This window comes from Emys orbicularis, chromosome 10 (assembly GCF_028017835.1).
Source record: "Emys orbicularis isolate rEmyOrb1 chromosome 10, rEmyOrb1.hap1, whole genome shotgun sequence".
In the NCBI taxonomy this organism is placed as follows: domain Eukaryota; kingdom Metazoa; phylum Chordata; order Testudines; family Emydidae; genus Emys; species Emys orbicularis.
This window is the reverse complement of record NC_088692.1, coordinates 81,762,212-81,834,300: the sequence shown is the minus strand read 5'-3', so window position 1 is coordinate 81,834,300 and position 72,089 is coordinate 81,762,212. Positions and strand designations below refer to the sequence as shown.

Below are 72,089 nucleotides of genomic sequence, written 5' to 3'. Positions count from 1 at the left end.
AGCTTACCAATTGCAGTAAAGGAGCCTTAAAATTACACCTGTCCTGCAGAAAGCTTTTTATTATTTTTGTTATTTTTGTTCATGAAATCAGTGTTAATCAATAGAGTTTACATTCCTGCACAGGAGATCTGCTGCAGGACAGGTGGAATTTTAAAATTCCAGATCTGCATTTGCAACATCAGATGTGTTAGAAACCAGGTCAGTATGAATTTTCCACATCTGGTAACAGTGGCTAAACTAAGGTTCCTGAGCTTTTTCTGTGGCAACACACAGTGCTTTGTGTTGCCTTTGCAAAGTGACTGGCAGCCCCTTGGGTCACACATATCCAAAGTACACAGTCTCCTGCTCGGTTACCAAGAGGTCAACGGATGCTTTAAAATGTTGCATTTTTAACCTTTGAAACTGAAGTCTGGTGACTGGTCTTTGCAGTATTACTGACAACAGATGGCAAACAGCTCCACTGATGTAATTCTTATTTGTAATTCATTCCTGTGAAGTTCCACAAACAGCTTCACAAAATCTCCGAGAATGCCTCCATGTTTTTTTTGCTGTGTTACAACATCAAGCCAAATTAAATAAAAATTCCATTTTGTATCATTCAGATTCCCTTGGTGTCATGTGATGTTTTTGTAAAGGTTGCCTTGCAGCAGTTTCAGATAAGTGCACGTTTGGTAGCAATTTAAGGCCTGTGTCCTTTAAGTAATGCTTATTAGTACGTAACAGATGCTGTTTAGAAACATTATGCCTTTTAATAGGCTCTGCTTTTAGGCTGTATGTTCTCTTTTTCAAGGCAGGCAGTAGATCAGCAAGCTTGGAGGTATGCTGTCGTTTATGCAAAGCCTAAGTCAATTTTCTGCTCTGAAATCAAGCCATGTGTTTTTCCTTGTTTTTTCCATTCTGGTCATAGCTATCTTGCTGTGTTTTTCCCCCCACATCAGATCTTTGGCTGTTTGTCAAGGCACTACAATCAAAACCTTTTGCATTTTTAACCACCAGAAGTGGTCTTTTTAGATGAGACCATGGAAACCAAATTTAAAGAACCTCATATTTGATGTCAAGTGCACAGACAGTACAGAGCTAAACCATTCCCACCAGCCCCTTAAAAAAAAAAAAGCTATAGTGGTTTTGGCGCAGTTTCAAAGACGTAGAATAGCTGACACAAAAGCACAGAAAAACAATAGTGATATTTACACATTTCCTTCCACTACATGCAGCTGTTTATTGAAGCAAGAAATTCAGGACAGGCTCAGAGAGCTATGATAGGTAGCACAGGTATTTGCTTTTATATAATAAAATTGGCAGTATCAAAATGTCTGGATGACTGTAAGGCATGGACAAACATTGGGGAAGAATGTTTCTGTTCCTTCCTTCTCTTGCTCAAATTAAATGCATTTTAATTTTGAAAGGAATCTAGTTTAAAGATTGATTCTTGCAAGTACACCTCTACCCCGATATAACGCTGTCCTCGGGAGCCAAAAAATTCTTACTGTGTTATAGGTGAAACCACGTTATATCGAACTTGCTTTGATCCACCGGAGTGCGCAGCCCCGCCCCCCCGGAGCGCTGCTTTACCGCGTTATATCCGAATTCATGTTATATGGGGGTAGAGGTGTAATTTGGAGTGGAGGGTGTTCAACACCACCTAAGAGGTATTTGGTACCTTACAGGATTGAGGCATTAGTTCTTTGAACCAGGGATGTGTTAAGCCTGATTTTTCAGAGAGGCTGAGCATCCCCCGCTCAGCTGAAATTATTGGGGAGTTGAGATTGCTTGGTGCCACTGAATATCAGGCTTATTGCCTCTTTCGTATCAGTATTGCTCCATGGCACTGTATAATTACTGATAGTAATGAGGAACTGCATTGAATGTTATGCTAACTGTTAGCCCCAGTCTCAGCTAGCAAGCAGGGAAGGGTAGCTCTGAAATAATTTTAAATGCTCTGTGGCTTTAAAATATGGATTTTTTTTCTTTTTCTTTTCTTTTTTTCATATTTCTGGCTGGTAGTCTTTCTAGCATCTCCCCTATGGACAAAAGCATCTCCGAACTGGACTGCTTTCCAAACTCAGATATCAACTCCTGTCTCCCTGCTTTTTCCTCCTTTATCACTATGGGAGGATTTGTCTTCCCCTTGTCTCTTCAAGTGTAGGGGGACTTGTGGTTTTGTCCTTCAGCCTCCTCTCTTTCTTCCATCTATCTTCTCTGTGTGTGATGGTAAAGGACTGAGCTAACCCTGCCTAGATTTGGACCTGTGGTTTCTAAAGGCTCCTCTGTTATATCTTTTTATTCCTTTTCCTTTCAAATCATCCTTTCTCTCTGTACAGAAAATCCTTCAGCTATACATTCCATTATTTCCCAGCTCCCCCTCCGCATCCCTTTTTCAGTTTATACTCTGAGGGCCAAACACCAGTAACACCATTGTACATTTGGAGTGCCACCCTTTACTTCAGTGTAACTGAGATAAGCGTACAGCCCTGAGAATTTTCCACACATTCCTGGGCTCTGTGGGAGGCAGTAGATATTAAGGAGCCAATTCTCACTGCACTTTTATAGCGGTATATTGAGGGTGTCACCCTGTCTGGAGCGCTTCACGAATGTGAATGCCAACCTCAGGGCAGAGTGTCAAAAAGCAGGGCAGACACCCCTAATTGGTTGTATGTTCTACAATGAGATTTCACCAACTCAGTAACAAATTTGAACTTCTGAAGAGCTGTAACAGTCTTATGATGGAGTCACAGACAATCACCTTGGGCATTCTAGTCTATGTTGCCACCCAGGCAAGCGGGACTTAGTGATAGTTGGTTGTTATCCACCAAAGATCACAAAAGATTCAGGTTGTTTTCAGTCACTTATCCCAGGCCAATTTGTATCTCAGATCTCATACCAAAGACAATGCATGTAGCCAATCCTTTAGTAAAATAATTAAGGATTTATTAATGAGGAAAAAGAAACGAGAGAGTTATTTACCGGTTAAAGCCGGCAAACATATATACACAAATGAGTTACAGCTGATGGTTGCAAAAGGTGACAGAGTTGTAGCAATCTGTCAGCACTGAATGTGTTTTAGGGCTGGAGGTGGTGCTAGCCCATTGGGGGCCCGAAACCGGAACATTTTTGCCCCTCTCCCCCAACATAGCCTCTTCATGGGTGTGAAGGGGCGATTAACAAAGACTTTATGTTGTGATGACCCATTTAGTTTTGATAGCCTTCTTAATGAGCAGGAGATGATCCTTTCTGACAGGTTGACAGTTTCAAGGCAAACATTTTTTACAGTTATAAAGCAAAAACTTAAATATTACCTTATAGCATGTGATATAGATATTGTAAGTGAGATTAATGCATGTAGCAATTTATAGGCATTTCATAAAGTCTAAACACATTGTTATAAGTCCAATACCCGTCTTAACCATTCTAACACACAGGTGAAACAGACTGGTTTCCAGAAATGAATTTGTTAGCGCTCAGCTGAGGCCTAAAGCCTTGGCAAGAGCTGGCACCTGGTTTGCCAGCGTCACAGGGGGTAATGCCACAGAAGTCAATGGAGTTTCACTGCTGTAAGTCTGGTGTGAGGGAGAAAAAATGCTTGTTAGTTATAACCTTGGATGCTACTTCTTTTCAGACCTACATCTCCTTTGACCCACTCTGAGGGTACGTCTTCACTACCCGCTAGATCGGAGGGTAGTAATTGATCTATCGGGGATCGATTTATCGCGTCTCGTTTAGACGCGATAAATCGATCCCTGAACGCGCTCCCCGTTGACTCCGGAACTCCACCAGAGCGAGAGGTGGAAGCGGAGTCGACGGGGGAGCGCCGTGAGGACCCAAGGTAAATCGATCTAAGATACGTCGACTTCAGCTGCGCTATTCTCGTAGCTGAAGTTGCGTATCTTAGATTGATCCCCCCCCCCCCCAGTGTAGACCAGCCCACAGTGAGATATCTCTCTCCATCTTACATCTCTAAACTCTTTGAAAAGAGAGTGAAATGTTCAGTCACTCTTTGCTGCTACACTATAGCTGTACCTGGTAGCACTTCCATAGTTTAAGGGTGTGTCAACATTTTTATTTATAAATCTTGCTTTCCGAGTCATCATACCTCAGCCTTTTTCAATTACTTCAGACTGGAACTTTGTACAAAGCTTGTCAGTCCAGATGTTGTGTTTTATGTGATATGACAGGAGGTAGCATGCTTACGCAGATGGATTTCTATTTGTATGTGCTGTGAGTTGGGTGTGGTTTTCGTGTTTTTCTTTTTTAAATGTAGCACTGCTGCAAAGAACAGTTTGAAGAAAAATAGACGCAGCTGGAATCTTTATGGTAAAACCTACAGGGGGTTGGGACAGCGCAAGTTAACTTTAAGATTGAATAAGCTCCTGTCTTAGTGCTATCATTTTATACCCAGATTCCTAGAGTTTAATATTTAAATTTAAAATACTATGAAACTCAGTAGTAAATATGTTGTTGTAGATGCAGTTTTTCTTACAAAGGAGGAAAAAATAGTTTGAATTAAAATTGATTAAATATTAATTCTATTTCACAAGCTTCTGATCACTCTTCTAAATTCTAGGAAATAAATAAAATGCTTGACATACAGAGCCCAATTCTCTGAGTTGCTGAAATCAGTAAGAATTGAAGGTGCTTAGCACCTCGCGAGATCAGGTCCATCTATCCTTTGCCTATGTCCAGTCGCACCTCTGCTAGGCATAACCTTTTTAGGCAGTAGCAAAATCCTGTGAACATGAATGGGCTCCCTAATGCCATAGCCTCTTGTATTGGAGATGCATAACCCTTATCTGTAGTCCATTTGTTGAAGTGGTAGAATGGTGGCAGTTGCTTAAATAGAACTCATCTATTTAAACTGCCCAGCCACTTAATCAGAAATTGGATTATAATTATTTACTGCCGGAACACTTTCACTTTCACTTACTGATTTTCACAGAGCAATGCCTTTTAGACAGAAACTCATATTTTGTTTGCCCTCCTGGAGAACTCTTCATTGTCAAAATGCTAATGGAAAATAGTACAGGGATGGTATTACATAAAAACCCATTTAAACCAATAAACATTTTTTCTGTAAGTTCCCAGGTTATCCTGTGACAAATGGGTGAAAAGTAATGCAGTGTGAAAGAACACTGTTCCTGTTAATGATGTACAGCATGTGGTTAAGGGCTGCCATGCCATGTTGGACAGATATCACACCACAGTATTTATCCATCAGTTCTATTGCCACCACACATTGTTACCGTGTTACTGGAGGTTTCATTTACACTAGAACTTGGTTTTTTGACATGTACTTGCTCAATTAAATTCAGGATATGAGAGTCAGGTTCTGCATGTACTCCCGGTAACATGCCAAAGACCTCTTCCTTCCTTTGAAAGGTTAAACAAATATGGTAGTCTAATGATAACCACATGCTTAGAACTGTTCAAGCTCAATTAAAGCAATGAATAAGACTTGGTACTTGGTACTGAGTGCTGCTGTTTAAACACAGTGCTTCTGCTCCTGTGAGAAGTTAATGGCAAGGCACAGTATTCATATGTGCCTCATTTAGAAGAGCAAAAAAGTCACTCTCTCTAGAACCTAGAAATGGTCACATTATTGCAGCCATAGTATGGATATTAGAGAGAGAGAGAAGTGGGTGGCTACAATAACACTGCATATAGTATAGATATGACAGTCTATAGAGGGGGAGGGAAGCGGGCTCTTTATAGCATATATTATATTACTCCTATGCCTTCGTATGTAGCACTTTTCATCCAAAGATGTTTGAGCATTGGCCTGCTAAACCCAGGGTTGTGAGTTCAATCCTTGAGGGGGCCATTTAGGGATCTGGGGCAAAAAAAAATAGCTGGGGATTGGTCCTGCTTTGAGCAGGGGGTTGAACTAGATAATCTCCTGAGGTCCCTTCCAACCCTGATAGTCTATGATTCTATGAAGTGTTCTACAGACATTAAGAGATTAAGCCTGTAATGAGGTAGGTATTGTATGCATTTAAACAATAGGCATTTAAATGATCGGCTGAGGTCACACATCCAGCCAGTGTCAGGAATAGAACTCTGATGTTCTGATCCCCAGTGCCCTGTTCTAATCACAGGACCATTCCCTCCTAAATAGTAAGGTGATGTACATAATCTTTTCTGTGTCAGTTCACCTAAATTTATGTGCATATTTGACCATCATAGATATCTGGACAAATGATTCGTTCACAAGAAAAGAGAATGAAGCTGCAAAGTGGTTTGTGTTAAGAACGATAAGATAATTGTGATAAGAACAATAACTCTTATGCCCAAGACTTAGATATAAGGACTCCTGATACTGACAGGAAAACTTAAAATAAATCTCCAGTATACTGTGGATTTCTGCATATATCTCACCCTGTTTATTGCTGATCATACTAGCATAAAAATAAGACTTTCCCCCCCTTTTTTTGAAAGCAACACAGTAGAACCTCAGAGTTACGAACACCTCGGGAATAGAGATTGTAACTCTGAACAAAACGTTATGGTTCTTTCTAAAGTTTACAACTGAACATGGACTTCATACAGCTTTGAAACTTTACTATTCAGAAGAAAAATGCTGCTTTTAACCATCTTAATTTAAATGAAACAAGCACAGAAACAGTTTCCTTACCTTGTCAAATCTTTTTTTTAAACTTTCCGGTTTTTTTTAGTAGTTTACATTTAACACAGTACTGTACTGTATTTGCTTTTTTTATTTGTCTCTGCTGCTGACTGTGTACTTCCGGTTCCAAATGAGGTATGTGATTGACTGGTCAGTTCGCAACTTCTGGTGTTCGTAACTCTGAGGTTCTACTGTAATGCCATCCCCAAGTGTTCAAAAATGAGTTAGGTCCCCCACAAAATGATATTGGCTTAAAAATCGTAAGTTTTAAAAAATAATAAATGTTGGGTTCTTTTTATTTGCTTTTTGTTTCTGAGCCAGTAGGACTCACATGTTCAAGCTTTTCTCTTTCATGTGTATGTGTGAATGAAAATGAATGATGGGGGGGGGGGGGGTGTTTGTGCATATCGATAGTTCTTACTCTCAGTAATGTAAACATGACTAAGGGCACTTTTTAATTGTGCAGTTCTTAATAAATGCATGTAGTTTACTTCTCTACAACCTGTTTGCAGAATGAGTAACAGCAATCACAGGGGACATGATTAATTACTTAGTACAGTACGCTATGATTTTTAATTCTTTATCTACACTAAGGCTAGTGTTTTTTTGTTTTTCAATCATACTGCAGCAAATAGCTGCCTGCAATTCTACTGCATCAAACAGCTATAATGCTTGAAATGCTCCATTCAACAAATAAAGCTTTCTTAGGAGTATGATCAGTATTTACCTCTTTGATATGTCGGAAGCTGAAACAATTCTATTACCAACTTCTTAAGGAAACTACATTGATGTAGTTATATATGGATACAGTAATAGATTGCTTTAACTGAAGATAAGGCAGGTGTATTTTGTGTGATAATTAAAAGATATATTGGATTAATGCTCAAGCAGAAAATGTGATTTTGACAATGTGTACTAACTTTTAAATTAAACAAGCACCAGTTTTAAAATATTTGAGTTTTTGAAATAAAAAGATCCAGCTAATCGGCAGAGTTAATTAGTAACGGTCTCACTATGTAGTGACAAATTAACAAAATTAGTGTATAAAAACGAGATCCAGTAAACTAAATAAACTGGAGTAATTAAAAAGCTCTTGAAAAGAGTGGTGGCAGTTTAATACTGCTGCAACACTATTGTCATATGATGGGGTTATAAATAATATAAAATTACTATTTAAATTATTTGTGGTAGGAACCAGGATTAAGCTGCATCACTTTTCTCTAATTGTGCAAGTTAGACTGAATCCTTATTATAGTTGTCTTGATTGGGGGGATTTGGTTTATCTTCAGTATTATAACAACTTATAGTTTCATTTGTAGAATTTCACATACAAGAGGGTGCACCATGTGTTTTCTGTTGTGCTTTGAAGAATAAATTATTTTGGCTATGGAAAGCTATTTCCTGCTTACTTCAACCCATGCAGTGAAATTCTTGCTGGTTCAGTAGTGACAAGGTCTGTGTCTAATGTACAAAACATCACAATTTTAGTTCAAGGTGGAAAATAATCTCCCATCCTATAAGTGATTAGAGCTATGGCTTTAAAAATAGACCTTATGCATGTTGTTATTTCCCATCAAGAAACCTATGTTATGATCTGCCTTAGATCCCAGGTGAAGTGAGTTTGGCTGCAGTTTTTCCTCCAAGAGAGAGGTATTCGTTCACTTCACAAAACCACCACATAATTCAGCACAGTTAACTATTTCTGTTCTGGAAAAAGCTAGGGCTGGAATAGCAGGGGTGTGTATTGGGAAGAGGGGTACTGCAGGAAAGAACTGAGGTGCATTTGGGGTTCAAGACTGAAACAGGATAGTTTAGGTTATTTGACAGAGCTATATGGGATTCCAGGCAGGAGTAACAAGGAGTGCTGCATGTCAGGTTTTAGTGCCTGCTTGCTTTATATTCATCTCTAACTATTACTTTTCATTTTAAGGATCAAATCCTCAGCTGGTGTGAATCAGTGGTGCTCCATTGACGGGAACGGAGACACACTGATTTACACCAGCTGAGGAGCCGGCTCAGACTTTTTTATGAGAACAAAAAATGCAACAAAATGAAATTGCCACTTGTTTGTGTTTAGTTTAAAATGTGGCTTTGTCTATTTGTTTCCTAAGTAGGCCTGTATGCTTAAAACAGAAATCTGAATGCCAATATAGCTTTATATATTTGTAATCAAAAGATTATCTATCTATATTTTTTTATTTCCCCCCCCCCCACACACACACTTTTTTTTTTTTTAAAAGAAAAAAAGCGCAGTTGCTATGTAAAAGGTCAAGGCTGATACCTACCTGTAAGCTCTTGTTGATTCTGTTGCTGTAGAATCTATGTGATGTCATGACCTTGTTTACCAGCTTTGGCTATTTAAGATGGCAGCCCCTTTCAGCTCTGCAGCATTGCTAAGGCAGGAATGTCTGGAATCCCTCTAATGCAGTAGGCCTCCCGTTCTAAATTTACTCTCCTTATGGTTATATGGTACCTCCTCTGTGGCTGCAGTGAGAGGCCCCCTTTTTATGACTCTTTTTTTCCCCTCTGGCTGGTAACCCTTTGTGTGCGTTGCCTGTTTAAAAAACATTCAGCTTCGGCTAGTACAGTGTACTCTTTTGTTGTTGCTGCTGCATAGGATCAAACTCTGTAATGAAATCCTGTAATTTAAATTGGTTTTATAAAGCTGTCCTTGGAACTTAAAGCTCTCAGTCTCCTGAGCTGCCGAAAGGGGCCTCAAGCCCAAGGCATCCACAGGAAAACATTGCTTTAAAAGGAAAGCAACAAAGTTAAACTCTTCTAAAACTAGTGATTAGATTTTTAAAATCTTTATCGTTTCTTCTTACTTTAGCCAGCCGCAATTATTTGTTGTGAATAAAATGCATAATAATAATAATCATTAATAATACTTAGGACTTATGCATCTCTTTTACATTTGTGCATTTGAAAGTACTTTATAAAGCAGGGTAAGTGTGATTCCGCCTGCCCCCCCTTAAGCACATGGGAAGATTGAGGCTCACAGAGGTTAAAGTGAAAACGCAAACTAACCTGATGGCTTCTCCTCTACCTGCATTTGGCAACTAGATTTCCAAACTTTTAAAGATGGGATTTTCAGAAGTGCCTAAGTGATTTAGGAGCACAAGTCCTGTTGACTTTCAAAGGAACATGTTCTGATTCCCGTTGCTGCTTTTGAAAATTGCAACCTAAAGTGAAGAGGGAGTTGAACAGAGTAACTGAACAAATTATTTATTTGAGGGAAAAAAGTGACTCATCTAGAGGGCTGTACTGATAAGATGTTGACCAGCATTGGTACTTAATGCTTCAATTTTTGACTTGTGTCATTAACATCTTTATTTGATCACATAATTCTCCAAATGATCACTTTTAACTTACAATACAGACCTACTAGTTACTGGAAAAGCTCGTGTAACTTAAAGGTACTAAGTGTTTTCTCTGTGAGGAAGAAGACAAAATCATGTTTATTCATTAAGTAACAGGATATAGCATTGTGAGTGCTGCGCTCATCAGTTGCATATTTTGGAAGGCCCAATATCTTGCTTTTTGTGTCAGCATACATCCGGTAAAATTAAATCCCTATGTACAGATTTTTTTTTTTAAATAATTGAAAACAATCACACAGGACATTCCTGTATTTAAAAATAACTTACCAGAGCATTTAATAATAATCCTTCATTTTGTTTTTAACATACTACATGTCCTGTTTTCCTTATATGGATTGTTATTGCAAAGTATATGTGTGGGAGCCCACTACAGCAAGCTTTCTTTCTGCAAAGTGCTGGTTAGGATTTTATAATGTGAATTGACTTGACAATGTTGCAATGCTTCTTCCTTTCTTTCTCATTTTCTCAGATACAAACGTGACAAAAAACATTTACACATCAGCCTTTAGAGATTTACTGTTCAACATTCTGACTACATAGCACTGCTATCAAACTTCAGGATGTAAGCTGATCGCTTGCAAAGGCCAGGAGTGAGTTTTTAAACCCCCTTGTATAGCAATGAACATGGATGAATTAGGGGTTTTGGTTTCTTACATTCGTTTTAAGGTAATTGGTATTGACCACTGCCAGAGTCCAGATACTGGACTTGGTGGACTAATGGTTTGATCTGGGACATTGGATCCTATGTTCTTATTTTCATAGGGAAAGCATTATTTCTGTCTATCATACTTGTATAGTCCCTGTTAGGATAGTATTTGATTGCTTAACAATTGGTAATATATTTATCCTCTTGTTTGCAGAGATATAGTCCCCATTAGGGTAGTATTTGATTGCCTAACAATTGGTAATATATTTATTCTCATGTTTGCAGAGGAGGACCTGAAGCCACACAATGCACAGTCAACCTGTGGAGCTTCTTGCCAGAGGATGTTGTAAAGGCCAAGACTATAACAGGGTTAGAAAAAGAACAAGATAAATTCATGGAGGATAGGTCCATCAATGGTTATTAGCCAAGACGGGCAGTGATGGTGTCCCTAGTCTCTGTTTGCCAGAAGCTGGGAGTGGGTGGCAGGGGATGGATCACTTGGTGGTTGCCTGTTCTGTTCATTCCCTCTGGAATGAACTGTTGGAAGACAGGATACTGGGCTAGATGGATGTTTGGTCTGACCTAGTATAGTTGTTCATATACTTGTCTACACTGGGGTTCTTTTGTGGACTGTGTTTTTGCATGTACGCTTTTGTGGATTAATTTATCCAAAATAATTAAAGCCAGGTGGGTGGACACAATCTACTTCCTTCTGAATCAGTGCATCCACACAGTTGTGTTTTCTTTTCTTTTTTTTTTAATTAAGAACTCTGCTAAAGCTCCTTTTCTTTGTTGTGGCATTGAAACGTCTCTTGGGAGTGATCCCTCCCATCATTTGCTTTGCGATATGTTGTGTAGCCTGGCACTCCGGTGGCTGCTCTTCAGGCAGTACTGGACCAACATCTCTCTCCAGATCTCAAGGGAATCCATGCAGTGGCGTAGCCAGGTTCTGAGAGCAGGGGGAGCAAACATTAAAAAGGCGCCCCCCCTTGGCTCCTCCTCCGGCCGCTCCACGCCCCCCCCCCCTTGGCTGGCTCCTCCGGCCGCTCCACGCCCCTCCCTTTGGCTGGCTCCTCCGGCCGTGCCGCGCACCCCCCCCCCCATGGCTCCTCCGGCCATGCCGCGCACCCCCCCCCCATGGCTCCTCCGGCCGTGCCGCGCCCCCCTCCCCATGGCTCCTCCAGCCGCGCTGCGGGCTGCCATACTGTGCCCCCTCGCTCCTCCAGCCGCGCCGTGCCCCCCCCCATGGTTCCTCTGGCTGTGCCGTGCCGCCCCCGCGCCCCCCTCCCATGGCTCCTCCGGCCGTGCCGGCCCCCCCTTGCCTGCAGGAGCCCAGCGCCGGTGTAACGAAACGCAAACAGCTCCTGCTCCCAATTCCCTACTTTGGGTGACTTTGGGTGTACTGAGCATGCTCACCCGAACTGAGCATGCCCAGTAACCTTCGCTGTTGCCACTGCCCTCTCTCTGCCGGCCCGGCAGGCCAAGCTTCAGAGCAGAGCGTGGGCCCCGCCCCCTGGCGCCATGGTAACCCCTAACTAAGGGGCCGCTTTTGTAAAATGTGCTGAGGGGAAGCGGCTGCTTCCTCTGCACCCCCCTAGCTACGCTACTGAATCCGTGGGTCCATACGGATGCATGAGACATGGCTGCTTTAATGCTGAGAAGGGTACAAGAATCCAGGCATGTGCAATTGCAAACGGGTCGCTTCTAGCTGGGCGACAGTATTTAAACATGACCCCAGAGTAGTAGCAGGCACACAGAGAGACAAGTAGATCCAGGTGCGAAGCAATGTAGTGTGGGATAGCAGTGGGAGGACTGCCGGAGGCAGAAGTTATGCTGAAAGACAGATGCATCCAGACACACTTTTTTCTGTACTAGCTCATCCTGAAGTGAACTAACCCACTTTCAAAGTGGGTTATCCAGTTTACAACAAATGACCAGTTAGTTTGAAATAAGAATTGGTCGCAAGGCATTTTACTGAAAAAACACAAGTGAATGAAAACTCCTGTTTGCCCCAGGGTGGTAGACAAGACCTGAGTGCCTTGTCCAAAGTCACACAGGAAGTCTTTGCCAGAGCAGGAAATTGAACCCAGGTTGCCCAAATCTCAGGCTAGTGCCCTAATTAGTAGACCAGGGGTCGGCAACGTTCGGCACGCGGCTCGCCAGGGTAAGCACCCTGGCGGGCCGGGCCAGTTTTATTTACCTGCTGACGGTTCGCTGTCCCGGGCCAATGGGGGTGGCGAGAAGCGGCGCGGGCGAGCGATGTGCTGGCCGCGGCTTCTCGCCGCCCCCATTGGCCCAGGACGGCGAACCGCGGCCAGTGGGGGCCGCGATCGGCAGAACCTGCCGCGTCAGCAGGTAAATAAAACTGGCCCGGCCCGCCAGGGTGCTTACCCTGGCGAGCCGCGTGCCGAACGTTGCCGACCCCTGTACTAGACCACCCTTCCACTCATTCCTTAGTGTATGCTGCCTTACTAACTATGTAATTGTTATTTCACTTTATCCTCCTAAATGGGAAGTGCCATATGGGAGCATATCATTGTGAAAAAGAAGGGGGATTCAAGGCTAAGACCCACTTCCACCACGAAGCTACATTTAGGGAAACTGTTTTTGGAATTCATTTTGGGTTTACAGCAGTTGCAGATGGAGCCCCTTAAATTGGGAATATTGCCTTCTCGAGTTGGAGACTTCATAAGACTGCTGATCCATCTCACAGGATATTCAGTCTCCAAGAATGGCCCAATGGATCTAGTTAATTATACTGTATTATAAAGAGGAGCAATTGTTTCCTGATCCCCTGCAGGCAGCGGGTTAACACCTTGATGTGTGGAATTTCATATCCCTTGTAATAATTGGCATCTAAGATGGTGTGAAAATTAATATTCTTATTCATATATATCTATTGCATACTACTAACCTATATCTTTAAGTAATATCCTGCAGCAGTGAGGCCCATAATTGCATAAAAAAGATACTAATTATTATGGGAATGCCTCTGTGAGTACTTTTTCTCTGGATTGTATTCATCATTGTGACTATGACCAGTAGAAATGACTCTACAGAAAGAGAGAGTGGTGCTGTAATTGTACGCAGCAGACACAGATTGACTTGTAAAAGGCCTCCCAAAAATGGCAAAAGCTCTGAGGAGGTATTTCCCCCTGTTTTATTTTTAGATAAGCATTAACAATCAGGGGCTGCATTTTTAAGAAAATCACTTTGATCTGTGCTCTCCCACTTTAAGTTGAGCAGGAGGCTGAATTATCTACACACATTTAACAAAGTCCCTGTTGAACTGAAAGGCAGCGAATGTGGACTGATACTGCCATGGTTCTGTTCGGCAAAAATGAGCTTAAATAACATGAGAAGATAGATGCAATTTTACTCTCTTCCGTTTTAGGCCATGATTCTACAAAAGGCTATCGGGGTGCATAAGGGTCCACCCACTCAGACCCTTTTGCAGGTTCAGGGTTTTACAATGAATGTAGCTATTTTCATTACAAAAGAAATGACCTTGTATATTATTTTATCCATAGGACACCTTTATCCAGTAGATATTTTAGCAGGTAATCCTGAGGTTATCCAAGAAGCAGCTGAGGCCTACTATGAAAAACTTTTGCAGCAAGCTTCATCATCTCCTGAGTTTTTTTCCATTCCTGGTGGAGAGAAGGTAATATAATTACATTTCCCAAATAGAAAGTGTGTTTAGATATTGATGAAAGGCAGTTTCAAGTGCTAGTGGCCAGAATCTGTTTGAATATAGCTAGGCTAGTGTGGCAAGGATAAAAATCACTTAAAGTTTCAGATTCAATCAATCAGATTGTAAATATTTTACCCTCATAGACTAGAGGTAAACTCAAACCAAAAAACTAGATCTGAAAACCACCAAAATTTGAAGTCCAAATTGGGATTGAACCAAAATCTGCAGCTCTTGGCCCATCTTGTGCTGTTCAGGCTAGTTTAAATGATGTAGTGAATTTCCTTACTGTTGTAGAGATTTGTTCTTACTGTTGTGAGTCAGCAATAAACACAATGAAATTTTCTAATGTGTGCTCTTTCACGCAAGCTCTGATCAGAAATGGTTGACAGATTGAATAAAAACTCTTCAGTGACAGAGCTGCAGGGACCAATCCTGCATTGGCCGGGAGACGGGCAGGATATGACTAGATAGGTCTTTTTCATTTCTAACTTCAGTCATTGTATGAAACCTTTCAGTATGTGGGCCCCTTTCTACACAATGAAAGTTTCTGTTGGACCAGCTGTGTTTATATCATTACACAGTGCTGAAGCAATGCCACTTAGTTGAAATAACGTTTTGTGTGGAATATGGTGGCTTCTAAACAGTTTTGGAAAATATTTTGTAGTAATTTCTAGAAAAAGACAGTTCATGTGGGTGGGGTAACTTTCACATTGTCTGAGAAGTAAGGGTGACTCGTCTTACAGTATTCTTTTAATGCCCTCTAGTGGACCAAGATCATAACCATCTGTAAGGTTAAATACAAAGGGCTGTTACTCTGTCGTTAGCTTAACCCGTCATGCAGGGATGCAGTTTTACCTGCCCATCTGGTGTTCAGTTAGGGCAGGGGTGGCCAACCTGAGCCTGAGAAGGAGCCAGAATTTACCAAAGTACATTTCCAAAGAGCCACAGTAGTACGTCAGCTCCGCCCCCCCCCCAAGCCTCCCACCCACCGGCAGCCCCGCCGATCAGCACCTCCCCCTTCATCCCCGCACCTCCCGATCAGCTGTTTCGTGGTGTGCAGGAGGCTCTGTGGGGGGAGAGGGAGGAGCGAGGACATGTCAGGCTCAGGGGAGGGGGCGGGAAGGGGTGGAGTGGGGGCAGGGCCTGTGGCAGAGCCAGGAGTTAAGCAGTGAGCACCCCCTGGCACATTGGAAAGTTGGCGCCTGTAGCTCCAGCCCTGGAGTCAGTGCCTATACAAGGAGCCGCATATTAATTTCTGAAGAGCCGCATGTGGCTCCGGAGCCACAGGTTGGCCACCCCTGAGTTAGGGGATGGGGGGCTTAGAACACTAAGCAATGGTGCGTCTCCACAATAGCTAGAGCTAAAGAATGGAGTTTTGGCTTTAGACTTAATTTTATATTTAATTCTGTTCTTGTCTGATCTGCACATGCAGAATAATACTATTAATAAGGAGCATAAGTAACAAGAATTTTCTAGCTGTTTCTTTCTGTCCTATAAACTGTAATAAATGCTTCAATGAATTCTGATATTTTATGAATCAAAAATAAACTGAACTTATCTCCCTCCAAGAAGACCATAGATATCTGAGCTAACAACCTCTATTACCCCTACTCTGGGATAATATACACCTAAGAATTTAGGGATGAAGATTGCTGCGATTGACTAGTCCCTAGTTAGTCTGACTAGTGCCTGAGCCTTTTGCTTCTGTAGACCTAGGTTAAAACCTGTCTCAGGTGATGGGGCCAATGGGCCATTTAGTTCTTTAATGCATATTAGATTGTTGTCATCCCATTTACTCAGACCACTGTACAGCGTGTCCTAGTTGGCAGCCTTGCTCAAGAGGATTATTGCAGGTCAGGTGGAAGTGCATTGGCAGAGTTCTGTGCAGGGAAAGCTGGTCCAGCTATGCCAGATTCTTGCTTGTGCTGTTTGTCTCTCACTTTCATGACTGCTAAATTAACTCACAAATCAAAATCAAAACAGCAGGATTTGACATAAAAACAGCACCTGACTTTTACTTAAGGCGGTGTTCACGGGTACCACTGTGATGATGTATTTGCAGCATGCAAAGAAAGAGATCGAATCAACAGAAGATACTTAGGGTATGTCTACACCCAGCCGCTAGTTCGGCGGCTGGCAATCGAAGTTCTGGGTTCGACTTATCGCGTCTTGTCTGGATGCGATAAGTCGAACCAGGAAGTGCTCGCCGTCGACTGCGGTACTCCAGCTAGACGAGAGGAGTACCGCGGAGTCGACGGGGGAGCCTGCCTGCCGCGTGTGGACCGAGGTAAGTTCGAACTAAGGTTCTTCGAACTTCAGCTACGTTATTCACGTAGCTGAAGTTGCGTACCTTAGTTCGATTTGGGGGTTTAGTGTAGACCAAGCCTAAGATTTCTCAGGAAGGTCACATGCAGTATGCAGAGTTACATTTCCTAAGTAGCTCAGTGGAGAAACAAATATACTTGTCCCTAATGTTCTGACATTGATGAATTGGTGAACGCTGGTTCCAGGTGCAAGTTGTTACTTTGAATAGTCCACCTTGCTAACGTGTAGTAAGACCTACTGTATGTGCTTCTTATAATTGCTTTTTTGCCAGCTCAACAGCTTAAAACAGCTAAATGCCTGTTTTTAGGTTAAACTTGAAGATTCCTGTGTGTGTTTCCTTCCTGTGTACCGAGAAGACCCAAAATTTAAAATTTTGGTGTTAGTAGATCCACAGGCTAAAGAAAGAGGTGAGATTTGTGTCAATATATTTTGAAAATGGAATGATTATACTTTTTGTCTTACTTAAACGATGCCCAGTGGATGTAAGCAAATTTCTAGAACAACAGTACTTGAACTACATGCCGTGTTTTGAACATGAAGTAGATTTAGCTAATATGTAAAGAAAATGTTTTAAAAGGCAATCTGTGCAGGCAGTCGAATGGCTAGAGTGGGAGATTGGCAGTCAGGTCTCTGAGTTCTGTTCCCAGTTCAGCTGCTGACTAGACTAGTCTTGGGTAAATCTCTCTTCCTCTCTCTCTGCATTTGTACAATGGGGATAATCATACATTTCTATCTCACAGGGATGTTGTGAAACTTAATTAATGTTTGGTTTGAGCTTTGAGATTCTTGAAAGATAGGACATATAGAAGTGCAAAAAATTCTGATATGTTATGATAGATTGTAGCTTACTAACATTCCTGTATTTTGTATTTTTCCTTTGTGGTAGCCACCTCCTCAGTTCTAGGTTTAATTGGCCCATATTTCTGGACTGTCTTGTGAGAGGTAAATCCAGACATGCAGTCAGGAACTGAATTAAACTCATTTTATTGGCAGATCTCCAGCAGTCTGCTTTAAACTCTGTGCCAGTTTATGCACTACTTACTACTAGTAATGCTGGAGTTTTTCTTGTTACAGCCATATGGTGACCTTAAATGGACACATCATTGCAGTTGTTATTCCTAGAAATGGTTGTGTGCTTACTGGCATTTCTACTCCACAAGTCATTGGCTGGGTTATCACCAGGTCCTAGGGATTGGGTTATGATTACATCTTAGTTTTTTTGTCCACCCATCAAGGATCACTGCTTTACACAGTGTGTGTGTTCCTACACACATTCTGGTTTCTTTCTGTTTAACTCCATCAGTCAATAGACTGTGTGGCCATAACCCTGTCTGGGACTTACAACACTGAAAATAAATAGCAAGCTATGATGCCATAGTCTTCAGCAGGGATTGAATCCAAGTCATTTAGCAACAAAAGCACAGGCTTCTACTGCTTGAACTAAAAGAGAGCTCTTTGAGCTGCTGGAAAACAGGAGGTTATATAGTCTTGGGAGAAGCTACTAGAAAGAAACTGTCATGTACACCAGGCCAATGTATTAAATAGTCCCCCCGTTGGATAAGCTTGTCCCAACTGTCTAAGATCCACAAGAGTTCAAGTCCTATCTGGGGAGGCAAACTTTTATTTAACCCTTCTTTAATATATATGTATAAGGGTATAATATGTATCAGGAAGTCAGAAAATGTTAAACCAAGGTGTCTTTTGCTCACTCCAAACTCTGTTTGGAACTCACACCACTCTACAATCTGTGCTTTTGACTCTATCTCTTAGTCCCTCTTCTCCCACAATACAGCAATAAGCTAAAAACACCACTGCAATTCAAAGTGCCTCTAAGCATTTTATTTCTGAAGGTATAAGCTATACATTTTCAATAGAAAAGATTTGCAGCCAATATTATTGTTATAAGAAATATTACAAACAAAGACAAGGCAAGCTAGTGTTCAGGGTCCAGTCCTTAATGTGTCAGATAACTAACTGTCCTATGCTATGTTAAAATGTGAACTTTATACTGTGCTCTGTTATCACATGCTGGTTTAGTTGGCTGACTCAGACCCCATCACAGCTAAAAAAACTGGAAGCTGGAAGTTTTCTCACATGAACAAAAAATAGATTAAACTCACCTGCGGCTGCTTTTACATTGTACTTCAGAACAACCTCCCATTCCATGTGCTCTCCCATGCTGGACTGATAATTCACTAACTGGCTGTAATTCAGTCAGCAGAAAGAGAGAAACTTCCTGGCACACAGAGATAGCCAAAGAACTTTATGGTTCCTTTAAAGCTACAGATCCTTTCCTGACAGTGGTTTACACATCAGTATTAACATTTGCATGAACGGAATATCAGCACTGATATACCATTTAGGGGAAAAAAGAACTCTACCTACTGCAGGCCTAATTTTGAGTGTAATTGCCATTGTGCATCTCTATCAATTTGACTTCAAATGGGAAAAACTGAGAACAGTGATGAGGCAGATTGGTTTGTTCAAGAAGGGGGATGCATAGGTATAATAATGCCTAACGATATCCAAAAAGGGATCATGAAGAATCATTGACTATATACAGGTGAAAGAAATAGAGTGCATACAGCATGAATATTTAGCAACTTAGTCAAGTAGTAATAGAAACACTATGAATTAATGAGATCTGTGTACACAAAGAAACAAGATCTATCACCATGTCAAACACATGAGTTCTGGAGACTAAACTTCCTAATAGTTATTTACAATAAATGCTTAAACATAGCAGAATAGGAACTTCTCTGTGTAGTAAGCAGCAGGAGGACTTTAAATCTCATGTGTGGGAGATGATTGTATAAAATTCTTGCAAACCTTGGGTCTGATCCTGTAGTTCCACTGGGATTAACAAGATTGCTCATTTAAGTAAGGGCTACGTAATCTGTTTTTTAGTAGTACCCTTTAAATATGCATTTAATAGGACTTTACTTGACATTGTCTCTCCGTGGTTTATATACTGATAACACATGGCAAAACTCCATGTATTTTAAAAATGTTTCCTATTATACCAAACTTTATTTTTCTTTATAAAGATTGCACTATAATACATATTCATAAACTCTGTGAAGTCACCCCGTAGATCCTTTCTTGTATACAGAAGCATTTTAACTGTAATTTTCCAAATGCTTTTCCAGGTAGCAGATTATTTTTGTCAGCTTTTGATTTCTCCGGGTATAACCCCCCTCCCCCAATAACCCCACATGTTTTAAGTCTGTCCATTTTATGTAAATTGGTGTTTTAATAAATGCAAAGTTTAATGCTTATTTCATTATTGTATTTTATATTCATATGACCATATGAGTGGTTTGATTTGAATGAGCCATGCCTTTTTTGTAACATTCAGCCTAAATAGTTACTTCACAGTCAGCTTTGCTAAATGCCATACATTTGACATCATTCTGAAGTTTCCCTTAGTCTTTAATATTATTACAGTATGGTAATGATATGTGATAGGGTGCAGGGATTTAGATTCCAGTCTCTATGTCTAAACAAGATCTGAAGTGGATGGTATGCAGTGGAGAGAAATATTTGGGTAGCTCTTCCACAGAAGTCACTCTCAGTCTTTATTTGGGTTGGAGATGTTTGTTTGTTTATGATGGGCTGTGTGTTACCATGAACATTTATATGAGAATGTAAATTGTGTTGCAAGGGCTACTAGAACATAGTATGGGTGATTAATATCTTTACAACCCTAAATTAACATTCTAAATACTGAATGTGCTGTCCCTGCTGGAAATATTTTTCAGTGAGCATGATTTCTAGTAACTGCTAGATGCCGCAGAACATTTATCATAGGATAGTCACAACAAATCACTGGGGAAAAAATTAATTGTAGTGGGAAAACATAATCTGGTTGCAGGGAATCTATTTCTGGTACTTATCTGGTTCCCATTACTAGTATCTCAGCGCCTCACTATCTTTAATATATTTACCCGGAGAGCACCCCTGGAAGGTAGGGAAGTACTATTAGACTCAGCTTACTGAGAACGGAGGCAAAATAAATGGCAGGTATCTTGAAGTCCTGTGCACACCATAAAGCACCAACATTTTCAGGAATAAATAGAATAATAACTGCAAGAACCGTGGAATGTCTAGCTCGGATATTGTAAGAAACAGTGCAAATACTGTATACCTCCTTTAAAAAAAAAATGTAGTGTTGGCTTCAAATTAGATTGGATCCCATGCTTCCCTGGGGTCTCAAAAATGTATGTTTGAGGTCGGATTCAGGGGAAGAGTGGAGAAAAAGAAACCCCATGCTGGATGTTGCTTGAATTTTCTCACTTTTCTCTGTATTTGGGCATCTGATTCAAAGAGATAAAATGGAAAGACTTGTATATGAATGTAGCAACATTTGGCCACCGTACAGTAGGAAGTGAAAATTAAATGCAGTCCTGTGGGGGGGGGGGGAGGGGAATTCTTCTCTTTGCCAATCAATAGAAGAGATTGCACAATCACAGTCACAGCCTTTTTAGGCCTCGTTCAGTTCAATGTTGTTAAGCACAATCCTGCCGAATATCTACAACAGCAACAAAAGGAAAAAATGCCAGTGGGTCTTATATTTCACATACTCTCCACTTTCCATGAACCATAGATCCAGTAGTGGAATGGCTGATCATCCCTTTTGTCCTCTACTCATCAAATGTCAGTTTTGGGGAGAGCGATAAAACATGGAAAGGATGAGATCAAGGAGAACTTGATCTTCTGAAACGTACCTGTGTTCAAAATGGTTTCCACAAAATTGTTTACAAGATGAGAATGAGAGTGTGTGGAAACATCCATAGGTTAAACTGTGAACTGGATGTTTACTTTAAATGATAATTTTAGAAGAAAGTACGTACATAACATGGAATTTGGGGAAGTGTCTTTCATTAATAAAGGCATCTCTGTAGAAGACGAAGTAGCCCAAGTAATGTGATGTGACAGTTGCTATGTCAACTAGTGTATCCTCCCCCCAACCCCTTAAATTATTGAATAGCACAGTAAATGTTCCATAAAAGTCAAGTAGTTCCTTGCAATGTGTTTATGCACCTCCCTATTTTCATCAACGTTTTTTCAAACTTTTCTGATCATCACACTGTGTGTTTAGTGTGTGTGTGTTGGGTAAGGGTGGGGGTGTAGGTTTCATGCCAAATCCGTTTTGGGGTTAACCTCATGCAGCTGCCAATGAAGTCAATGTTTGGCCCATTATGTCCTTTTGTCTGACTCTGCTTTCTTTGGTAGCTGCATGTTTCATGGATATTTTAATGGAGCAGTCCCACTTGCACTGGAAAGTGGGGTGAAGGGATTGAGGGACCAGATTGAATCCATCATAGAAAGTGTATGAAACCTCTATGCCAGTAAGTGCATAATATTTAATTAATTGGATCTGGTGGTATACACAGGCATCTGCAGTTGGTCCTTCCTTGTTAAACTCAAGGCACAAAGTGTAACACGTTTTGGCATGTACCTTAATAATTTATTCAAAATATAGGTTAACTAAGCAATAACCCTGGACTCAAAGCCCACTGGGAGCTAGTAAAGCTTGAAGCAAAAAAGCGAAACTAACCTATGCACATTAGAAACATTTGTCTAACCTGGGGCTAAAACAGGTAAATGATGCCACTCAGATTAAAGCTTTTTCACTTGCTTGTCTGTAAATTTGTCCTTGGTTGGGTGGATGGTTCTTCGCTCCCTGGTGCTTGTCCCTGGTAGGATGGGTTAGAGGGACACGATGATTAAGGCTACGTTTTAGTCATGGGTATTTTTAGTAAAAGTCACGGACAGATCATGGGCAGTAAACAAAAATTCATGGCCCCATGACCTGTCCATGACTTTTACTTAATACCCGAGACTAAAATTTGGGGGGAGGGCTGCCTGAGGGCCCCGCAGGTGCTGGGGGAGGGCGGCCCAGGTCCTGGGGGGGTACGTGCGATGGTGCGTGGCCTGGACCCCCACTGGGGGGGCAGGGTTGGCAGGGCTGGCAGGCTCCTTACCTGGCTCTGCACCTTCCCCTCCTCCCCGCCCCCCAGCAGCAGCAGACAACTCAGTTTGGGTGTGTGGAGGGGGCAGAGGATTGGGGCACCGGATGGGGTGAGGCAGGCTCTGGTCAGCGCTTACCTGGGGGGCTCCCCGGAAGTGGCGACATTCCCCCTTACTCAGTTCCATCCTAGGCGGAGGTGTGGCCAGGCAGCTCTGCATGCTGCTGCCGCCTGCAGGCACCGGCCCTGCAGCTCCCATTGGCTGCGGTTCCCGGCCAATGGGAGCTGCAGGGGCGGTGTCCTGGGCAGAGATAGCATGCAGAGCTGCCTGGCCATGCCTCTGCCTAGCAGCTGAGCAAGGGGGGGATGTTGCCACTTCTGGGGGGTCTCCCAGGTAAGCACCGCCCAGAGCCTGCCTCACCCCATCCGGTGCCCCAGTCCTCTGCCCCCTCCCACACCCAAACTTTGCTGCTGAGGGTGGGGGAGGGCAGAGGGGGCCCGAGACTGCCCCAGCAGTGGCCAGTGTGACTGGCGCACTGCCCTGAGCCAGGCGTGCCGGCCGCTGCAGAAGTCACGGAGGTCTCGGAAAGTCGTAGAATCCCTGACTTCCGTGATTTCCATGACAAACTCGCAGCCTTAACGATGATCCAGTGGTTAGGGCGCTAGCCTAGACTTGAAACCCGTGTTCGGTTTCCTGCTGAAAAATCAGGTCACTTTTATGTAGGTATCTAACTTCAGGCAACCAGCTTTCCAAATGTTGATCTTCCTATTACTCTCACCAGTGAATTTGCTTGACAGTGGTCTTTGCAGCAACTATTTTGAGTTAATGTGTCCCCGTTTCTTCTTTTAGTTTTGGCAATTTACCTTAACCAGTCCTGGTGGCCCATTGAAGATATAGTGAAGACTGCTGATTCCTCTAGAGAAGGGCTTATACAGGTACAGACAATTGCCTTTATTGTGAAGCATTCCAGCTGTGATGACCAGGGGCGGCTCTAGGTTTTTTGCCGCCCCAAGCACGGCAGTCAGGCGGCCTTCAGCGGCATGCCTGCAGGCGGTCCGCGGTCACGCGGATTCGGCGGCGTTTCTGTGGGTGAAATGCCGGTCCTGCGGCTTCGGCGTACCCGCCGCCACATTGCTGCCGAAACCGCGGGACCGGCGGACCTCCCGCAGGCATGCCGCCGAAGGCCTCCTGACTGCCGCCCCCACAGCGACCAGCAGGCCGCCCCCTGTGGCTTGCTGCCCCAGGCACGCGCTTGCTGCACTGGTGCCTGGAGCCGCCCCTGGTGATGACCATATAGTGCTCTGTGTGTTTGGATTTGTCTTTCATCATATTATATATCTTTTGTGCTTTATACTGTATACTCTTCTGGCCTGGTCCTGGTCTCCCTACTTCACAGTGCCACCCCCACTTCCTGAATAAATATTAATTTTCCATGTCCTATTCATGATTCATCTGTTGGTCATTTTCTCTCTCTCTCTCTCTCCATTGTTTTCGAGGTTGCCCCCTTTAGCAGGTAAAGAAGCATTTACAATAACCCTACACAGTAGTGCTGCTTGATTGACCATCTGTTGTGAAGATCAGTCTTCTTACCCTTTGGCACAGTGTCTTATCTGGCCATTTACAAAGCTTTCTGCCTTGTATGTTCTTTAGATTGTATTCAATTTATTGAGCTGTTCTTATTTAGTGGTGGATTTTTTATTTTATTCTTTCTGCAAATAAATACCCTTGTTCTGATGCAACAATCTTGTTTTGGGAGAACAGATGGAGAGATATTACTGACTTTTAATTTAATCTATTCACAACTGCTAAGAAGTCAGTTGCTTAGTGTATGTAGGATTTGCATTGCCATGCAGCAAACAAGTTTGTCTTTCTTTATTCACGTTTCCCAACCACCCCTCTGTCTCCCAGTTGGGTGTTTCCTGGCTCCTTTCCTGTGCCATTCTTCCCTGATTCTATGACATTTTTAATCATGCAGGGTTTAATTCAGCCCTCCCCATAGGCAGCCTGATTTAATAGGTTTTGCATAGGGAACTAAGGGGGGAGGTTTGGGGAGTAAATCCATCCCCCAATCTGCAGGTAGGCTTTTGGATAGCAGCACTGGCTCTACACAGCTGTTTCTCAAGCTTCTTCTGTAGCAATGGAGTATGAAAAAAGTATTTTGGCTCCTTGATCCCTTTTAACATGTTTTGGGTAATTCTGTCTCAGGTATATGTTGTTTACTGTGACATGCAATACCCACACATTTTGGTCAATAGAGACAGGGTAGCATAGGTATTCCCCTTTTAGTACACTTTCTAGTGTGGGTAGTCCAGGACACCCCAGTTCTATATCCAGCTAAGCCACTGGTTCACGGTGACCATGGGCAAATCACGTCACCTCCCTGTGCCTCAGTTTCCCCATCTGTGAAAGTGTACTCTGCAGGTGCATTGGCAAGCTTTATAAATGGAGGGTGGTATCTAAGGGCAATTATTATTATTTCTTCTTATACCATCTTTAGTCTTGAGAAAAGAAGACTGAGGGGGGGAACCTAATCACAGTCTTCAGATACATTAAGGGCTGTTGTGAAGAGGGTGGTGATCAGTTATTCTCCATGGCCACTGAAGGTGGGACAAGAAGTAATGGATTTAATCTGAAGCAAGGGAGTGTTAGGTTAGCTATTAGGAAAAACTCTACTATAAGGGTAGTTAAGCTATGGAATGCGTTTCCAAGCGAGGTTGTGGAATCCCCCTCATTGGAGGCTTTTAAGAACTGGTTGGACTGATTTACTTGGTCTTGCCTCAGCAGGGGGCTGGACTTGAAGACTTCTTGATGTCCCTTCGAGCCCTACCTTTCTATGATTTGAACTGGTTTACGAGGCATTTTTACCCCAAATGAGCGGGATGCATTCACCACCCTCTTAAAAAACAAAACAAAAAAACAAAAACAAAACTTTCTTTGGAAGGCAAAATCCCTGAAGTCTCTTCATTTTTCTTTTGTCTGTTTGTTTTTTCTCTAAGGTCCAAACATCTGGAGAAAGGATCGTCCTCTTTGTTCTCAACTCCATTATTTTTGGAATGTTAGAAAGGAGTTCAGCTAATGATACATTCTTTGTATCTCATTCCGCCAAGGAGTCTGCCAAAATATTCTGGAGGAATGGAGATGCTGTTGCCTTTTACACAGTCAAAATGAAAGGTAAGGTCATTTCAGAGAAACATTCTCATCAGTTCCATATTGCCAAAAATGTAGTCTCTCCCCCCCCCCCAATGTAAATAATCCTATGCTCCCATTTAAATTTTTAGATAGAAATCACCTGCATACCATTGTAGAGAATGAATCAGAGAAACTAACCCTCATAGAATTTGAAAGCCATTCATATTACTTCCATTAAAACACAATGGGACCAAATTCTATTCTAGGTTACACTGCGTGACCTGGACTGTTTGGAAAGCTGCACCCCTTCAAATTCCAGCAGTCTCCAATTCCTCCTCCTTCCTGGCTTTCCTGCTTTGGCAGACCACACCCAAGCGTTCATATTCTAAAAGGGAGTTGAAAAAAGAATCAGAGAAAAGTAGGGTTGGAAGGGACTTCAAGAAGTCATCAAGTCCAGCCCCCTGCTCTGAGGCAGGGCCAGGTAAACCTAGATTATGCCTGACAGGTGTTAGTCTAACCCAGGGGTCTCAAACAGGCGGGTTCTTTCGTGCGGCCTGCCAAGCTCCCCGTGCCCCCCCGCCCGCGCGCCCCCCGCCCCTCTGCCTACCCCGTGGTGCCGCAAGCCCTGCGCCGCTCCCTGAAGCGGCTGGCACTATGGCCCTGCAGCCCCGGGCAGGGCGGGGGGGTGGGGGGGGAGTAGAGGGCTCTGTGCTCTCGCTTCCAGGCACCACCCCCCGCAGCTCCCATTGGCCTGCACTCCCTGCCCTGAGCCCCCCGACCCCCTGCCGCACCCCTCACCCCTCCTGCACCCCACTCCCCAACTCCCTGCCCTGAGCCCCCTGCCGCACCCTGCACCCCGACCCCCTGCCGCACCCCTCACCCCTCCTGCACCCCACACCTCAACTCCCTGCCCTGAGCCCCCGCCACACCCCACACTCCTCCTGCACCCCCTGGGGGCAGGGAGGGGGCAGAGTTGGGGTGAGGACTTCGGGGAAGCGGTTGGAATGGGGGCAGAGAAGAGGCTGGGCAGGGGCGGGGCCTCATGGAAGGGGTGAAGTGGGGGCGGGGCCAGGGGCAGCAAGGGGTGGGTGTCAGTGATGTGGTCCTCGGGCCAATGCACTAGTCCTCATGCGGCCCTCGTGGTCATTTGAGTTTGAGACCCCTGGTCTAACCTGTTCTTAACCTGCAATGATGGGGATCCCACAACCTCCCTTGGAAGTCTATTCCAGAGCTTCACTACCCTGATAGTTAGAACATTTTCCCTGATATTTAACCTAAATCTCCCTTGCTCCCTTGTGGTGGATGAGGAAAAGAACCACAAAAATGAGTCAAGGGCAGCAAAAAATGCCATACAGTGAGGAACTTAAAAGCTCTGTTTAGTTTAACAAAAAGAAGATCAAGATGGGACTTGATCACAGGGTAGAAGTACCTTCACGGGGAGAAAATACCTGGGTACTAATGGTTAAAGGGCTCTTTAATCTAGGTGAGAGAGGTATAACAAAAAACAATGGCTGGAAGTTAAAGCTAATCATATTAGGCACAGATTTTAAACCATTGGAACAAAGTACCAAGGGAAGTGGTGGATTCTACATCTCTGAATGTCTTCAGATCAAGACTGGATGCCTCTCTGGAAGATAGTCTTTAGTCAAACACAAGTTATTAGGCTCAGTAACTGGGTGAAATTTAATTGCCTCTGGTAGACAGGATGTTAGATTAGATCAGACAGTCCTTTGTGGGCTGAAAAAAATCTATGAATTGATAAGTCTGGTATAAGTCCAGACCCATTGCATTGATTTCAAGATATCTACACTGCAGATATTTGTACCACGGTAAGCCACAACAGTGGCTAAATTGGTGCCAGAAAAGAACAGCGTGGAGAACGTCTCACTGGAATGACTCCACATTTACAGTGGAATGTGTCTCTGGGTCAGTTACTGGTCCCAAGTTAAAGTGCACCGACGCTAAACTTGGGCTTTGGTGCTCAAATGAAGTTGCAAAATAGGTACAGAGAAATTGGTGATGGAACCTCTTTCTGGAGGTGAATTGGGTTGCTTCAAGGCCATCAATCGGCACGGTCCCAAAAGTAGGAGGTGAAGGCTCTGGGGGGGAGGCGGAATCAGGCTTGCTGTGGGTTCCAGACAATAGATTAAAGTTGCCCTCCCCTGGTAGCCCTTCTAAGGGATGAAGCACTAGGAGTTCTGCCCTCTGCAGTGGTGAACTCCCTCCCCACTCTGAGGTGTGGTTGGCTCTTCTGTATGCTATCAGTGGTGAATCACATCTCAGGCGATGATTAAGGAATCCTGGATATGTCTATGAATACACTGTGTTGAGCTGTTTTATAATTTGCAAACACTTCAGTTACAACTGTACGTTTCCCTTTTAAGTCCATAAATATTTTGGAGCCAAGCTTTCGGAGAGAGACATTTGGTTTGTAATGATTCATGCTTCAGTAAAATAAGTTTTCAGAGTAGTCTGTTGTGGGTGGAATATCAGACAACCTGAATCTGTTTCCAGGTAAACTGGGAGTCACATTTTGGTTCATATTAAATACAAATGCTTAAAGTCCAGACTTGTCAGCATCTGGATCTTGTTGCCAGTGTTTTTGTCTTTGGCAGCAGCATTTGTTTGTATTTGGTCCGTGTCATAATTACTAGTCGTTTTCCAAGCTCATTTGGGGAAGTTTGAAGCTGTGATTGTTCACTTCCCTCTTTGCTTATCATGTAAAGCTCACTTGCTGTGTGCATTGTGCAATCTCACTCTCTGAGGTTCTGTAATGGTGTCATACTAAACATGCTCCTGTTGATCTGATACTCTGTCTCTGACAATAAACCACCTACGAAGGGACTCTGGGTTTATTAAGCCCAAATAAGTTCAGCTAGTTCTGCCCACTTGTTTGGAAGTGGTATTCCTCAAAAAGTTTGAATTCCTTTTTAATACTGTTTATATGGTGCGAGTTTCTTCTGTTGCTGCCCTGAGTAGTGTACGTTATATATCAAGTTTTCTCTGTGTAAGAAATTCCATATTGCCAGGTCTCCTTCCATAGCTCCTGGCCCCATGAAGAATTGGCAACTTGTTTCACAGCCCTGCCAGGTGATCCCAACTGCATTTCCACTCTCTACAACAACCTAGCCTTTATCCACTGCTCTTCGCCCTCCGCTAAGTAATTTAGACTCTACTGCTCATTCTGTACTCATCTCTCTGTGTGTCTCATCTGTAAACTTTCCATTAGCTACAATATGACAAGATCAGAAACCATGGTTCAGTGGAGCTAAATAAGGTAGAACTATATTTGTAGGGGATGGACAGTTAAAAGCACAGGTCTGGGTGGCTGGATATATGGATGGGAGGAGTCTCTTCCTGTCTTTGCTGCAGACTTACAGCATGTCTTTGTCCAAGTCAGATTTTCACATGGAAGTCACTGACTCAAGTTTAGCTCAGGCGGTGATGTCTGAAAGTCGTTCCCATCCACCAACTCCTAGGTGGCCTGAGTTTGGTGATAGTCCTGTTCTTAATAGATATACATGCACATCACAGCTAGCACTTATTGGGATCTCTTTTGATAGTCTCATGAGAAAGGGAAGGGGGACTGAACACCTATGTTGCTCCTAGAGACAGTTCCTTCAGGTCAGGTTTGAGACATATTGGCAAGGCAATGTGAGGAAATGTCTACTGATACTGACCATGCTGCACCTGTTGAATGGATAAACAAAAGACTTCATTTTCCAAGACCTTGAACCTATCATCTTTTATGAGCATTAGACTTATTATATTCACTACTGTACAGCTCGCCACCCTAAACTATACCGTATGTGCCTATTTCTGTTTAGGGGGAGGCATGTGGCATTTATCACTGGTACTCTGGCGGTTGACGGGACATGAAATAAGGCATTAACGTATGTTGATGAGAGACTTTGTTGTGTGGTGTTGTGTCCCATCTAGTGGCACTGAGACCACTTAGAGAGAGTTAAATGAGTCTGCTTTACAGCCTTAGTTAAGAGCAAGTTGGCTTTTAGCTCATGCACTAAGCTCTAGAGCCAGAGGTCCCCGGTTCGATCCTGCGGCCGATAACGACCGGGGTCTGTTGGCATTACACCAGGACAAACACCTCCAATTTGGTTTATGTCAGTGACTTCCAAACTCTGCTATCCATACTGACAGTTAAGGAGTTCAAACCCTACTTAAAAAATAGAAAAGAACATCGTTTCGTGTCCTCTAAATTCTGTCACTGAAACTACCGTGCTTTAGTCTGCATGCCCTATTTGGAGATGGCAACCATAACGGAATATTTTGCAGGAGACCAAACAAATATCTTCCCATGGAGCCACTTTGGTGCTGAGAACCAAAGCGGCTTGTTTTTTTGTCATTTTTCTTTCGGGATTTTCTTGGTATGCTCTACACTTGTTAAAAACCTGTTTTTTAAATGGATTAATGACTATAATACTTGACCCATATAATTCTGTGAAATGTTTTCAGTTTGCTTAGATTTCGTAATTATTAAAGATGGAGTTTACTGCCTTCACCTGAGTGCAAAATAATTGGGAGAGTATAAAAGATTCATGAGGAGGCAATATGGCTTAGTGGACAGAACACTGGACTAGACTCAGGAGACCTGGATTCTATTCCCAGCTCTGCCGCTGGTGTACTCTGTGACTTTGGGCAAGTCACGGCACTGCTCCGTGCCTCAGTTTCCCCATATGTAACATGGGAATAATGCAACTGACTTCATTTGTAAAGTGTTTTCAGATCTACTAATGAAAGAGCTAGATAATATTTTATTATTATATAATGCAAAGAACAGTTGATGCAGAATCGCACAATAGGCTGTTAAACAAAAGTGTTTTAGTCTTTGGGCTAACTACAAGTAGAGAAGTTCCTTTAGCTTTCGTTGTTGTTGTTTAGTATTTGTATTGTGGTAACAATTGTAATAGGTTCAGAACAAAAAGATGGTCACTGTACTGAAGAGCTGATAATCTTAAGTATCTTTCTCTTCCTCTGGGACCTCCATGGTATGAGGCTTGAGGAGGGCAGCTTTAGCAATTCAGCCATCAAACCAATTGTAAAAAAAACATATACTGGGGGGTGAGAGAGAGAGAGAGCTGTGAAACACGGAGTCGAACCAGCAGTATTTCCCGCTGGCTACCCACAGAACTCCAGCAAGAGCTCTGTGAACCACATTTTGGGAACCACTGACAATAGATAAAATTGGAGATGGTAGGTACTGACAATAGATAAAATTGGAGATGTAGGTACTGTTTCTGCCCTTGTTTTCCCATTAGCTAAATTGATCTAATGGCAACTTAATGGGCTGTTATGAGGACTGATTAGTTAATATTTGTAAAAATGGTGAAAGCGCTTAGTAGTAATTTGACTGAAGTGCTTCAAAAGGGATGATAGGCTTTATTTAATTTAAATCAGACACCAGAAGTGCTTGCCCACATGGTGGGATGAAGTCCATTTCAGACTTTCACACAAACTTCTGTAGACTTGGTCTTTTAGATATTTCCCCCTTGAATTAGCTCCCTACAGGGCTACTATATATGTGTTTTCCATTGATCACATACATTTGCTGTACGTAAAATGAGATCAGAACAGAAAGTTAACCTGCCTGACACCTAGCAAAAAGTTTGTTTTTGGATAATTGTTCCCCTTCCCCACTCTTTTCTAGCAATAATATTTTTAATGTGCATATTTGAACGAGTTTGAAGGTTCTGGCTTTAATAAAATAAAATGAACACATACCAGCCAAGACATGTGTTCATTTAATTTTATTGAAGCCAGAACCTTTGCTCCCCTTTTCACATCGCACAATGGGTTGACATTGGGTTATGTTCAGCAGAAATATTTCCCACCCTTTACACAAGCATTGACCCTGCAGAAGGCCTGTCTGAACTTGTGTGTGCAAAGCCAACTTGTTCAGCAGGGATGCAGTCAGTATGCACAACCTTGTTTTGTTTGGGCCTCTTAGATGTGGGGACAGGGTTGGGTTTTTCCTGGTTTGTGGATGTTTGGGAATGCTAATGGCTGTCTGCTTTCCTGCCCTGGTAATTGCTGTTTACCATTGTGCTGGCTCATAAGTTGGTCATTTGGCACTCATGACCTAACCAAACAGATCAAAGGCTTTGAAAGGGCAGACTGAAATACTTCCATCTCCCCTGCCAATGCCCTAATTTCCTTTGTCTCTTCCCTTACCCCAAAACTCAGTCTTTCATATGGCTGAGAAATGAAAAAAGGGTCCAAGCCAACAGTGCACAGGAACCTCAACTCAAGGCCACCGATAGCTTATTAGGAACCTGCTCCACTATTAGAAAGGACCCTGGAGGCAAAATTCACTTCACCCCAAAGTCTATGGGTGGTGGCTTCTTCTCATGTATTTGCTCGGGGTAAAAGGGAGAGAGTGGCTTCATGATTAGTCTATTTATGTTAACCTTAGACTTTACAAATGTCTGTCTGTCTTAGGCACAAAATTAAGAGCGCAGAAATTGATCAGCCAGCTCCTGTCCGTTAGAATGGCTGCACATGAGTCTCTCAATCTGATTTCAGGGATTTGTAAGAGACAAATAACGTGAGATGCCAAGAATCTCTCTGAGGGACAATATCAGGGTTGAAGGGCCTGAAACTGATCCTACAATACTCGAAGAAGCTGTAGACTTTGTGATAAAACGTTTGTCAGCTTCCCAGAACAAACATTGCCAGAGTCTAACATCTCTGGTGGGCTGCCAGCCCACAATAAGACGAGGGTGTGCTCAGGTTCTTGGCTTACATAGGTGCATCATACTTTTCTTAGCTCTGCCCATCTGCTCTATCCTTTTGAGTAGGAAAGGGGAACTGAAACCACCTAAAACTGCTGCCACTGTCGTGCTTTAGACAGAGACCAGGATTCTGGAATGTTTGAGTGCTTCGACTGCCCTTGTGAATGGAGGAGAAAAAAGGGGGATGCTGCATGCACGTGTAGTGACTTCTTGATGGCCAGTTAAACCACCCATGTGCAGGATTAGGCCAAGAACCTAGGACTTTCTGTTCCAAAATCACAGATGTCTCCCAGCTAAAGGAGGCGTTTTCTTAGCAGTTATTATGGTAGTGCTTAATGACCAACCAAGAGTGGGCCCCACTGTGCTAGGCACCATACACACACAGAGTATTAGACAGTCTCTGCCTTGAAGGGTTTACAGTCTAGAGACAGGACAGATACAAGCTGGGGGAAGAGGTAGAACACACAAGTAGCAAACGTCATATTAGTGCCACAATTTTTTGGGAGTGGATTTAAGAGGGGATGAGCTCCATGGAAAGAAAAGTGAAAGGAGAGGGGACACTGAAGGGAAGAGCGGTGAGGGGGTCAGGGCAGGGGAGAAGAGCTTATTGAGGGGCAGATTTGGAGTGAAGCAGAGGTAAAGAGACTGGGAAGGAGGGGAAAGGTTGGACCAACAGCCGATCATCACAGGACAGAGAAAGTCAAGTCAAAACTATAGGAAGTTCTCTGAATGTTGAAAGGCTCCTGCTTTGACTGCTTCTGCAGCAGCACCTACTGTCTGGAGTGTCTGGGTAGCTCCTCTGTAGCGTCCCCCTATGCCACATGTTGGAGATAGGCACCATCCGAGTCCTCATTTCCCGGTGTGTTTGTGTGTCTCCCCTGCAAGTTCTGGCTCCAGGGGGCTGCTGGTGAGGACCCCATTTTACCCCCTCTCTGCTGCTGCTTCTACTGGCTGGCAGTTAGTAATATATGTCAGCAGGGCAGGGCTGACATAATCACATATACTTGAGTAAGTCTGACATTCTGGCCAATAGATGCATGTACATTACATAGGGCATGCTCACCATTAAAAACAAAAGTCTCACTATGGAAGCATTAAAGTCACTTTGTCATGCTGAAACTGCCAGTGTTCAGAGTGCGATCTGAGATGTATATTTTTGGTCTTGACTTGATTATAGACCATGGCTGGATTATTTATGGCTGGTTGTGGTGGTACAGGGAGGGGAGTTGTTTATACAACCTATTGTGGTCAGTTTGATTTAATGTACAACTGCATGTGAATAATTGCATTAATTTCTGGGCACTTCATTCCCAGGAAAATTTTGATTAACTTAATGGAACAAACTGAATGAACTTCAGAGAACAGCAAACAAAAACAAACAAACAAACAGATTAGAGAGATGGCGGGATTGGCCTAGGAAGAAAGGATAACTACCAGGATGTGTTACAAATATTTGTAAACACCAAAACGAACGGTCTGTATTCAGTCAAGCACTTCCTCAAGTCTCATTGACTTTATTCTGATTTAAGCACATGCATATGTGTCTTGCTGAATTTGGAGTCCAAGGAAGGAGAGGAATTAAAGTCAGACCCTACTTCTGTTGATGTCAGTGGCAAAACTCCAGTTGAAATCAACAGGAGCAGAATTTAAGATAACAAGCAGATGACTAGAAGAAAACAGTCACACTGAAAGAAGGGTAGCTTAGGGTATGTCTACACTGCCGCGCTAGTTCGGCGGCTGGGGTTCGAAGTTCCGGGTTCGATTTATCGCGTCTGGTGTGGACGCAATAAATCGAACCAGGAAGTGCTCGCCGTCGACTGCGGTACTCCAGCTAGACGAGAGGAGTACCGCGGAGTCGACGGGGGAGCCTGCCTGCCGCGTGTGGACCGCGTCTGAACCGCGGTAAGTTCGAACTAAGGTATGTCGAATTCAGCTACGTTATTCACGTAGCTGAATTTGCGTACCTTACTTCGACTTGGGGGGTAAGTGTAGACCAAGCCTTAGTTTGAATATCAGGAAAAGCCTCCTGACAATTAGTTCTATTATGCTGTGACAGAGACTCCCAAGAGAAGTGTCAGAAGATTCATGACTTGAGACATTTAAAACGAGGTTGGATGTTACACTAGTAAATGTATATTAGGGAACAAACTAACTGTGAGAGGGACTAGATTAACAGGGAAAGCTGGCAAGAAAATGTTTCTTCCCTGTCATGCAAAATTTAAATGAAAATGTTTTGTTTTCATAGAAATTTTCAACAAAATATTTTGACTTTTCATCAAAAACTTTTCAGTTTTCTGACAGAAAAAGAAAAAAAGTAGAAAAGCAGATGCTGTCATGAAAATGTTGGTTTATAAAAAAACTCATTTATTTCGGGGGGGGGGAGGAGAAAGGTTTGATGGAAAATTGTCAAGCAGACCTACTAAAAGGCCTCTAATTTGTATGATTCTATGGATTTTCAGTTGTATTTAATCTGTATGAGCCCAGGCACTACAGCAGTGGGCATTTCATAAATGATTAAATACAAATCAATCAGGAGGAGACATTTGTAGTGCTTTTATCCTACAAAGTAGCTAGATAACAGATTGATCTCAACATGATTGAATGCTTATGTTTCTTATTCTTTTGGGTTCGATTTCTTATGGCATTTTGAACTTATGTGCATAATATCCAAAGTAATTCTTGCAGAGTGAGGCCCTTAGTTAATTGATATGAACACTGTAGTTTTGGATTCTGCATTGCTGTACTCAACCATATCTCTTCTTGACGGCAGAGGGCGTTTAGCCTGGGTGATGACTGCAGAGTAAAGGTTTGAAGTGCTGGGGCAAGCTCTAATACTTTCTGACAGTTTTACTGAGAAGTGGTTTGGTCCAGTAGGCGGGACGCTAGGCTTGAGTCACTGTTTTGGCCTCAGCAGCACGCAGGCCCTTCGTTAGTACAGTATCCGTCTCCATCTTTGTACTGGGGCTTGGCTTTGTTGGCAATGAAACATAAACCTGAGTCTAAAATGTCTCCCTGACCTTGGCATTCCCTAGGGTTCTACCCAACACCACTTCAGTCTGAATTCAAACTTTTTTCTCTGTAGAATGCTATACCCACTTCCCTTCTGTGTAAAATAGAGTTAATGAGCCCCTCCTGCCACAATTATTACTATTTGTTGTCTTGGAGAGTGGTTTATCTTTTCATTTATTGGTTGTAAGAGTGAGCTATTTTACTGTGTATTCCCAGGAAGCCTGTGTGATGTTAACACCAGTCAATGCTACCTGCTCCCAGTTCTGGATACTGTATTTGTCCGGAGAAAGTACAGAAGGTGTGGCCTAGGGATGAAAATTCTGCATGATTTCTGTCAATCTTTTGTGACCGAAGATGCCTTGGGGATCAGCTGCCCTATTTCTGCTGACATGTACCAAGGTAAAACACTTGATGTGGAAACATTAGGTAAAAGGTCATGCATAATTTATGCATTTCATAAAAATATTGGAAGAGGCTTCTTGGTTGCAGGAGAGTTCAATGCATTGGAGTGAACACAAAGATAATGTCCTTGGTGTGCAGTCTTCCTAGAGACACATGGAGCTTCCTGTGGGGAGGAAATCCTGTGTTCTTATAAGATATTGAGAGATAGAAACTTAGAATGGTAGTTTGGTATTTACACTCTTATATAATTATCTCCAAGAAATGGAATAATGGCTTTGGAATCAAAGAATGAATTATCAACTTGCTGTTTGACAGGAAAGAAAAAGAATAAATTGTGTGGATGTCCATATGCACACACCAACACATGCCACATCTGTGGTCCTGATACTTTTGTGATAAATTGCATTTGTCAGGCACCACACCTGAACCGTGCCCCCTAATCCAACTTGTCAGTACTACTACTTTCATTCCAAATCTCTGACCGGCTTTAGAACAGCCACAATATATTTTTAAAATTAATTATAATTTTCACTTAGTGGCCTGTTGGATTCGTGGTAACGCAAGCAAGCCTGGAGTTTCAGGTGAAAGCTTACATAAAATAGTCCTAACAATAAAATGATTTATAAAATCTCTAAAACATGTATAAAATATTTCTTTGTTAAATATGTGGCATAAACCAAATACCTGATGATGTGGTGTGACATAGCGGGTCTTACCGCAACTTGTTTGGGATGATTGTGTTACCCACTCATGATTTTACAATCATCACTAATTAATGCCAATAAAACCTTTATTCCCCCTAGTATCTCTCTGTTCCTCAACACACATAGTTGTACACTGTTCTGTTTGTCTGAAATGTATACACCATGCACAACTGACTCATAGATCAGGGGTCGGCAACCTTTGGCACTCGGCTCGCCAGGGTAAGCACCCTGGCAGGCCGGGCCGGTTTGTTTACCTGCCGCATCCGCAGGTTCGTCCAATCGCGGCTCCCACTGGCCGCTGTTCGCTGTCCCAGGCCAATGGGGGCGGCGGGAAGCAGCGGCCAGCACATCCCTCGACCTGTGCCACTTCCCGCCGCCCCCATTGGCCTGGAGCGGCGAACCGCGGCCAGTGGGAGCCGTGATCGGCTGAACCTGCGGACATGGCCCGGTCCACCAGTGTGCTTACCCTGGCGAGCCGCGTGCCAAAGGTTGCCGACCCCTGGCATAGATAGTCATGTATATTATACATTCACATCTCTCCCTCCTCCCCCAGCTCTATCTAGGATATTGTGTCCTCTTAATACAGGAAGAAGTAATACAGACACCGTTATTTTTCTCCATCCAACAAAAACAGTTTCCCTGCTGGCATGCATTGTACGGTTTATACATGCTGCATTTTGAGATTTGTGTATAAACACTAGTGGTACATCCTAAGAGTTAGTTTTTCATCTCTGGTAGGTTTGGGGCTAAGGTTCAGGGCTAGGACTGTGTCTTTGCTTGTGTTTGTAGAGTGCCTAGCACAATCGATCCTTGATCCTGATTCGGATCTCTGGATCTCACTGCAAACATAAATATTAAATACCAAGGGTGAAATCCTTATTGAAGTAAGTGGAAATTCTTCTGTATTAGACTGAGGACTGCAACCCAGTGCCCTCTAAATATCCTTCCACTAAATGTGAGCAGTTCTCACTAGCATTTCTTATATAATAATCCCACTCTGTGTTGTACAGGTCTAAAAAGGAGCAATAAAGCCATGTACTGAATATTTTGCTGTCACTGTACTTATTGCTCCCGGAATTTCTTGCTGGAGAAATCGATTTAGCTTTTATCCTGAAGTAAAATTAATGACAATGATCTACTCATTATTATGAGGCAGATGTTTACTTACAAGAATGACAGGATTTAAAAAAAAATGAAAACTACGAAATCCAATTAAACATTAAAGATAAATGAGCTTTCCAAACTCTCTCCATGGTATGATGAATTACCTAGGGTGCAGGGACAGAGTGTATCATGGAGTGATCATGGATTATTATCTTGAAACTTAACTTGAGTCAGGAGACATGAGCAGGACCTCATGGAAAGGTGGTTTACAGAGGTTTAAAAATCCCTGTTTAATTTACTGAACAGTTTAGAAATGCAACGCTTCATCACTCCTAAAGGGATAAACTAACAGCAGAAACCCTGTTGGCAGTTTCCTCAGTTTGGCTCTACAACTAGCAATGAGGAAAACCTCCAAAGGAGACAGGTTTGGGTTCGATATGAATAAACAGCCTTAAATTTGAATGCTTATCCAAATTATATGAATGTTCTGAATCTACAGAATGCGTCTGGAATACTGATAAGACCAAGATTTCTCATGAAAGTTATACCTTTACCTCAGCTACGTCTGTTGTCTCTGTCAGTTCCTCCTGTTTCAGGATTTCCTCACTCACCCCAATAAGTAAAAGCCCCTGAATGCTCACCAGAAAGTAGTCTCAGATTAGACAGAGGGACAGAGCTATCATTAATTTCTTCCCAAGAATGTTCTGCTAATTAATGCTCACTGTGATTCTGCAAACCCCACTTGGTGTACATACTGTTGTTTATTATTTGTATACCTCCAGTTGTGTGCTGAATACTTTAGCAATATGGTCCCTGCCCAAAAGAGCCTGCGGTCTTGACACCAAACAGATACAATATGCAACATATGACCAGTGAGGTTCAAGCACTAATTTTGGTTGCATGAGTTATTGTTTTCAGTGGTCTGATTTGATAACAATTCACTGCAGAGAGGGATAAGATTTATTAAGGCTTTATGAAGCAATGCAGTTCAAAAAGGGATGTTAAAGGAGAAAAGGGAGGTGTTTATTAACAGGCATGCGATACTGTCTTCTGCCTCTTAACGTACTCTCTTTCCATAAGGCAGAAATGAGCAAAACTCTTCCTTTATCCTCAGTGAGAAGATTACGAATGTGATAACATGGATTCCCATTATAAACCCCCAGGCAGTGACCACTTAGCCAATGTTTTAAAAAGGCTCCTGCCATATCTATGCACAATAGGGTAAGAAAGGAGCAGAGTGGGAGACTTAATTCAGCCTGCCTCTATTTTTTTTGTTAGCTCTGTGCAGATTCTGAATATTATCCCGTTGGTGGTTAAGAAATTTCAGTAGCCTTGAACAGATGTTCACCATTCAGGGTTCCTCCTGCCAGGTATAGGTACTCAGACCCCATGGCATTGGGTGCTGTGCAAGAGGCTTAGCAGAGAGAGCAAGAGAGAGAGAGAGAATGAAGGGTGGGAAGAGAGAGAGAAAACACCCAAATACAACACCTGTAAGAGAAAATAGGTCTCTGAGAGAACATCCTGAGGGCTCATGCTTGGTGTCACCAGCTGACACTTAACTCACTAATGCTTCCCCTTCTCTCTCTCCCCCCCTCCTTGGTTTTCCTGTTCAGTTTGCCAGAAATTCTTGCAGACCTATCCAGAGGAGCAGGACCGACTGTGGGAGGTGGAAGCACCAGGGGACTGGAGCCAGCGTGTTAGTATCTGGTTAAAGATTCAGCTGGAACCTGCCCTTTCAGAAAGTGAGTTACAAATAGTGCAGATTTCTCCTTGTCATGTTCAGGTATTTAAACTTCACAGTTAAAAGCTACGCTTCCTTAATGATGACAAAATGCTGCTTCCTCTCATTGGCAGCACATGGAGAAAGCGCTAAGCAAGCAGGTCAGCACGTTATCTTTTTATCTGACTCAGAAATGACAGGTACCTCTCAGCTATTGGGGTGGATTGTATGTGTGCAAAAAGTCTATGGTTAGACCCCAAAGCGGGTATCTCAGCTCTAGTATGTAAAAAACCAAAATGCACAGGTTCATTTAAAGGCAAATAGAAAACATTTCTAGAGCCGTGGGGATGTCAGTTACTGAATTCGCCATTCAGAGGCAATTTTCGTGCCATTCCATGACATAAACTTGAAGGTTCCGCCTCCTTTTGTGTTCAATTGGGAGCGGGGGGGAATCTGTGTTCCTTACTGTACAGCACAGTACTTGGTAATCTTCAAGAGAGGACCAAAATATCTAGTAAACAGGACCAGGATTAGAGATTCTGAAGTAATGAAATCAAATTACAGAGACTCCGAGGGCTACTGACAAAATGCAGCCCTGGCGTAAGAGGATGGAACTCCCAATGCAATGCGTTACACCAGGGCAACAATTACCCCAATGAGCTTAGCACCATATTTGGGTCGTAGAGATGGGTTGGTTTGTTTGTATAATAAGAAAAGAAACTTGTAGGATTTAGGGACAACATGATTAACTTCATTAAAATATGCTGCCAATGCCACTCTTTGATACTAATCCAATCCATGGAGAACATAGAGATCCACTCCATCAGGTGCAGCTGTAGGATTCAAAGTTCCTCATAAAGGGCAAAATCCTACTTTGTCCGAGCTTCTTCTCCTCCCCTCCCTATCCTTCCCCACAATAACACCCAGGCAGCAACAGAGTAGGAAACACTCCTGGTGTTTTCTTAAGAGCTCATAGGAGGATCTCGCTAATGCACCTAAGGTTCAGATGGCTTGGGAGTACAGCAGGCCCCTAGTCTGCCCATACACTTACTACAGTCAGCAGCAGGTCCTAAGGAAGGGCTTGTTCCTTTCAGGGTGAGCAGAAGAGAGTGCTGCAGAGGAAATTGCCCCCATGCTTTCCCTGATATATTCTGCCCTATACAAGCAGGATGGCTTGGGGGTCCTCAGCTTAGCCATTGCATTTCCTCTCATCACCAGACCCCATCGGAGAGTTTGGCCAGGATTTTGCCCCAGGCTGGGTTCCTCTAATATCGTCACCGTGCACACAGATGTTTGCTTGGATCTCTATAGACTTATTTGAGGACGTGAATGTCTTTCGGATCTATTTCTTCTGGGTCTCCTTCCCCCTTGCTGCATCCCGCCAGCATGAGGCAATGTAGCTCAGCATCACCAAGTAATGTTGGTACATATGACAACAGCCACCAAGATGAATGAGTTCCCCATCCTGTTCTGGTCGTCTTGAACAACCCTTCTGCCCCCTTTCCACAGCACTGGGCACTGCAGAAGAAAGCTATTTAATAGCTGGAACGGTGCAGCTCTTCTGCTGCATACTATGTAGTTTTTCAGAGAGTCGGGAACAAATTCTTGTCATATAATGTTGTAGGGCTTTTACAGCAATATGTGTTCCAGAAAGGTTCCCACAATCCTGAGATCAGACTTTAAATTTTGCAAGGCTATAGAGCTGCATCTAGTGGCAGCACGGATGAACTACACCACTCTGTACACCAGAAATGGTACATAGGCTTGGGTATGCACACATCTGTAGATATGTGTGAGAGGGAGACTTAGATGGATATGTTCTTTTCAACCTGGGTTGAATTTTTATCAGTGTGTAGCTATAAAAAGAAAGCTCTTTGGTGGATGGTACATGGAACTGGAAATATTCACTTGAACTTAATTTTTGTTGAAAAATCAGCCAAGGTTAATTTATATCAAATAGTTCCAGGAACAGAGAAGCAATAGCATTTGCCTACAGAGGCTGGCTGAAATGTGAAAATAAATTTAAGATGAATATACAGCCAGGCTCCTAGTTGCTGAACCAATCAGGCTCTGAAATGAACAGTTCTAGAGTAATTGAGTGAAAGTATGTAAGGTCTACAAATAGAAAGTGAATGCGAAAAGATAAGGTGGGGGAGGTACTGTCTTTTATTGGTCCAGATCCTAACGAAGAGCTCTGGGTAAGCTCCAAAGCTTGTCTGGCTCACCAACAGAAGTCCAATAAAAGACAGAACCTCCCCCACCTTGTCTCTCTAATATCCTGGGACCAGGATATGGCTCCAGCAGCACTGCAAATGAAAAGAAAAGCAGCTTCAGTGGGAAATAACTACTTTGCAGGCTTTATGGGAATCATGCAAAGTACCTTTTATTGTCTAAAAGGCAACTTACAGACCAGTGAACTCTGAGAAATGGATTCCATTTAGCGGAACAAACTTTCAACCTAAGGCTAGAAAGGTTTTCAATGACATTTTAGTGCAGCCATTCACATGACGACGGAGGAACGTTCTGAGATTTGAACGCTGTCTGGGAATAGAATAGTGGCAGCTTAAGGGCAGTGTTAATAATTTATTTTTCTGGTCTCTCCGCACTCATTTTACCCCAATTAATAGTCAGAAAATCAGATTCAGTCGGAGCTAATTTCTTGGGTACAGGAAATATTAGACACCGTGCTTCAGTCTCAACCATTACAATTCTTCTGAAATAATCAGAAAGGATGCAAGTTTACAGTCGCCCCCAAATTAGCCTGACATGCTGCTGTTGCCTATCAGGACCTTTTATGTCAAGATAGTGGAGGCTCAGAAATGCCAAATATAATTAAAAACTGTTTCAGATGTAATTTATACCTGGCAAGAAGTGTGGGCGTGGAAACAGAGGGCTAACGGTTCAGATTGCATCTACAGCACTAGCAGATGCATCTGTGTGCAGGTAGATGATGCGATATTTACACACAGAAAATTTTATGTGTGAAAATGCCAGGTGTGGGTTTTTTGCACATTCAGATAGATGGACCTGCAAATATTTCAGGTGTGTGCAGCTGTCAAAAAATGGGGCTCTTCTGCCCAAACCTATGCATTTATCTTTTGTGTCATTGCCACCCATTGCACAAGGTTCTTTTTTGTTACTGGGCTGGGTGGTTAATTGTCAAAATTGGAGGAGAGGGATTGAAATTGTACTAGGACAGCATCTTGGAGGTTTTTTTTTTTTTTTTTTTTTGGATAAACTTTCTACGGAAGTTGTGCCAACATTCTTTCATTACGATCTTGCCCTCAGAAAACACAGTTCGTCAGACTGCTTCAGAGGAGGAAGGAGGCTGTCATGTAGAGAGAGCTCAGGATGATGAACCCAGACGCTTAGATGCAGGCCAGATGAATGAGGTACAGTAATTAATTTGTCATTTTATGATCCACTTTTTCATAAACATGTTGTCCCTACTTAGTGAGTAGGGGGCCTAAATAGGAGAGTGACACAGATAACCATGGATGATCTTCTATCACTGGGCCATTGATTTATATGGCTAATCTGTAATTCCTCTGGGGGCTTGGTGATGAAAGGTGTGAAAGTTTTTACTTCGCTCCCCACTGAGATATATGAGCTATACCAGAGCTGGAATGCTCAAATAGCAGGTCTGCAGTGGCTTTCTGAACTGACCTGCATACACAGTAGGTGCAGTGGTTACAACACCTGTATCGAGGTTGCTTAGCACTTTGCAATTAGAACGCCCTCTTTTTAATTGCTTAAATTGGGAGTCTGCCCCCACACACTTCATTGCAGGATCGTGGCCTAAAACAATCGTGGCAATTTGAATGCGCCAATTCTCCATAAACACAATAAAATGTACTCAAGGAAACAAATCAAAATAATGAAGCGGGTCAAATAATAAATAAGGAGAGGGGCAGAAACAAAACAGAGTAAAATTAAGAACCATGGTTATTGTGTTTACTCCTCCCCTTTAGGTTGCCACCCAACGATTACTTGAACTAAATCAGTTTGTTGTTAATACAGACCGTTTTAACTACTTATGCAGAGCATCAGGAATCTATTATATAGAAACAAAATGGCTATGTTTTGGGGTCCCTCTTGTTTCTAAGGGCATCTCGGATTAGGGTCACATCATAGCTTTTACACTGTATGTATGTATGTACCTTTCATAACACCAGGATGATCCTTGTGTCTCTGTTCTAATTTCAGGGAGGCGAATGCATTCCTGATATTAGGAAAGTGCCACAAGAAGCCAGAGACGACAAAGATAACACAGCAGGAGAAGCAAGGACATTACACCTGCAAGTTCCCAAGGAGGAGGACTTTAGTCAAGGTACAGCTGATACGCAGCGAAGTAAGGGATCGAGGAAAAGAGCAAGCACGATGGGCCTGCTTGAAGACAAGACGACTAAGCATCTCCGAATGATGCCTTAATTGCCTCACTCAAGGAGCAAATCCACTGTGCAGTCATAAAAGGCTAAAATAATCAGCTAAAATAATCAGAATCTCTAACCACACTGAGATTTCTCCAGATTAGTTACAAGGGTTTTGCAAGGTAAATATTCTGAATCTTTACAAAATAAAAATAAACTATTGTTCTTTTAATTGTTCTTTTCTTTTGCTTCCTTCCAAGAAATTAAATAGTAGTCGAGCCTAGTTATTTCCCTGCTTTGGAAAGATTTTAATGGATCGCGTGAGATGTCTAGAAAGGAGTAATTAGGTGACTTGTAGATACTGATGTAAGAAGATATTTCTATGGAAACAACATCCTGTTTTATGCAAGGGAGATACCGCAACACAGGTTGGTATCAGAATGACGGCTCTGTAACCTCCCTTTCAAAAAGAACAGTTGATCTGGAAATTCTTTCAGCTGAGCTTTTCCAGCAGAAAAATCTGCCTTAAGCTACAAAGTGGACGGGGGGATGGGGACAAAAAAACCCCGCATGGTTTACATTAATGCAGAAGTTTGGTACAGAGAGAAAGCTACAGGCCATAAATTGCCTTTAAGTTTAGACACTGAGATCACATTGTGTATATAATTTAAGGCACAGTTGCAGGAACTTTGTGTGGATTGCTTATCTCACGTATTGTATTTCATGTGGACCAATTCCTAATGCTTTACAATAAAAGAAAATATATTGATAATGTGTCTCGCCAGCTTGCACAAGTTACAGTGTGGTTAAAAAAACCCCCTCACCTTTCAGTCCCTCCCCACACAGTCAGGGTGGTGCTGTTCTAGCTTGACTTACTGATATATCGGGAACGCTTTATTTATAATACATAAATCAATGCAAGGCAGTGCTTAATTCTACCTTTACAACCAGCCTCCACTGCAGCACCAAATGGGTGCACCAGGTTCCATGTCACCACAGTGGATGTTGCATTTAAGGTTGGACACTTAAAGGTTTTCAACAGTTGTCATGGATCTAATTGTGACGGGTTGGATCACAGAAACCCCCTTGGGAGCTGCCACCTAATGTGCAAAGACTACCCCTGCTTCTGTTTTCCCTGCCAGCTCAGGACTCCAGCACCCTGTCTTGCTGAGCCAGACACTCCAGTCTGCTCTAACAAAGACTCAGGGTCTGAATCACTTGTCCTAAAGCTGCAAGTTTACCCAAAAGCAGCTCACAGGAGTGTGCTTGTCTTTGGCACTCAGATGCCCAACTCCCAATGGGGTCTAAACCCAGATAAATCCGTTTTACCCTGCATAAAGCTTATGCAGGGCAAACTCATAAATTGTTCGCCCTCTATAACACTGATAGAGAGATATGCACAGCTGTTTGCTCCCCCAGGTATTAATACATACTCTGAGTAAATTTCTAAATAAAAAGTGATTTTATTAAATACAGACAGTAGGATTTAAGTGGTTCAAAGTAGTAACAGACAGAACAAAGTAAGTCACAAACAAAATAAAATAAAATGCGCAAATCTATGCCTAATCAAACTAAATACAGATAATCTCACCCTCAGAGATGCTTCAGTAAGTTTTTCTCAGACTGGACACCTTCCAGGCCTGGGCACAATTCTTTCCCCTGGTACAGCTCTTGTTCCAGCTTAGGTGTTAGCTAGGGGATTCTCCATGCTGGCTCCTCCTCACTCTCTTCTGTTCCACCCCTTTATATATCTTTTGCATAAGGCGGGAACCCTTTGTCCCTCTGGGTTTCCACCCCCCCTCACTGGAAAAGCACCAGGTTAAAGATGGATTCCAGTTCAGGTGACATGATCACATGTCACTGCAAGACTTCATTACTCACTTGCCAGCACACACATATACAGGGAGACTCACAGGTAAACAGCCATCTGCAGACAATGGTCCTGGTTAATGGGAGTCATCAAGCTTCCAAACCATCATTAATGGCCCACACTTTACATAATTACAATAGGCCCTCAGAATTACATTTTATATTTCTAGTTTTAGATACAAGAGTGGTACATTTATACAAATCAGATGATCATACTCAGTAGATTATAAGCTTTGTAATGATACCTTACAAGAGACCTTTTGCATGAAGCATATCCCAGTTACGTTACATTCACTTATTACCGTATTTTCTCTAAAACTATCCCAGTTACATTATATTGACTTATTATCAAGTTTTTATAAAACCATATAGACTGCACAACGTAACACTAATCTTCTCTGAGGGTAAAATTTACCCCAATGCAGAGAAGCCTGCCCATGGCTGCCTGTGCTTCTGGGATCCCTGGGTGCTATGGAGGGGGGCTCTGAACTATCCTCAGGAGGCAAGGGCAAGGATGATTTAGTTGGGGTTGGTCCTGCTTTGAGCAGGGGGTTGGACTAGATGACCTCCTGAGGTCTCTTCCAACCCTCATATTCTATGATTCTAAGGGGAGCAGTGGTGAGCCTGGGGTAGGGTCTGGATCCACACATACTCAGATCCAGTGGCCTACTGTCCCCACATAGGGGTCATGGAAGGGGCAATGGAATCTATTCCAGTCCATGGACTGATGCAGAATTCATAGAGGGGGCTGCACTGTACCATGTCCACAGATTGCAGGGGTGAATTCCTTCCTTTTCACACCCTCCATAGGTCCCCACATGAAGCCCTGACACTGGTTTTGTGTAGGGAAGGGTGGATCTCACCCATAGACCCCGATTTAACATATCACTTAAGCATGTATTTACATCAATCCCTGTTCAACAGTGCGCTTCAGTCCCATTGAAATCAACCTTTTCTGGACATCTTCTACAGAAGAGGGAGTTATCTACTGGTGCTGTAATAGGAAATTATGTTAATTTTGCCATGAGAGGTGAAATATTGATCACTGAACCAGCCATAATTCTGATGCAGACATGCTTAGCAACCCCTGACAAAGCTAGCCTATCTCCGAGAGTAAGATTGGCCCATCCATATGTGGCTGATCTGTAGAGGATAGGCTGGCCCAGTGCAATAAGTGTATGAAATGGGGATTCGCTTGGGAAACGGTGCCCTTATCCATGGCATCTTAGTTTCTCTGTACCTAAGTAGGGTACATCTGGCATCTTTTATAAAACATTGTATCAACTGTTGGATGATAGCTGGCCCAAGGCATAATAGAAAATAAAGGCAGCTGTAATCTTCATGACAGCTGATCCCATGTTTCATTTTAGTCCACTGTGACAGCTATGTTTGCATGTGGTAGTCTGTATTCTAAATCTCATTGTAACAGATCAGAATTGTTCCAGCACACTGAGTGGATCCTAGGTTCGCCTTAATTAAATCTGTCAACTTAAATATATTTAAATAAAACCAGGTGAGCCCTATTTGAACTTGTAACGTTGGAATAAAAGGGATGGACAATATAGTATATGTGGAGTGGGGAGACATCTAATTTGGTGAAGTTAATTCCATACCTAGGAGCTCTTGCAGTCAGACAGGAAACATCAAGTTGTCAGTATATCCAGGTTGAATTTCTGTTCTCCCTCTTTGGTTCCCAGTGATCCACATACTGGTTTCCTAGCTGTTGTACCTTGATGATTTTTTTTCAAATGTGAAAGGATTTTCTTTCTCTCCAAAAAACAGGAGTACTTGTGGCACCTTAGAGACTAACAAATTTATTAGAGCATAAGCTTTCGTGGGCTACAACCCACTTCTTCGGATGCATATAGAGAGAACCATATATTGAGGAGATATATATACACACACATACAGAGAGCATGAACAGGTGGGAGTTGTCTTACCAACTCTGAGAGGCCAATTAAGTAAGAGAAAAAAAACTTTTGAAGTGATAATCAAGATGGTTCAGTACAGACAGTTTGATAAGAAGCATTTGCTACCCAAGATCCATAAACCTGGAAATCCTGGACGCCCCATCATCTCAGGCATTGGCACCCTAACATCAGGCTTGTCTGGTTATGTGGACTCTCTCCTCAGACCCTACGCTACCAGCACTCCTAGCTATCTTCGAGATACTACTGACTTCCTGAGGAAACTAGAATCCATCGGTGATCTTCCAGAAAACACCATCCTGGCCACTATGGACGTAGAAGCCCTCTACACCAATATTCCACACACAGATGGACTACAAGCTATCAGGAACAGTATCCCCGATAATGTCACAGCTAACCTAGTGGCTGAACTCTGTGACTTTGTCCTCACCCACAACTATTTCACATTTGGGGACAATATATACCTTCAAGTCAGCGGCACTGCTATGGGTACCCGCATGGCCCCGCAGTATGCCAACATTTTTATGGCTGACTTAGAACAACGCTTCCTTAGCTCTCGTCCCCTAACGCCCCTACTCTACTTGCGCTACATTGATGACATCTTCATCATCTGGACCCATGGAAAAGAAGCCCTTGAGGAATTCCACCATGATTTCAATAATTTCCATCCCACCATCAACCTCAGCCTAGATCAATCCACACAAGCGGTCCATTTCCTGGACACTACTGTGCTAATAAGCGATGGTCACATAAATACCACCCTGTACCGGAAACCTACTGACCGCTACACTTACCTACATGCCTCCAGCTTCCATCCAGGACACACCACACGATCCATTGTCTACAGCCAAGCTCTAAGATATAACCGCATTTGCTCCAATCCCTCAGATAGAGACAAGCACCTACAAGATCTCTATCAAGCATTCTTAAAACTACAATACCCACCTGCTGAAGTGAAAAAACAGATTGACAGAGCCAGACGAGTACCCAGAAGTCAACTCCTACAAGACAGGGCCAACAAAGAAAATAACAGAACACCACTAGCTGTCACCTTCAGCCCCCAACTAAAACCTCTCCAGCGCATCATCAGAGATCTACAACCTATCCTGAAAGATGATCCTTTACTCTCACAGATCTTGGGAGACAGACCTGTCCTCGCATACAGACAACCCCCCAACCTAAAGCAAATACTCACCAGCAACCACACATCACTGAACAAAAACACTGACCCAGGAACCTATCCTTGTAACAAAGCCCGATGCCAACTCTGTCCACATATCTATTCAAGTAACACCATCATAGGGCCTAATCACATCAGCTATACCATCAGTGGCTCGTTCACCTGCACATCTACCAATGTGATATATGCCATCATGTGCCAGCAATGCCCCTCTGCCATGTACATTGGCCAAACCGGACAGTCTCTACGCAAAAGAATTAATGGACACAAATCTGACATCAGGAATCATAATACTCAAAAACCAGTGGGAGAACACTTTAACCTGTCTGGCCATTCTTTGACAGACCTGCGGGTGGCTATCTTAAAACAGAAAAACTTCAAAAACAGACTCCAACGAGAGACTGCTGAGCTGGAATTGATATGCAAACTAGACACAATCAACTCAGGGCTAAATAGGGATTGGGAATGGCTGAGCCATTACAAACATTGAATCTATCTCCCCTTGTAAGTATTTTCACACTTGCTTCTTATCAAACTGTCTGTACTGAACCATCTTGATTATCACTTCAAAAGTTTTTTTTCTCTTACTTAATTGGCCTCTCAGAGTTGGTAAGACAACTCCCACCTGTTCATGCTCTCTGTATATGTGTGTGTATATATATCTCCTCACTATATGGTTCACTCTATATGCATCCGAAGAAGTGGGTTGTAGCCCACGAAAGCTTATGCTCTAATAAATTTGTTAGTCTCTAAGGTGCCACAAGTACTCCTGTTATTTTTGCGGATACAGACTAACACGGCTGCTACTCTGAAACCTTTCTCTCCAAGTAATACACCTTTCAGGAGAAATGCATAACGAGATAATGGGCATATCCTAAAGGTGAGCCAAGGTTCAACTCTGATGGGACAGAGTTCTCTGCGTGTTGACAGACCAGCAAGTGCCCCAAAACTAGTAAACTCACTGCAGTTTCTCTAACCACAGACAAAATGCCAGCTAACCATGGGTAACATTTCCCCTCCTGATTGTGTGATTTAAGGAGGTCCCATTTTTGGCTCATCTGCCTTTCCCATCAAATGAAGGAGACCAAACACAAACATTGAAAACAAAGGAAGCTGGAAACTAGTCCATTATTTACACCCAATAGAACATCGCAGCTGGGTGTTCTAAGTTAGCAGAACCAAAGGTGCCATGCTGCAGGCTGCATTTGTCTCAATGACAAATGCTACATAAGGAAGTAGGCTTCCTCCCCCTCACATCATGTGTGTGTGCTCTGTCTCTGTCTCTCTCTCCATAAATAATATATCTAATACAGGAGATGTGGAACCTACTATAAAAGGAGTCTTTTTAGGACATCTGACTTAAAGGATGTCCCAGTCTGAGTACTAACCTCCTTTGTGTGCATTAAGGTATCTGATGCATTTAGAAGTTCAGACCTGCAATTAATTCTTGGCTAGTCTTAACTGTTTTTGTATAAAAGCCTTAGGTGCTGCATTAGGTTAATGTGCCAGTCTTTCCATTTGTTGAGTTCTGTTGTCAATCACAAATGCAAAGAGTTTGATAATCTCAACTAGCGATGGGACTGAACTAATTTTTGTTTATTTATAGGTTTTGTACAGTACTCATTACTGTAGTGTCTGAGCACATCATATGCGGTAATGGATTTATCCTCACAACAGTTCAAAAAGGTAGGGGAATAGTATCTCTATTTTACAGCTATTGAGTTGTGGCACAGAGAGGTTACGTGAAGTCACACATGCTTTCTGTGGCAGAAACAGAACCCTCATCTCCTGAGTCCCATCTAAGTGCCTTTAAGGCAAAAAAAACCTTTCCTCTTATAACAGAACATCCAGCACAAACTTTACCTTTCACTCAGGAATAAAACATTTTGTATGAGGGAGAGCTGAATGGTTTAGAGAGAGAACACTTTGGTAGTGGTTGGAAGTTGGTTTAAGCGTCCAAACTTTTTGATGTTCATCTTGGCCACTAGACTACTCCAATGGTGTCCACATCTTCTTCATCACAACACAGTTAGTGCTTCTGCTTAGGGGAGAGAGGAGAGAAAGGGCCCTGTGTGTGAGGGCAGGACTGTTGGCAGATCTGAGGTGAAATTTGCCCTGGATTTGCCTCCTGCTAGTCCTTATGAACGTTGGGGCTAAAAATTCACCCAGAAATAAAACCGTTAACCTCTGAAATATGCATTAGCAGAGTCATCTAGGTAGATACCCATGGTGGATGCCAACAAAATCAAGGATCTGAAATGTAGATCATAGATTCTAAAGCCAGAGAAGACCACTATGATCATCTAGTCTGACCTCCTGCATAACACAGGCCAGAGACTTCTACCCGGTGATTTCTGCATAGAGCCCATAACTTCTGGTTGAAATAGAGCATGTCTTTTAGAAAGACATCCAGTCTTGATTTGAGCCCTTAAAGTGATGGAGAATGCACCACATTCCAAGGTAAATTGCTCTAATGGTTAATTGCCTTCACTTTTAAAAATGTGCACCTTATTTCCAGTTTGAGTTTATCTAGCCTCAGCTTCCAGTGGTGGATCACGTTATGCCTTTTTGGCTAGATTAGAACCCTATACTATCAGATTTCTTCTCTCCGTGTAGGTACTCACAGCCTGTCATCAAGTCACCTCTTTCCTTTCTCTTTGATAAGCGAAATAAATGGAGCATCTTAGGTCTGTCACTGGAAGGCAGGTTTTCCAGACCTCAAATCACTTGTAGCTCTTTTCTGAACCCTTTCCAGTTTTCAATATCCTTTTGAAAGTGTTGGCACTAGAAATGGTCACACTGTTCCAGAAATGGTCTCACTAATGCCGTAGACTGAGGCAATCCACTCCTCCTTGATATTCCCTTGTTTATACACCCAAGGATTACTTTATCCCTCTTAGCTATGGTATTGCACTGGAAGCTCATGATCAGCTGGTTATTCCCCAGGACCACTACATCCTTTTCAGAATCACTGTTTTCCAGAATACAGTCCTCCATCCTATTGGGGTAGTGTGAGCTAAGATGTGATACCCACAGTATCTTTATAACACAGATCCCCAGTTGTCCTAATGATGAGCATGCACTGTAAAGTTTGTACAGGATATCAAGAAATTTGGAGCTATAAACCATTTTCCGTGCATTACTTCTATGGCCAGAGTTGTCACAGTTAGTATAAATTAAATCTGGTTCTGTGCCAGTGTTTTATTTAGTATTACCACAAGATGGCACCATTGTACAGCTTAAAATTTCAACTGTGCCTGGCATGACCTGTACATGACAGTGCCAAGAATGCAAACATGGCTGTTTTACCTAACTTTTTAACAGCATTACTGGAACAGGGAAGGAATGAATAGGGTACAAAAGAGGCTATCTCCATATTTACTAATTTGATTGTTATAGCTGAGGGGTCGGCAACGTTTGGCACGCGGCTCGCCAGGGTAAGCACCCTGGCGGGCTGGGCCAGTTTATTTACCTGCTGACACGGCAGGTTCGGCCGATCGCGGCCCCCGCTGGCTGCGGTTCGCCGTCCCGGGCCAATGGGGGCGGCGGGAAGCCGCGGCCAGCACATCCCTCGCCCACGCCGCTTCCCGCTGCCCCCATTGGCCCGGGACGGCAAACCGCGGCCAGTGGGGGCCGTGATCGGCCGAACCTGCCGCGTCAGCAGGTAAATAAACTGGCCCGGCCCGCCAGGGTGCTTACCCTGGCAAGCCGCGTGCCGAACGTTGCCGACCCCTGTTATAGCTATTGAGTTTGTCTTTTGATAATGAACAGACTTGTCCTTTCAGTGTCTATGAACCTAAGGTAAAGTCACGGAGGCAGATTGAATACAAAATATACTTGGACTATGTCCTAAAGAAGGAAGCCTGGTTTGAAGTTTTTCATAACCGCTCCCTTCACAGTTTTTCAGGCCTACCAGTGGATGATATTGAGAGATACAAAATATATTTTGGAGCCTCATATCTACTCTCTCTAAAGTTCTCACCTGATCAGTAGTCTAATACGGTTGACAAGTGACCTTAGTATTATATCTGTTTCTGATCCTTCTCAGCTCACCTCAACCTTAGCTTCAGAAGTCATAAAAATAATGTTGTTTGAGTTGCTTTAATATAGTAACTACCCTAATATGCTATGAATCCGAACTCTGTATGAGAAAGCAAAGATGGGTCACATGGGTCTCTTGATGAAATTTTTTCCTTTGCAACTAAACCTCTTTTGTGTCCATCCCATCAGGAAAAAACATATTGTGTAACCAGAATGATATAATTAAATGGATGAATAGTGAAACATCAGTGTTCTGGTGGATGTATTGACTGTTGATTATTACACCTCTCTCCCCAATCATCTTCACATATTTAAGGCAGACATTCCAAAATGAATAATTCTTTGCGCTCTTGTTGCCCTTGTTATATAAGGATCTTAGAGATTTAGAAGCATGAACTGAGCTCCTGTGAGTTCAGCAAATACATTTTTCATATGGGTCAGTTGACTCAGAGAGGTGAGACCCCCAAGGTCACATGGTGAGTCAGTGGTGAACCTGGACTAGAGACTAAACATTTCACCTTCAACTTGTGCTACTTCCCAAATAAAAGGTACAATATTGTACTCAGAACGGAGTGTCTTCTTTAATTGTGATTGATTTGTGCTGACCCATTTTCCTAGGTAAGGTGTGTTCCAAAAGAAAACCAGATCATTTAGCTCAATAACCAAATTGGAATGGTTTAAATATGAAGCCATGAAATCACATCTTTTGGTGTCCTTTGCTATGGATGAAGAAGAAAAGAGAGTTTCAAGCTTTGTCTGCCTAACAGGATCGCTGCCAAGATTTACATATTGATGATGCTGTGGATAGAGAAGGAATGAATATTTCCAAGTAGAAAATCCTTTTCAGCAAACCCAACACTGAGCTGCGTAAATAAGAATGCTGCCGGCTAAAATTAATTGTTAGTTATTGGCTTATTTTGTCCCTTATACTTTTGCTGTTACAGATCATGCAACATAATTTAAATGCACTAAATACAAAACTACAATTTCATTACAAGCCTCTTTGTTAGTTTTCACTTGTTTTGCGATTTAATACTAAAGTCCCAGTTTAATTACCTGTTTGCCTTAGCCTTTGTCATTGTTCTATTGAGTTTTTCTGTTGTGAGCTTATTTCAAACCATCTCTTCTGGTTTTAATTTAACACGAAGGTATCGTTTTTAGAAGATCAATAATCTCCATCCAGAAAGATTCTTTTCTCCCATCCTTTTGGTGCATAGACAAAGTTGAACTTTTTTTTCTGCCTGAGTGGATCACCCTGGCTGAGAAATGTTGCATTTGATGTGATCGTAACATCTGATGCTGTAAATATATTTTAAGGTAAATAAATACTGCCAGTGGCATTTGATTTGAAAGTTAATAGCTCAATCCCTTTGTATCACTGTATGTTCAAGTTTGGTGACCTGGAGGGAATGAGCATGCCTCATCGGCATACGCAGCCTCTGGTCAGCTGGACTGACCTCCACTTAACGGAATTTGTTGCCTCTGGAGAATATGGATGCCCGGCAGGTCCATAAAGCTCACTGCAGGGAACCTTTGGGAAATGAGGGGAGAAATACATCTTCCTAACAATTATCTAGACTGGCTAATTTTCCAAGTTATTTCATTTAATTTTTTGTCTTGGTCACCAAAAGAGCCAACCATCTTAACCCAGATGTGTCTAAAGCAAATTGTCTCCAAACTGCACAATATGAAATAGCCTCCCAATTCCACCACCCCCTTCTCCCGCCCCCCACCTCCAAGATTCTCTTTCTCTTGCGCTGCCTGCAGAGCCCAGCTGCTGTAATACAGGCTGAAATGCTGCTTTTATCCTAGTTTGTGTAGATGGCTGGTGGGTAAATCAATTGGAGTGAAAGGCTTGTATTGTCTCTCTTTGCTGCATGTCACAAGCACAAATATTTTCATTTTCATGCTTTGCTTGGAGGCGGCTGAAGCCTTTGGCACAAGCCACTTCTGCTTGTTTGACCTCCTTTGTGTGTACGGAATGGTGAGGAGTAGCTCTGAGAAATACCGAACAAAACTATCAAAATAGCAAGAGAAAAGGTCAGGAAAGGATCCTGCTCCCCGTAGACATCAGAAGCATCTGTAAGCGATGATATTTAGCATGTCCTGCCTGAGCAGTTAAGTTGTCAAAGACACTAGTACCTACAGGTAGGAAATATTCTTGGAGGAAGTCGAATGGATTGCATTGTACACTGCTGCCATGCTGGAGATGGGAGGGAGGCCAGAGCCAAGAACTTTTGGCCTCCAGTAGATGGATGCTGCTGCCCTTTCCAAGTGAGGCTCTCTATTTATAAGCTGGGGCCCATGGGGTAATATTGCCACCTTGGAGGAGAATGTTGATGTATGGGAAAATGGAGTTGTACCAAAGACAGAGCTAGAATTAGGCACAAGCAATGCAATGGTCTCTTGGGCCTCCATGATTTTGCCTGTCCACAGGCTTGTGCTGACTTAGTTATTCAGAAGCTGGGCCAATAGCTCTCTCACTCTGGGATGAGAGTGAGGGAGGTAATTTTCCCTCTTCTCTCTCAGCAGTGGGGTCTGAAGGGGATGTAATTTTTATTTATTTTGTGTTTTTATTAAAGCACCTAGTAGCCCTAGTTATATACTGGGATCCCATTGTGCTAGGCACTGTACAAACACAGAATAAAAAAAGTCAATACTGCCCCATTGGACAACTGGGGGAACCTGTAATTCAGGGGTCGGCAACGTTCGGCACGCGGCTCGCCAGGGTAAGCACCCTGGCGGGCCGGGCCAGTTTTATTTACCTGCTGACGCGGCAGGTTCAGCCGATCGCGGCCCCCACTGGCCGCGGTTCGCCGTCCCGGGCCAATGGGGGCAGCGAGAAGCGGTGCGGGTGAGCGATGTGCTGGCCGCGGCTTCTCGCCGCCCCCATTGGCCCGGGACGGCGAACCGCGGCCAGTGGGGGCCGCGATCGGCCGAACCTGCCGCGTCAGCAGGTAAATAAAACTGGCCCGGCCCGCCAGGGTGCTTACCCTGGCGAGCCGCGTGCCGAACGTTGCCGACCCCTGCTGTAATTCCAACCCTTGTCAAGGGAAAAAGACACTGTTTCTGGAAATGCATGGAGGAAGCCAGTGCTCAGTCACTCAAGGTCTCCAGTGTAAAACAACCCCTTGTTCTGTTGGTTTGATACTAGAGTATGTACACAGAACAGTGGATTTGTGTGACTCAGATCAAATAAATAAATATATATGGAGATATACCTATCTCATAGAACTGGAAGGGACCCCAAAAGGTCATCGAGTCCAGCCCCCTGCCTTCAATAGCAGGACCAATTTTGCCCCAGATCCCTAAGGCCCCCTCAAGGATTGAACTCACAACCCTGGGTTTAGCAGGCCAATGCTCAAACCACTGAGCGATCCCTCAGAAACAAGTGACTTTGCCAGATCCCAAAGATGAATCCAAACCCAGGACAATAAGGTGATTTAGTAAGGACATGAGCTGAGTCTTGTTTGGGCGGGGGGGAGGATAGCTCAGTGGTTTGAGCATTGGCCTGCTAAACCCAGGGTTGTGAGTTCAATCCTTGAGGGGGCCACTTGGGGATCTGGGGCAAAATCAGTACTTGGTCCTGCTAGTGAAGGCAGGGGGCTGGACTCAATGACCTTTCAAGGTTCCTTCCAGTTCTAGGAGATGGGATATCTCCATTAATTATTATTGTTATAGATTTTTCGTGGTCCCTTGGTTTCATCTGCCTTTCTCAATGTGCTTCTGCTTCCATCACCTTGTACTGCATTCAGAGTCTACTCCTGGGGGAATTCTGCATCACTGTGCATCCACAGAATTCATGTCCCCTGCAGATTTCTTTGCTTTCCCGCAGAAAAATGACTTCTGATGGGGGAGCAAAGGGAAGCTGCAAGAACAGTCATGCACCCCTCCCCGGCAGCACAGGCAGGTTGGTTTGGGCACCTGGAGCAGCCAACAGAGAAGTGGTGTGCAGTCATGCATGAGAGAGAGAGAGACTCTGTCCCTTTCACTCACTATTGTGGCACACTCAGCATGGAGGGGCAGGGCTTCGGGGTGTCTCTGAGGAGGTAGGTGTGGTGCAGGCTGTCCCCTCAGGCAGAGCAGAATGTACCAGCAGCCTCCCTGCTTAGTGAATTGTTCCCATTGTCTTTGTGAATTTCCCCAGGAGCATAAAACAGGTGTAAAAGTTTTAAGGCTCCCTTACATGCCCAGAGTGGATAGTATGGCCTTATAAATGCTTATGGCGCTTTAGTGATTAGAACTGGTTTAAATTTTTGGACTGAAAAAATTTCTTATCAAAATGTACTCCATGAACTGTTTGCTACTGACCTTTCTGGAGATGGTCAGTAGCCAATATAAATTGAGTTTGATTCCCTACCCATCACTTGCTTTTCAGTTGCCTATGATGTAACACTGAGCATATGGATGCATATATTTGTTGACTAATAACTAGAAATAAAGGGTCAAACCTAGCTACATTACTATTAGGCAAGGGAGGGTAGGGGATTTCCTCCAATGCTCCCCACTCCCATTATCTATCCATTGTATTGTAGTTTAAATAAATTACCTAAATAACTGAAACCAGCGTGATTATATTGTGTTATTTTGACAAATAAAATATGCAAAATTTAGTAGAATTTTTCATTTTTTGGTGCAGAATTGTAAATTTTTTGGCACAGAACTCCCCCAGGAGTAAGAGTCGCATCCAGGAGCCTGAGCCATCTGTACTTTCCCATATGAAGCCCTGCCAATATCTGCCATTGATTCAAAATTCCTTACCCTGTATTCACTTATCCTTATTCACAGGGCTGCCAGTCTGTACACATAACACATCAAAAGCCTCAATGCCGCTCTGTTGATATAAAGCTTCATGGAAAAATGCCAGTCCTCCTAAACATAAAAGATTTTAATGAATGTTGGGGCTTACACTGGCTAAAACTGGCTACACCGCAGGCAGGTGCCATGCTATGCCCCCCGGCCTTGCCCATGCACATCAGGCCTGAAATTCCAGCTTTTGACCTCAAACTACTGATGGTTGTGAATTGTGCCACATTGTATGGAGATGGGGGTGGGGGGGTTGGCGGGGGGACGTCAAGGGAGCAACCACGACGCTCCTCACACTTGGAATGAAGAACTGGCTTGAACCCAGGTTTGCAGGGTTGAAAGGCTGGTGCAGTAACACTTAGGGCCACTTTGCACTGCGCCCCAGTTATCAATGGCCGAGTCACTTGTGCAGAAAGAACGAGATCTCTGAAGACAAGAGTAAGTCTGGAAATATCCCAGACGTTATTAAAGTCCTTTAAGATTTCCAGTTGTTTGCAAAGAAGCTGCAAAGCTTTAAATAACTAGTAGGTTAAGGAAAAAATGAGACCCTGGGATTTGGGGACTCCAGGGCGGTGGATTAGTAGGCCACTGTGCTTCTGTGAAGCACAAGAATGAAAGTAAGTGTCTCTGCAGCAAACTGTGATGGGACCTTCCTAATTAACGTTGTGTTCTCCTTATTGAAGTATAAGCTGTCCTAGCCTCACCTCCAAGTTTACAAGAGAAAAAGGGGAAGCTAATCAGAAAGGAGATCCCCTCAGCTGGCTTATCCAAATCTTTACTAAAACTGTAATATCCATGCGCACAGGCAGAACAACACATCTAAGAATTATGTATCTGGGAGTTTAAGAATTGGGGGGAAAAGTCAATGTTGCTTTGAGGTTATTTTTAAAACTGAAACTGAATAGGTCAATACCCCTTAAGCTTTTTGGTCTTTAATTCTCTTAATGGTATGGCAACAATCATTAATTGTATTATTAAAAAAGATTTGAAGACTGTATTAATGTAATGTAACCTTAGATCAGTCAAGATCACATTTTCATTATGATTAAAAGATTCCTTGTCCTGAAACATTGATCTCATCTGCAGTTAAATATGTTAGATGAAGAGCCAGCGTTTTCCTGGATGAGCAGTAGATGGCAATATTGCACTTTGCTCTAGTGTTCCTGCTGCTAATGAATCTTCACCTTAGAAAAAGGGGCCATGAACTTTCCCCCTCAGCTTCCAAGAGTATTTTTCACTTACACGGTGTATTAAAAATTCCAGAAGCGAAATAATTTGAAATTACATTTTGAATCCAAAGCTGCTTTGATGATGGTATGAGGAGCTAAGTTTGCAAACCTGGGCACCCAAACTGCATGGCTTAATCCTGCACCCAGGCTTATAAAATGAGCATTTGACTGTTTGGTAATATTGTAGCATTCAGAGTTATCGACTGGATCCAGTGTAACTTCTGTAGCATGGAGTAAGGTACCACATGAGTCCTGGAAGCAAGATCACGGGTTTGGATTCAATTATGATCTCTCTTAGAGCAGGTCTACACTAACCCCCCAATTCGAACTAAGGTATGCAACTTCAGCTATGTGAATAACGTAGCTGAAGTTCGAAGTACCTTAGTTCGAACTTACCTCAGTCCAGACACGGCAGGCAGGCTCCCCCGTCGACTTCGCGTACTCCTCTCGCCGAGCTGGAGTACCGCAGTCGACGGCGAGCACTTCCGGGTTCGACTTATCGCGTCCAGACAAGACGCGATAAGTCGAACCCAGAAGTTCGATTTGCTTGCCGCCGAACTACCGGGTAAGTGTAGACCTACCCTTAGTGTTTTCTACCTTTGATTGTGTCAGCAATGGGTGAAAACAAATAGAAAATATCAGAACATCCCATTTTAATATTTTCTGAATGAAAAGTTTTGATTTTTTTGTTTTTAAATTTCACTTTAGTTTATAATAATAAAAAAAAAAATCAAAAAGGATTGAAATCAAAATGAAATGTTTTGACTGACCTGGAATTTCATTTTGTTAACATTTTTGAAATTTTGTTTTTTTGTCCTAATTTGGGATGCTTTTTTCCCCCTTTGAAATCTTGAACATTTTTCACAGGATGGAAAATCTGTTTTCTGACCAGCTCTGTCCGTCAGTTTGTTTTCTAACATGATGGAAAAAGTTCCGACTGATGTTCTCCATAGAATTCACAGTTAGCATGTCCTCTTCTTTCACACTTCTGCATTCAGACAGATCCTGGTCGGGGTGCCTAGACAGCATGGCAAGGAGTGCTTTACAAATAGCTAAGATTAATTATGTGGTTACCAGGTCTTAGCGGGCTAAGTGTGCTGTGGTGTGATGCGCTATAAAGCCGAGCAGGTGGACAAGGATTTCAGAATGAAAGTGACATCTAGGGTCAACAATGTATGAAAATTCAATATGCTGTGGTAGCTGACTGTGTCATCCAAACAAAATGGATGGCACATAGCTGCTTTTGTAGGTATATGCAATATATCTGCAAATTTTTGTCTGGCACTAAAGGTAGTGTCCCAGAACTCCACCCTATACAGTGAAATAGTTTATACAGTGAGTTCTGGAAAGCAGCAGAGAGCGTAGAGCAGTGTTAGATCACAAACGCTGGCTGACTTATCTATAAATAGCTACTGTCTATTCAGACCCTGTGATTGTTCATAGAAAGGGCCATGGTGATTTTTAATAGCTTCACTGGCTGAAGGAAAGTTCCTGGGGGCATTAAATAGATAGCAGGAAGATTGTTCCATCCCCCATCACTTCATCCAGCCTGTGCTGCCCCAAGTGGCATAACTTGGTGAAGCAGAAAACTAAAATAATGCAGAATTTTCTCCAGCTGGAGTGGAGAACAGATGTTCCACCACTGAAATGACAGCAGCAGGCCAGATCTGGTGCAGAAGGCTTGCAATGCTGGATACCTCTGAAAGAAGAAATCTTTGTAAGATGTATAGCAATGTCCTAAAGCATTATTCTTTTTTTTTATTTGTTTACGGTAGTACCCGCAATGTGCTATGTATTTTTTAGCCATTTAGGAATGGATGGTCTTTCCCAAGGAACTTGCAGTCTAAGGGCAGACAGAAAAGTAGGCAGATGTTGGGGGGGGGGTGGAGGGGAGGGAAGGAGAGGGGAAGAGAGGGATGTATGCATGAATGAAGGCATGTGTGTATAATAAACATACCTATATATAATATTGTCACAGGCCGGCTGGCCCCAGTAAATGAAGTAGATCCGTCCAATTCCCATGTGCCAGAGCAGATGCTTCAATTTGGCCACTGAAGAGGGCAAGGCAAACACCTGGGGACTATGAAGGCTCAGGGAATGACCCAGGGAGAGGGAGCCCCAGCGAGTCAGAGCAGACTGGTTCAGTCAGGAAGAGCAGTTGAGAGCTGTCCGGGGCACAACCAGAATTTTGCTAAGGAGGGTGCCCAGGTTTCCTGCCTGGACACCCCAATTTGAGGGGCATTACGACCCTGTGTGCCAGGTCACAATGCCACTCAAATTGGGCTCTGGTGGGCCTCGTCATGACAGGGGGCCATCCAGGCGAACTTTGAGCAATTGGCGTTGCGTCCTGGAACATGGAGTCACAACGCCACTCACTTAAATTTGGCCCAGGCGGCCTTCTGACATGTTGTCAGGAGCTATGGGGGGGGCCTACTTCCCCTCCCCCCGGTTGGGCCCCTGGAGCTACCAGAGAAGAAAGGAAGCAGAAGGTGGTTCGTGTGAGAGGGCTGAAGGCAGGGGAGCAGCAAGAGCGGTTTGCTGGCTGGTGTCCCAGAGCCAGAGCTGGAGAGTGCTGAAGGCAGGAGGCGCAGCAGAGGGAGGTGCCTGTTGGCTCTATGCTGGAGAGCCAGAGCCAAAGGCTGGAGGGGGCTGAAGGCAGGGGAGCTGTAAAGGAGCTTATCCGATGACTGCTCCAGGGCTGGAGGAGCTGAACTGAGAGGGGGAGTGAGGGATGCTTCCCTGGTAAGGGTGTTCCCAGCAGAGAGGCTGAGGGTTCCTGCTAGGAAGAGCAGGGTTGCACTCCAGCTGGAAGAGGCTATTCTGGTACAAGGACAGGGGAGGACTGACAGAGAGTCCCAGCGTGGTCAAAGGTCCCAGTGTGTGGTATGTGGGGCATCAAGGGGTGAGGTGTCTTGAATTTTAATGTCTGTTTGCGTGGGGTGAGAAATGGACTCATGTTTGGGACTTTTGTTATGGACTGTTTGGACTACATTGTCCTAATTAACCAGCCCCCAGGAGGGGTGGTATTGAGACAAGAAAGCTCAAAGTGAAATTATTGGGTGACCTGAGTGGGCATGTCATGCTACGGTGTGCCACAAGAGGGCACTCCAAGTGAGGTTGCCTTTTGACAGATATATATGCGTGTGTGTGGTATATTGCATCCTGACGGATTCCAAGGGCTTTACAGACCAAGAATAATGGACTTGTCTCAGTCATTAAAATGCAGCCACCTTTGGGGTGAAACAGATCAGCTGTGCAACAGCTCATAGCAGCAACATACAATAATTTTAGATGGTGCAGAAAAATACTGTATCCAGTTAAAAGTTCAGAGAAAATTGTAGATGGACAGAGTGAAATTACCCATCTTTGGCCAGCACACAGGAGTTTAGCATCCCTCCCCTTCTGAAAAGTGCCACAAGTGCTTCAACCACCAATGCAGAAGTTATGGTGGGCACATACTGTATAGCTCAAGGGTCACCAGGTCAGGTTTTTCAGAGTCAATGCATAATTTCCAGCTCCGTCTTCAACTGCATTCACCCACTACAATACACACTGCAGTGCTTTACATGTACTAGAGAACGCATGCTTGACTGACCTAATAACAACTTCCCTCATGTCGGCAAAGATTTTATTAGAACTGAAATATTTCCAGCATTACACAAAAGCTGGCATTGAGACCAAGGCTATGGAGGGACTTGTCAACAGCCTTTCAATTGTCTTCCACTGACTGCTATCTCAAGATTAGGTGCTATCATAGGGCATTTAATTTAACAATGAATTGCTGCGAAGTCTTGGTGTCAGTAGATAGTTTATACGTTGGGTATCTGCTGTCTCTGGCAATTCTTTGGTTCTGCGTTAAATGCATGGTTTGATCTTTGTGATTTGGAATGAGCAACAAAAGCCTGTAGAGGTTTGGGGCCAGAACCTCTCCTGCCCAGCATGGTGGGGGAAGCATCATGTATGGAAAAGGGGTAAAAAAGGTGCAAATGGAGAGGAAAGGCAGCTGGGAAGCATGTTCCCCCAGAGCCTCAGAAAACTCCATGGTGTGAACAGTGCGCTCTTGGGATAAGGTGGCAGTGATACAAGTGAAAAAGGATGCTGATGTCCAGGAAATAAGCACACTTGAAAATTGCTCTTGAGACCAGTTAATCTTACCTAGTAATCAACACATATAGGAGCTAGACAATGCTGAAGCATTGAGTTCTGAAGACATTGGTAACCCACACACTGTGGAGTGCAAGCAATTCTGTGTCCAAGAAGTTAATAGTGAGGCCTTTCTCAGCAAATAAAGTGATGTTGTAGCATGCCCTGATACCCATGAGAGACCTCCTCAGACACATGAGAAAGTGCAGTGCAGTGGATAACCAGATAGCAGGGCAGAGGCCACTCCACCTTGCTGAGGCCAAACTTCTGCTTTCAGGGAGTGATACCTTCTGTGCTGTCATACCACAGAAAGAGGAGTTGTTACAGGCAGCCTGGCCCTTTAAGGAGAGCTGGGTCCATCCTCACCTATGATGGATCAGCTACCTCCCAGCTGAGGCTGATCAGGTGATAATAAAAGCCAGTAAGTGGCTCACTTGGGGTAGAGAGCTGCCAGGAGCAGGAAGTTGCTAGGCCAAGGGGGAGAGGGACAGGAAGCAGTATGGCTCCTGTGGCAGGCCCTGGAACAGGGTGACTCTCAGGCAAATGTCCTGTAGAGGGGAAACCCGTAGAGCAGCATTTCCCAAACTTGGGACGCCGCTTGTGTAGGGAAAGCCCCTGGCGGGCCGGGCCGGTTTGTTTACCTGCCGCGTCCGCAGGTCCGGCCGATCGCGGCTCCCACTGGACGTGGTTTGCTGCTCCAGGCCAATGGGAGCTGCTGGAAGCAGCGGCCAGTACGTCCTTCGGCCTCCCAAGTTTGGGAATCACTGCCATAGAGAATAGACAGCCCCTGCAGAAGACCCCAAGTTAGAGAGAAAAGATGATGGATGTGTTGTACTAATTTTATGTGAAAGAAATAAAGTTGAAGCCCTGAGTAAAGAGCATGAATCCGTTTTCCACCTTCCTGGGCTAAGGGGACAGGCCAGTAACCTACAGATGGCCTCAGACAACTAATAGTAAGTTAGTGAGATACCTCTAGGCCTTCTCTAATTAGAATCACATGCCAAAAATTCTCTCTCTTTTGGCTGGTTAAGGTCTTCTTTGAGTAGCTGGCCCCTGGGTTTCACAGCTCCTTGAACAGTAGTGCATAGCTAGATTCCCCCCCCCCCCCAAGCTTTTCAGTGACAATTATTGATGCTCTGGTCTTCCAGTTGCAGGGGGGGGAAATGAACAAACCCCTCTGATACCAGTTTGCGCCCTGACAGTAATTTGAGTAGAAATGGCTTTGCCTACCAAAAAAAAAAAAAAGTTGTACGAAAAGCTTCAGTTGGAGCTGCCATGTTTCGTTCTTATTTCTGAAGCCCCTACAGGCCATGTCACATATGTGGGTCATCAGGTCTATTGATTAAGTGTCAGGCCCTTAGGTGTCAGTAATCAATAATACTAACCTACAGAAAACATGGCCGAGCTTTGCTAACCCACCGCACTTTCCCAGTCATTCTTTTTCTTCCAAGCAAGTCATGTTGATCACTAAAAATAGCAATATGTATACAAGTTACCGTGGAGGAGAGAAAAATCTCATTTGGCTACCAACCGCTGGTGGGAGGGTGCCATTTACAATACGTAATCATTTGATCTCCCCTTCACAAGATGTGGGGGAGGAGGGAGGAAAGGGACAGGAAAGAGTAATTCCAGTTGAATAACTCTTGAGAAGTGGAGCTGAATAGTGATTGAGTCTAGAGGAGCCAAAGATTTTTGACCCTGACAGCTTATTAATATTTAATCAGGTGCCAGATTTTGGTTTATCGCTAGAAATCAGTGCTACTGACCCTCTTCAGCCAGGGAGGCTGCACTTTCTTTCTCCGTATCTAGCGCTTCAGTCCCCCCACACCTGGGTAATTCTCAGCCATGAGGCGTTCCATTTATTCCATATTTGTGGGAGTAAAGAGGCGGTGGGCTTGTCAGTTTGTCAGGAATTATTCTAGTCAAATGTCACATCTTTTTGTGTTCTCAGTATGTCTCCAAACAGGCTTTCTCACATCAATCACCTTTTCGGAATCATTCCCCAAATAATTTCTGCTAATAATTCTTGGTTTGCAGATTTTGTTGTGAGTAGTTAGTTGAGAATTTGATCTTTTCAATTCAAGCTGTTTTGATGGGATGCAGAGATCACATGGTATGTTTATCCTTCCTGATTGGTTGAATTTAGCAATTTGGAATCTGGCTGTTTCTTCTTTGTCTTTGTCGTCTTCGTCTTCTTCAGGGGCCCATTGTGCTAGCCACCGTACAAACCCATATTGAGCGGCGGTCCCTGCCCTGAAGATCTTACAACCTAAAAAGAGAAAATAGACAAGGGTGGGAGCGGGGGAACACGATTATATCCCCATTTCCACAGATGTGAAACTGAGCTCATGGAGGCTAAATGACTTGCCCAAGGCCACAGGGAATCTGTGGTAGAGTTGTAAATTGAACCTAGATCTCCTGAATCTGTCCAGTGCCTTGAATACACAGGGTAGGGTTTTCAAATGTGCTAGCACTGGCCTGTCTTTGCTTCCATTGAAGTCAAAGGAAAAACTCTCAGTGGGAGAAGAGGTGTTTTTTTTTTTTTTTTCCACAGAGGGACAGACAGACAAAGTGAAGTGGGAGAAGAGTTAGAACAACACTGAGTGCTGCCAGAGATAGGCTACTTGACTAGATGGGTGGTTGGGTAGGGTGACCAGACAGCAAATGTGAAAAATCGGGACGGGGGTGGGGGGTAATAGGAGCCTATATAAGAAAAAGACCCTAAAATCGGGACTGTCCCTATAAAATCGGGACATCTGGTCAGCCTAGTGTTGGGTCTGATCCAGTATGGCAATTCCTATGAATGCTTTAGAGATTCCCACCCAAGATCATGCATTCTGCATTGCCTTTCTGTGAAAGCTCTGCAGTATGTGTTTGCAAGCGGAGTATTCAGAAATGTGGCTGTCAGTGTGCTCACTGGCTGTAGTTGTCTCTATCATGTCAGTCCAGTTTGGTATTTCCTTCATTGCTTACCAGTATTGATTTTGAAGCACTTCTGTTTGCTTTTATGGTTCTTAGTAACGGTCCAGATCATCTTTAGGGTTTTGTTTTATTTTTTGCTGCCCCAGCTATTCTATTTAGACTAATCTAGGTCTGTTGATTTATTTGTTTTCCCCTTAATATGCCTGTGGAAACATTTGGAGACTGAGATTTTAGTATGTATTAATGTGCCGTCACTGGGGAATCTACTTCTGCTTTACATTTAGAAAGTTTGTATCTGTTTCAGTTTTTAAAATCAAAATCTGAAAATGTTTCCCACTGTCTTTATTGTATTTGAATCGTAAGGCACCCTGAGACACATTGTTCTTGTCATGAGATTTTTTGTATTGCATAAACATCAGTTAGTTTAGCAATAACCCAGTTACAATTGTGCTCAATTACCTGCTGGTACTGTGAGTAACTTCAACTGCCAAGTATTTGTCTAGTTGCAGAGGCCAGAATTGGTTTGGAAAATTGCTAATTAATTGGGTGAGGTGGGAAAACCCAGAGGGGCCAGCTGGGGACTGGAGACAGGAACTTGAGACTATGAGGGGCCAGGACCAAGGAAGGAAGGACAGGAGCAGTAGGAGTTGAGAGCAGGTGTGAGGGGGACTGGACAGGAGAGGGGAATAGAGGGATTGGTGGTGAGGGGAAAGGAAAAATCTGAAGGCGAAGAGGGGGAAGGGAAAGAGAAAGGGCATGAGATGAAGCTGAGAGGAAAAAGTCAGTTGCTGAAAGTGACTGAAAGACGCACTCAGATTTAGGTAAAAAGTAAAGGCCGGGAAGAGCAAAAGGAAAGAAGGGAGAGGAAACTGACTGAGTCCTTGGAAATCACTATCTGGAGCTATATAATTTAATTCAGATTTGCTTGTGTCCAGTAACAGAGACCCTACATATGTTACCAGCCTATGAACATGAAGGGATAAATTCCTCCTGGAATCTGGCCCTCATTAAGTTGGACTCCAACCTCCTTTTTGCTGAAGTAGGGAACGACAGTACATCACTCGTAGGCAGGCCCTGTGCCCTGCTCTCACAGGCCCAAATCCTGCTGATGTTTCTGGCCCACCCAGTGAGGGATTCAGCCCTACACAACGGGAAGGAGCTGGCAGATCAGGGCCCAAATGGAAAGTTCCTACAGGCTCTGAAGCTGCTCTCCTCCAGCACCCAACTGGCTGTGTGTTTTTTTGGTGGGGTGCTCATCCTTAGCTTGCAGTATGATGAGTAGGACTGGAGAAAGAGGGTCAGGTTTCAGGAGGGGCCTACTTTGGTATGACACGTGGAGCTCAGGGATGCAAGTTGGGCCAGTCTGCTACCTGAGGAACACAGGCCCATTGTGTGATGGGCCTCTCTGCATGGCCAGCACAAATCTCATTCTTACAGCTCTCCCTGGTGCATCACACATTATTAATGAACACAGCTCGGACAGCCAGCTCTTTGGGGCACATTGCCTGCCTGTCTCCAAGGGGGGATCATGGAAGCTCACTCCTTTGCCTGCCTGCTGGGTATTTTGGGGAGGACTAATTGTAGATGTATACTGTCCCCTCCTGCCTACTGGGTGCTTGATCTTACCCTCAGCTGGTGCTAGGGACCTCTGGTGCTTTTGCCCCATCAGCTATCAACAAGAAAAAACAAATCAGCATGGGTCCCCAACTGCTGCCGTGAGGGAACTTATAGTACAGCTATGTATCCTCTGCTGGGCGTACTGCACATTGGACAACAAAGGGAGACAGTGTGGCCTAGCGGATAGATCACTGGACTGGGATTCAGGAGACTTAGCTTCTATTCCTGGCTTGGCCACCACTCTGTAGGGTGACCTTGGGCAAGCCACTCCCCCTCTTTGTGCCTCAGTTTCCCCATCTGTAAAATAGGAATTGTGATCTTTCCTGTTCTTTGAGATGCACCCTTTAAAATCCTAGATAGGAGCTAGTGTAGCTCTGATTATTATTTATTATTTATCATCATCCCCTTGCTAAGCCTAGATTTAACCAGTGTCACTTTGCCCTTTTACTTGCAGGAGAACTCAAGAAAGAAAAACACTGCTCCACGGCTCTCTTTCAGGAAGGGAGGGTTGCTTTTAATTATTTATGCACCTCCTTTTCATGGTGTGTCTGCTTTTAGAATCGTTATCATTATGGTTGTGAAGGCCATAGGCTCTACATAAATCATCAAATAAATAATAAATAAGTCATCATTAAGTATTGAGCTGGTATTATTTATGGCTGTCGGGATAGGGCAAGAATACTATAGATACCACTGTGCTTAACAATGAAAAAATCCAATGGCTGCCTACATTAGTGGACTCATCATTTAAGAGTGACTTTCACAAGTCCAGGCCCCTAGTTTTGGGAAGGTTCAATGAGAAAACGCCCTTAGGAATATTGAGAGAATTAGCCAGCAAGGCATTATATATATATAATGCACACTGCAGCCATATATATATATATATATATAAATATATATATATATATATATATATGGCTGCAGTGTGCAGCACAGTGACAAGTGGCCACAGGGTTGTGAGACTTCAAGTCACCTGAACACACATGGGCTCCTGCTCCACCAATTAAGGCCTCGATTCTTCCAAAGACTTATGCACATGTTAATAATCCCATTGTTTTCAATAGGGCTACGGATGTGCTTAAAGTTAAGCATGTGTACGTCTTTGTGGGATCGACGCCTAAGCTGCTAAGCTACCTCTGATTCACAGCCCTGAAGCAAAGGTCTAAGTAGATACATAATCAAAGGTCAATGGACTCTGGGCTCTATCAGACCAGTTGGGGGAGAGAATTCCAGAAGTGAGGGCTCTCCAGTGATAACCTCATGTCTGCTGCCCACTAGGTGAGGGGTTCTGGGCAGGGGCAGCCCAGCAGTTCTCAGTTGGGTCGGCAGTGTGTGGAATGGCTCAAGGAGGCATAACAGAGGGGGACATGTGCCCTCTCATAGAGTTTAAAAAAAGCATAGAGGGTTGGATGTTAGTCCTAGTCTGGGCTGGAAACATCTTTGTGTCTCTAGTAACACTGAGCAGGAAGGAGGAAGGCAACGGACCCCCCAGCCATCACAATACGTGAGGGGTAAATTTCAGTCACCAGAGCCGAGGGGCACCCCAACTCTTCTCAGCTTCTGCTTTGGATAATTCTCTGTAGTATTTGGTCTCTCATCTGTACCCATTTTATGGCCAAGACCGTTGTTGTTATTATTATTATTATTTTGCAGAAAGGTGCTTTTAGCAAAAGCAAAAGTTGCCCCCTGCTCTTAGTGTCCAGGTGTATCGCTATCTGCACGAAGGAGCGTTCACCTTCAAACATTGGCATCCCCAACTGCATCCAGATTCTTCGCTCCCTACTGCTCATTTCTAAGGATGGGCTCAAGCTACGTAGGAGAGAACCAGGGCCAAAGTTCAGGGCCGATTGGATCCAAAGTTTCTTTTGGCCAAGTGCAGATATTCAGGCAGCTGTAAAGGTCGGGATCTGAACTTCCCCAGAGCTCAGAGGGAATTGGGTTTTGACTACGTTCCGAAAGCAAAAGGAACAAAATCCCCCTGAAATAATTCACGAGGGACAAGATGGAGCCATTAAAACATTCTGACTTCCCAGCAGTCCCCTCACCCGCGTCATGGGACTGCGGGGCGGAAGCATGGTCTGAGGAGAACCTAGGGCAGGATGGGAGTCAGGAAGGAAATCCTGAATTCTGATCTTGGCTCTGCATTGACTTGCTTGGACAACTCCCTTGCACAATACAATACAATACCCTGCGTATACAGGGCCTGTGAGGACGCTAATCATACAAGGTGATGGATTAGGGCTAAGAGGTGTCACTATCCCTTCACATGACCCTTTGATAACGTTTTGTCTTCAGTTGCCATTTAGGTATAAATGCTAAACAGCTTCACAATGGGACTTAACATGAGGGTAATTCTCTCCTCACCCACCCACCTACCCAGATCAACTTCACTTTGGGAAAAACCCTGGAGCATGGAATGCCCTAGATGCAGTGGAAATGGTATGGGACTGGCGGGCAAGACTCTAGGAACATGTGAACATGTTTGCCTCCACTGCATACTACAGAGGGCAGGGCTTTTGGAGGCAGGCTGGAGGAGACACAGGCCTTGTGGTCTGCAACTGCATAGAGTCCCAGTTTTGGAGGGAGGGTGTCGATTCCATTTCTCTCTTTCCCCCTTTGTGTGGATACTCTGGCTGTGCGCTGGGACCAGGATTTTTCCCTGAGATTCGCTGACAGACACATTACAGTGCAATGAAAAAACGTGGGACTGACTTTCATTCTACTTCACTATAAAGAGAATTCCCCTGTATCTAAGCATGCTGCAAACTGATTCCACTACATAGTATATTTATTTCACCAGATAATACATTATCCATTGAGATGATACATCTCCATTTCAAGGCTGTCCTAGACCAGTGGCTCTCAACCTTTCCAGACTACTGTACCCCTTTTCTGGAGGCTGATTTGCCTTGATTACCTCAAGTTTCCCTCACTTAAAATCTACTTGATTACAAAATCAGACATAAAAATATAAAAATGTCACAGCTCACTATTACTGCAAAATTGCTGACTTTCTCATTTTTACCATATAAGTATAAAATCAATTGGAATATAAATATTGTACAAACATTTCAGTGTATAGTAGATAGAGGAGTATAAACAAGTCATTGTATGAAATTTTAGTTTGTATCCCTTTGCTAGTGCTTTTTATGTAGCCTGTTGTAAAACCAGGCAAATATCTAGGTGAGTTGACATACCCCTGGAAGACCTCTGCGTACCTTGGTTGAGAACCACTGGCCTAGGGCAACAGGAAGTTGAAGACAGTGATACATAATCTCATCCAGGCAATTGTATATATGATGTATGAGCTCATCTGACCCCTCATTGCCCCTTGGCACAAATGCATTTTCGCCCTCTGAGGTGCTGTGCGATCCTGGTGGTTATTTGGCAGTGCACCGAACTCAGGAGTGGAAGACTCAGCGGCATCACTGGTGTAACTTCATTGAAGTCGAGTTCGATCTACCTGGTTTGAATCTGCCTGGCTTTCTCTGTCTGGGTCTCATTTATTTCACTGGAGGCTTTTTTTTTTTTTTAACTAGGTATCAGAATCAAGTTCCAAGCATCTGCCCTGCTGTCCTTTAGCTACCAGGAGTTACCTTCCCTGGTAAAACCCATGACTACAGTAGCCTCTGGCATTAGGAAAGTCCTGTATGTCGGGATATATATATTCATTGGCCTTTGCTCACTTTTGAATCAGATAAGTGCACCTGGCTTCACTGATATGGAAAAACTCGGAAGTTTCCTTTCCCCCAGGGGGTGACCATCCATCTCATTGCCTGTGAGAAATACCACCAAGTCAGCATGACTAAAATTCAGAAACTTACTGCTGTCCTTACTCTGAGTGCAAGTCCCCAGCTGGGACTCTAGTTCACTGCGCGTGAAGGCAGAAGTTCAGTGCACTAAAACAGTTAGTGCATTTAGCCAGCATACAACCTACTCCTTCCTGCCCCTCCCCCCCCACTCATGTGGTTTGTTCCTGTTTAATAGCAATTGGCTGGTAAATTCCCTTCATTTTTTTTTCATTCTAAGTGTAATTTTTATCAGTACAAGAGTGGGAACACTGTGACTAATTATAAAACCATTACATGATTAAACTCAATTAACTTCCAATAACCCTTGAAATTTGCTTAATGCTAGCTGTTGGCCCTGATTGAACCAATAAATATTGCTCACCTTTTGCAATGTATATGAAAAGAGGTGGTTATAGAGTAGGCTCAGACCGGGCTGCTCCAGGGGATGGCTGTAGTTCGGATGAGGTTTTGGCAGTGTATTATGGAACAGAGTTAAATTAAACGGGTCCCGGAGGGTCAGATGCTGCCATGTCAGGAAGCTCAAATGAAGAGGCTGAAGGCTTCCAACTGTTGGTACAATTTTTTTCACTTTCCCCATCATGCAATAATACTTAGCACTTCTATAGAGTCCTCCATCTCATGATCCCAATCTGCTTTGCAAATGTTAGTCAAACCTCACAAATCCCCTGAGAAATAGAGAAGTATTTCTAGCTCTACTTTATAGACCAGGGGTTGGCAACGT

At 43.5% G+C, this 72,089-nt stretch overlaps 1 protein-coding gene across 1 annotated transcript; it reads left to right on the top strand.

The window, feature by feature from the left end:
• The first annotated feature begins 14,039 nt into the window (after positions 1-14,039).
• Positions 14,040-43,882, top strand: LOC135885207 (protein FAM169B-like). Its single transcript, XM_065412858.1, has 8 exons — positions 14,040-14,306; positions 16,969-17,068; positions 23,484-23,569; positions 25,631-25,805; positions 35,738-35,920; positions 39,345-39,473; positions 42,740-42,843; positions 43,658-43,882. The coding sequence occupies exons 1-8, from the start codon at positions 14,040-14,042 to the stop codon at positions 43,880-43,882; spliced, it is 1,269 nt and encodes a 422-aa protein (XP_065268930.1).
• The last annotated feature ends 28,207 nt before the right edge of the window (positions 43,883-72,089 follow it).

Bases quoted from the DNA above. Each gene is read 5' to 3' on its own strand.
- LOC135885207 (XM_065412858.1), top strand. From the start codon at position 14,040: ATGATTCTACAAAAGGCTATCGGGGTGCATAAGGGTCCACCCACTCAG. The intron at 17,069-23,483 runs GTGAGATTTGTG...TTCTTCTTTTAG, and splicing joins TCCACAGGCTAAAGAAAGAG to TTTTGGCAATTTACCTTAAC. The intron at 23,570-25,630 runs GTACAGACAATT...TTTTTCTCTAAG, and splicing joins CTAGAGAAGGGCTTATACAG to GTCCAAACATCTGGAGAAAG.